Source organism: Tinamus guttatus, unplaced genomic scaffold (assembly GCF_059628265.1).
Source record: "Tinamus guttatus ecotype Peru unplaced genomic scaffold, ASM5962826v1 Tinamus_guttatus_pri_ptg000287l, whole genome shotgun sequence".
In the NCBI taxonomy this organism is placed as follows: domain Eukaryota; kingdom Metazoa; phylum Chordata; class Aves; order Tinamiformes; family Tinamidae; genus Tinamus; species Tinamus guttatus.
Window position 1 is genome coordinate 3,560,322 of NW_028288821.1, and position 69,979 is coordinate 3,630,300.

Sequence of the window (69,979 nt, forward strand, 5' to 3'; positions counted from 1 at the left end):
CACCAGGATTTGCAGAATTTTAACAATTTTTGGCACTACACTAATGACCAGTTGTTAGTGATGACCTAGGTTCCCTATTTGACTAAGATATTTATCTGCTCTCTTAAACTTAACAGCAACATCTGTTGCAAATCTGAAGTTGTAGTAAGGAAAAGAGCTGGCGCTGGGATCACAAGAACCACAGATAACTCCGTTCCTACAAGACAGTACAATTTTAATGCACTGATTCATTGATGAGTTTGTTGTGTTGTTCTCTGGGTATGATCCAGAGAGGACAGCAATGTGACGGCTCCCCAGAGCTCCTCACCATTAGCTCAGCTTGCCCAGCTGCCTGTGGTTACCTCGTCACCAAGCAGTTATCTCCTCCCGTCCCTGCTTCCCTTGCACTGACAATGTTGTGCTGCTGCTGTTCCCTTTTGCCAGATGCAGCTGATCAGCTGGATGTGTTTTGGGAAGGGCGTAAAGTCCTGGAAAGGACAAGGGGCTGCGACTCAGCAAATGAAGAAGAGGAGGAAGTCTACTCTGAGAAGCAGGGAGGACTCAGTGCCCTGGGGAAAAGGGGTGAGCTTGAGAACCTCAGGCCAAAGCCCTCCTGGTTCACCGTTTAACTTGCGGGAGTCTTTGGCAGCTTCTGGAGCTGGAAAGGCCGAGCAGATCCCCAGGACAGGACATACCAAGGTGGTTACATCTCTGCCAGAGGAGGTAGCGAGGAAGGAGCAGGTGTTTGTTGTGCTCTCGCCCTTGCCGTGCTCAGCCAGCACAGGCAGAAGGGGCAGAAGTTTGCTCAGGTCATGACAGATGCACTGTCCGCTTGCAGTAAAAAGAAGGAACAGATTTTAATCTCAGTGAAGAAAGAGGCTCTAGCCACGTGCACTGCTCACACAGGTGCTGACAAGGACTTTTAACAAGGAGGTTGAGGAGTTTCTTGAAGGAAATAATGTGTGTCACCTGGAGCCCAAGTGAAAGCTGCTGGTTTTGACTTCTGAGGGCAAGCTAAACAGCAGGCTGCAGCTCCAGGAGATTCAGATGGACAGTGACCCCAGTGCCAAAGCAAGCTGAGCACAGAGCTGGAGCTGCTCTCTATATTCCAGCAATGAAGTAATGGAGGGCTCCATCTGTCAAACATCCCAGGTTTGCCTAATCAGAGCCCAGAGCAGCCAGGGGGATCAGGAAGGAGAAGCTCCTGACCAGACAGGCAAGGAGAGGGTGAACCTGGGGAGAAGTCCTAGGGAACAGGAGAGAAACATACTTCAAAAAGGTGATAAAAAAAGTAGGGAGGGGCTTGTCCCTTAGGATCAGTAGGGGTTGGTGCTGTGAGAGGAGGCGCAGGGATCCCCCCATGGAGCGGAGTGAAGAGAACAACGGCAGAGAGCTGCCACTTGGACTCTGTCTCTCATGTGGGAAAAAAATACATTATCAAAAATCTCCCAGTCTGTGCTGTACATCCCAGTGTTTTAAGGCAGGCTCTTGACTTTCAGCTCTAACTCATTGTTTCCTTATTTGGGGTTTGTCTTCGTGTGAACTTCCTCAGTCTCTGGCTCCTTCATGGCTGTTACTTGCTTCAGGGCAAAGGAAATTGTGCTTTTCTTCTCCTGGCTCCATCTCCTCTGCCCTGTGTGCTCTCAGTCTGTACTACCAGGAGCTCCAGAGAGTTACAGGCTTTGGCAATGTGACAGCGGTGCTTGTTGCTTGGCCTTTGTGTGCTATGAGGAGACTTCTCAAACTGTGAGTCCTGCAACCACTGGGGTACTCATTTGGGTTAAGCGGGGAAGGACTGGTAAAACTGCAAAGAAGGAAAGGTCTGAATTGTGATCTCCAGTGTTTATTCCTTCCTCTAGGAACAGAGAACAAATATTTCAGTGAAAACAAGTGAAATTCAAAGTCCTTATGTTCCAAAAAAAATTTATTTAGTGGAATTTATTTGTTTAAAATACATAGAACTGAGCGTGGTGGAAGGGGATATATAAGCAGGCCTGACATTCACAATTCAAGGCTTCAAGGCATTTAGGAAATACAGGTACTCTGGGAAATCCCACAATAAAGCACTAACTTCTGATCCGTCTGGCACTCTCTGGGCAGTTTTCCCAGTTTCCCAGCACTTTCAGGCACTCACTGGAGATAGACAACAAACAGCTGCAGAAACCTCCCACAAGAGATGCTGAGTGGTGAAGTGCTGCTCTTTCCCAGGAAGGTAAGTGCTTGATTTGAAAACGTAGGACTTTCACACAGTCCTTTGCTCTAGGAGGGCTTCAGATGTAGGGCAGAGCACCAGGGGTGGCTTTAGGTGTTTTTGCTAGAGTGAACACTCTTCCTTTGCTTAGGGAAAGTTTCTTTTGGCTTCAGGCTGTTCTGTTCTTCACCCTCTCAAATACCTGCATCACCTTGCCTGCTGGGATGCAGCCTTCTCTCACGATGGTGATGCCACCTTCCCAGAGCAAGAACAAGAAAGTCAGAACAACCCCCGTCACAGCCCAAGGGAAAGGAAGGAGGCATAAAGTAATGCTGTGGACTAGTAGAGCTATCAAATGCTCCAGGCCTCCAAATTTTAAAGCTCTGTAGCAAGTTGACCAGGAACTTTGTTAAAAATGGAAATGTCTGCTGACTCTATCCCAATACTTATTTCAACAGTTTAGTTTTCCATTAGAGAATCACACTCAAATGATAATCCAAACCCAACTAATAAGATTTCAGCTTGTGATGTTGCATTATTGCAGAAAAATTCCACCTTATTCCTACCTTTATTCTGGTGGTCTACAAGGAATATACTGCCTGTTTTTAAGAAGCATCCACCCCTACACTTGAAGCATTTTGTTCTTACAAGGTTGACTTTACATGCACCACCCAGTTTCTCCTCACTGCCTCACTCTCTGTCAACACTGAGGTACTCCAAGGACATCTTTTGTTTGTTCCTCTTCATCAACATGTTTGCAAATGTCCAGGCACTCAAGAAATGTTACTCTTGGAGCACACTGCACTGCCAGATTGATATTATTGAAAGGAATGGAAAGATTCCAGGAAAATCCTGTTGCACATAGAAAGGGCGGTTCTCACACTCACTTTCATCAATCTTTGTGCAGTTGACCACAGTTGATGCCACCACTTCATCAGATTCTCCGTCACAGAGAACACCCTCTAGCTTATGACCAAGACGCCTGTAAGGAAAAGAAGGAACAACACTATCCAGTACTTCAGATGACATTGAGCCAGATTCCCCTTACTGCAGTACAGGCCATCAGCTCATGATCTTTATGATCATGGTGTACATTTTCTGGCCACCCAAAAGACAGCTATAAATATCAGTTCTGATTACTGGAGGGGATACTTACGAGATGACCATATCATGGTGTGTGCTGTCAACCTCTCCACTAGGATTAGCAGAGGTGATTGCCAAGGGTCCTGTCATGTCGATGAGGTGTACCAGGACGGTCAGGTCAGGTACTCTGATCATAATGCTGTCTTGAGTCCCCACTCTGCTGTAGCCTGCTCCAACCCCTTGACAGACAGGCAGAGGGTGTTGACAGATTAGAGATTGGCACAGACCTCCCAATTTCCTGAAGTTTGCAAGTGGCTCTGCTGCATACCCCCAAGCAAAATTACTTGCACCATTCTCTTGGTGCAGTTTCACATAAGCAGCACCCTAGATTAGAAATGCATGAGAGCGGCTATAAAAATTCAGGACTAACCGGACAGGAAGAAGTAAAAGGGAAGCAGTTAAAACCTTAGTGACTGGAGATCAGCATGGATGATTTCAGAGAAATGTAGGACATAGGACTCTTCCAGATCAGAATCTAACTTCTGTGACTGCTTTCCATCCTTTCCACACTAGGGACTTTAAGAGGTGAACTCCCAGACTCCCTCCTCGCATGAGCCTCCCTTGCTTTGAGTCTGCCTGGATTTACAAGGCTCTTGTGTGGGCTCGCACTGCTAAGGACCTGTTCCAGCTCATTAATACCTTCTGATAGACATTTTAGCAGGGCGAGTAATAGTTTGAGAGAGATTTTTTCAGCGTAAAGTGAACATAAGCTCTTCCTATTGCCATCCAGAAGGATGTGTGGATTGCAGTGCTGTTGTGCTGAAGACCCGAAAGAGGGACAAGACAAGTAGAAGCCAGGGTACATCCCACCTAACTTCTTCAGCCACTCTCCCTTCTTGATAATGCAGCCGATGCCACCAGGATAAACATTTTCCATGAAATCCCAAAGCAGTGGACTGATGGGAGGAGCTGCAGCTCGCAGCTGGTCCAGGTTTGAAATAAAAATGCAGATGGGCTTTTCTTGAGGCCTGTCCTGCACAAATGAGGAAGAGAGGAGGAAGAAAGGTAAGGAGAGAATCTCTGACTTGAGAAGATTTTAACCCATTAGGATCCCATTTCATTTACTTCCCAGGAACCATGAGCTTCAGAAAGCAAAATGCTATCTCTGCACAAAATACTGAGAAAAGAAGAGGACTGTATGCTGTGATTTGTGTAACACTTCAGTTCTGCATATGCAAACTGAAGGAAAGGGAGAGCTTTAGTCTTCTCTTGGGATCTTAAATCCCCTGCTTTGGTGCAGCAACATGAGGGAAGATGATGCTCTACTCATTATCAGGGCTTTTAATTTCGGTATCCAGGGGCCCAATGTTCTTCTAGCTTATGCTGGTATAAATCAAGGACAACTTCACAAATTAACAATAGAATAATAGATAGAGAATCAGGCTGCCCCAAAGCAAGTGTCTGTATCTCTTTCATCTCCCTGATGCTTGGAAATACCCTTGCAATGCAATGAACAGTGATATGGAGGGAAAATAAGAAGAGCTCACAAAGCGGTGTCATTTCAGTTCTTGAGTGACATCAGTTTCATGAGACCCAGGTGACTAAGGATCTGGGCATGTATTTACATTCTGTTTATATTATCTCATCCATGGGGAAGGTTAGCACTGGCACCAAGGCAGGAAAGAAAAGACTGCCTTTGTTACCGATGTTCAGGCCATTGCCAGCTGAGATAGTCTGTTATGCTTATTTCTCTGGGCTAGCCAGGAAATTGCCTCATGGAGAACAGACAGGGCCAGGGAGAAAAAGATGTATTTAAGGTGCAAAATTTGAGACCGATTCCAACTCTGAATGTCTCCAGAAGTCTGGGGAAATTTAGAGTTGGGTTTCTAATTCAGCAGTTCATAAGGCAGAGGAAAATACATCTTGGACCCTCTTTGCACAGGTGCCAGGGCTGCTGCTTTGCCCCTCGCAGTGAGGCACAATGGGACTGTTTAATGTACAGTGTACACCAAGAGTAGTGAGTGTTATCCCCAGGCGGCTCAGATCACAAGATGGTCCATGATATTTTGCTGTGACTGCTCATAAACTTTACCCACAGCCAAATGTTTATTCTTTGGGAGACTCAGAACTGGGAGATCCCACTTCTGGTTGTGCACAACAAGATCCAGCTAACAACATCTCCCCTGTATCCACACCTTGATTCTGTAGACCTTCTCGATGGCCTGAGGGTGTTTGCAGGACGCAGCCAAAGCATACACGGTGTCTGTTGGCACCCCGCACACTGCCCCGGTGTTCAGCAGGTCTGCGATCGTTCTAAGGCCACTCGTGCAGTGGGACCTGGGGCAAACGCAGGGTGGAGGGTCGTCATGGTCCTCCTTAGAGCTCCCAGCCTGGTAATAATCAGGGGCAACACAGACATTACTTGCAATATAGCTGGAATAACCAAACATACGCATCGCAGGCCAGGATTCAGGTATCACGTTGTGCCAGGCACAAGGCGGAGGCAGCACTTTTAGGTGTACTTCACCTGAAGTAGATCCAATAAATTAGATGGCAGAAGTGCTTATTTCTGTCCCAATAACAGTCAAAGAAACTAGCTCAGATTTGGACATTTGAATTGCTGATGTCTAATATTTCAGGAGATGAATCCCAGCAGAGTGACTGCTTCCTGCAGAAAAAACTATCCTCCAAAGTGAACCAGACAAACCAGTTCTTGATGTTGAAAGAGTTAAAAGAGGGGAAAATCCATGAAAGTTTGACCTTCCCTAGGTGAGGCTGAAGGCCCTGCAGTGTCCCTCCTGAACAGCAAATCTACAACATCATGAAAAGAATCTCTTACCATGAAGAGGGGGGGTCCCATCATTATCAGATCCTTCCCAAACATGTTGTTTGCAAGTGATGCTGTTGCTCCATAGAAACAAATGATGCTGAAAATGCTTAGCATCACAACTGGGGGAAAAAAAGGCAGGAGGAGGGGTCAAAGGAAGTGTGTCTTATGACTTCCCAGAATAATAAACTCATTTCAGTCTTTCCTCTCATGCCATACTTGTAGCACTTGTAGTTCAGCACATTTATGGGACTGAAAGTTCAAAGCATTTCCAAACTTGCCTGTCTTTGCTATATGACTCTTTCATCCTGCTGAAACAGCTTCTGCAAAGCATCTTGTTAGAGCAGCTAGCAAAGAAAAATCTCAATTGCTGTGAAGTCATGACTTTAACAGAGTTACTGCTGTCCACACCAGTGGCACATCTAGTCCAGCCCACATTCTAATTTGCCCCAAATCTTGGCTCTCTGTATGACTAATAGAAAGCAGGACTGCCTGGAATCTTGGGAAGCTCTCTAGACCCAGAAGGATCAGCCATACCCACAATGTTTAGGAGGAACTCCTAACAAGATGCTGGGAATAATACGAGGGAAAGTTTTCTCATCCAGCTATGTAGATGAAATGCTCAGCATCTGCAGCTTGCACACACAGTCTTCTAGGAACAGGCAACACACTCTCCTGCTTATTCACGTATTTTGGTGCTGAACTTGTGCAGAATAGTGTTCCTTAACCAGGAACCCATCATTGCATTCTCTGAAGATTTGAAGAGCAAGTTCACCTGCAACTCACTTTCAAATGGCCAAGGGAGGTTCTCCACTGTAAAGAGCAGAAAACAAATGATCAAGAGCTCCATTGCAAGGGTCATGAAGAGAAGGACCACATTAAAAGAGGAAGCTGTGGAAGGAAATAGAAATAAAAGGCACCGGCATCAGAGAAAGTGGCATATGTGTAAAAATGTTTGTGAAGCAGAGCAATAAATGATCTGACTTCCCTGTTCGTGCAGGGGAGTGGGAGCACATAGGTATGGCTGTTTAGTTAGCCCTCCGCTTTCATGAGACAAGGTGCCAAGCCCTTGATCTGCCAGCACACTGTGCTCACATGGAAAATTCTTCTGCAGCAGCCAAGAACATCCTGATTTACAGCAGCTGAGTTAGAGGATGGCTGTGGATATATGCCAGCGGCCCAGTCTAACACTTTTACCTTAACTGAACCTTTTATTTTCTTTGAAATGTTCTTCCACTCCCTTATGACTATCCTATTATGACTTCTAAGCCCAGCTCAGCTTCTGTTGTTGGCTGTGGGCAAAACATCTCTATTCTGGCCTAACTGGAGGGACAGAGAGAAAGCTGAGACTCTCTCACTGTGAGCTTGTATATCTCCACCACAGAGGAGCTACCAATTAGATTAAGGATATGACCCCAGTTGGTCGTCAATAATCAGTTACACAAGATACTGAGACTTACCGAGAATAATTAAAAAGGTATTGAGTACCAAAAAGGCAGCAGAACCAGCAGTGAATCCTTCACTCTTTCCTGCACCGATGTTCACCAAGTGGCCTGAAATAGAACCAGTAGATCATTAAGTGCAGCATAATCAAATAACAACCTATCTGCAGCTGGAAGGACTGAAGTTCAAACTAACTCATGGTGTCCACTATAAAGAAATCCGTTGCAATGAAACACGTCTGCACTACAAAATATATGAGGTATTAGCTGAAGGACCTATGATGATTACTCAAGAAGCTGAGTGTGTCATTTTATTTTGCTTCAGCTTGTAATAGACACCAATGTGTCTTTCTGGGTTTGGTGGAAGAGATTAATAACTTTCTGACATACCTCTTAAGTAATAGCTCTAACTTTCCCAGAAGGTGGTAAATCTAGTAGGAACTGGCCAGAGCATGAGCATGCTGCTAAAAAGGAACTAAATAATGCATTTTTTACTGCCCACCCATGCCATTTTGAGACCTCCTTTCGTGTGCTCAAGTATATGAGCACAAGCCAGGATGTTGACTCATTCCCATTTGTTGCATCCTTTTTCAAAGAGAAATATTGATAAACCCAGTATCAGTGAATCTCCTGGGAGAACGAATTCTGTTGGAAAAAGCAGTGTGAACAAATTCTAACTGTTTCCAATAAGGAAAGCAGTAAGTACGCTCTTGCATTACCTGCAAATCGAAGCCAGGTCCACGCTCCCCAAAAGGCAGCATAACAGAATGGAAGAATGCAGCCAGACTTTCTTCCTCGTTGAACTTGGATCCTGCACACATACAGCTGCATTACAGCTCCTGGGATGAGCACAGAGGGTATAGAGAGCTGTTGTTTGATGGGGTCATTGAAAGTACCCTGAATGGCAGAGATTGCAGCCAGGCCATTACAGATGTAGAATAGGGCATCTGGCAGTTCAGCATTGGTGCTGCTTTGGAAATCTTTCGATCTTGTGAGACAGACTTTGGCAAACATGAGGGTGGTTTGAAGAGCTGAGCTGGACATAGCCTGGACCCCAACTGGTATCAAAGCCTTCTCCCCAATGGAGTTGATAAGGCTGGCAAAAGTGGCGTACATTGAGAGGGCAGTGCAAAGGCTGCAGGCAGCCCCAAGGAATAAGTAAGCACCTGGTGTTGGGATCTGATGGATGGTAGCAGTTGTGAGGACAATGAAAGAGGCGTTTTGCAGCATTTCTAGGGTATCTTTGTGGAAAGACATCAGAAACAACAGGCAGGCAACAGCCAGGAAGAACCAACCTCCAAACATTCCCAGTCTACTTTCCTGAGTCTTCTCTGGCCCAGTGAAGGTGGTTAGAACAAACTCTTCCCAAGATATCACCAGCCAGTACAGGCTATGAACGCCAAACTTGGTAGTGTGATAGGCATCATCTCTCAGATAGCTGTAGAAGCTGGACAGCAACTGACAACTGGAAATGATGGATATCCATGCTGCTCCAATACAGAAGGTCTTCATGTATCCAAAGAAGTAGAAAACAAATATAAAGGAAGAGACAGCATCACAGATGTTGCCTAGGGCCATGGGTTCAGCATACTTCGTATTCTTTTTCTTCTCTTCTCCAATGGCCTTGGAAGAGCCCTTCTGTGCTGATCCCAGTAACAAAACATTGAAGAGTGGATGCCCAAAGCCTGGGAGAACGTACCGTTGCGTGATGCCCTTGAGCAGAAGAGCCACTGCCCCATACAACCCACACACAACAATGACCAACTCAACGGCACCTGACACGATCAGAGCCCACTGGCCAAAGAGTGCAACTGCTTCAAACACCAAGGCAAGAGCGATGGCCCCAAATATGAAGGGCATGATATAGTTCACTGTGGCTGAGCAGAAGGAGAGGATGAAGGAGATGGAAATGTAAGCCACCAGCCCAGCCACAGCACTTTGACTGACAGAGGGGTGGGCCATGGCAGCAGGCAGGAGGTGACTGGCATTCTCTGAGGCCAGAGTTGAGTTCTGCCAAGGGGGATATGCAGCTGAAATGATGCGTGTAGCCCCATAGCTACTCCATAGAGCAGAAAAGGTCAGAAAGGCTGCACCTCCAAGGTGATCATACTTCCGGAAGGCAAGGAATCCTGCCAGGAGCTGGACAAAGCCTCCAATCAAGACGAGGTGGACACCTGAGAGACACAGGAACACAGTGTCATGAGAGGAGCAAGCTGCAGAGAGGCCTGAGTTGCAGGGAGTAGATCTGTGTCTCCAAACGCTGGAGGACATCCCACTACGGGTCCTACAGCCTTCTGGTCACTGGCTCTATGCCCTCTGGCTTTCCCTCTCTTCCTACCTTTATGCTCAGTATAGCAAATGGATCTGACAGAGCTCCAGTCTGGTTTAGATCTGTGAAAATAAGTGGAAGGGGGAAAGTACGTGAAAGGTTCGGACCAGGTTCATGGCAGAGTCGCTAAGGAAGGACGGATCCCGGGGATCACATTTAGCTTCTGTACATTGGAAAAATGGTTCTGTGGATTGGCCCACAGGGATGACTCTGTAAAAACTTTTTCCTAGCGTCTTATGCTACTACCTAGAGCCTCCAACCAACAACCAAGATGCCCTCCTTGGAAGGCAAGGCCTCACCTGCGAGGATGTCTTCTGCGTCCGTGGGCCTGATGCCGCTGTGAGCCGTGGCAAAGTTCTGCAGGCAGAGGAGGAAGGCGCTGACGACGTTTGCCAGGAGCCCCAGCACTGACGGCTCGCTATAAAACACGGCCGCAAAGCCTGCTGCGCTCGCCATGGTCGTCTCCCTTCCAGACAAAACAGCCGTGTCAGTGGTCACCCACAACCTCACTGTCTCTCCCCTCGTGTCTCCGTCTAGACGGGTGCTGCTTTGGCACAGACGCCCAGCCAGTGTTCAAAGCCTTGCCCCTGCTCCAAGGGGGAGAAATTGGTGACAGACTCAGGTATTTCCATAGTGCCTCCCTGCTCATAGCTCTAAACAAAGGCCCAATTCAAAGCAGGAATTTAGGTGCCTACTTTCCAGAGACTTATCCAGAAAAAACACACACAACCTATTTAGGCTACATGGATTTCTGGCAAAAACATGTTTAGGTGCCCCAAAGCGCTGCAGGTGGTGGTGATGGTTCCTGCCTCCTCTTCTCCGGCTGCTGTAGATGGGGAGGAATGAATAGTCTAACACAAATGAGCAAACATTCAGATGAAAGCCACAAGGTATTTTGAGCTATTCCAGGACATTTCTTATCCACTATTACAGACAAACAGGCAGGCATTGCACTCACATACACAGTCTCCCTTCCAGATGGAATTTTCCAGCTCCATCCCTTTCTTGAAATTATAGTGACTAAATAATCTATTTTCAAACCGTTCATATTTCTACCATTAACGAGTCTGTTTGCAAGCAGCCCCCACATTTCCATTCCTCCGCACTCCTGGGTACCATGAGCTGGAGTTTGCTCTCTGGAGGTTTTTGTTAGGAAACAAAGACAAAAATAAAATGGCAATGTTCTTGTTATTTTGTTATTTTTAGAATATTTTATGACCTAAAGGAGCTGGAAAAGTAGCCAAGTGATGTATTTTGTTCTCTGCCACCTCAAAAAAAGCCTTTCAGAGAGTAAGAAAAGGACATAGAGCTACAACTGATATGGGAAGGGAAGGAGAGCTAGGGGACAGTGACTGTTTCTACCAGGCAGGGAGCAGTTTTACTCATGTTGACGAGCCAATACTCAGCTTAAACCCCAGCATCTAATATTAAACACTATAATCCTGGGCATACAACAGGATTGTTAACAATTGTTAAACAAATGATGTTTAACAAACATTGATGGCCTCTGGATTCCTTTGTTTCATTCTTTTCTCGTATCTGTTTTCCCTCAAACCTGTTTCTTCTAAATTTACACAGAAATCAAAGACAGAGGGTAAAAGGGCAATGCTGGCTCCTAACAGCTCTGAACTGATTCGACAAACTAAATTTTGGAACAACAGTTTTAAACTGAACATACCTCCAGGGATCAGCTAATTCATTCAATTGCTTAACTGTGCTAAAACTGAGATGTGTCTGTTCAGAAAGAGCTTCACCAACTCATAGCTCTGCAGGAAGAGCACTCTCTTCAGTGTCAAGCACCTTATGAAGTGCTGACCTCGACAGGGCCCTATGAAATCAGGCATTGCATCCTTAGAAGTAGCAGAGCAGCTATCTGTGGAGCCCATGATGTTGACACTTTTTATGGCATCCAGATACAAATAAGCAGCTTAGCTGAAATGGTTATACTTGGATAAAGGCCACAATATTAAGTTCCTCCAGATGTTCATCTTTGAAATAGCTCCTACAGTGACTTTCTAGGCATGCTGAACAGAGCACCTGCTTTGAGTCTTCCTCTGGAGAAGGACGAGACGGATTTGCTGGTGGAGGACAGCCTGGCTAGACGACTGCTAGCAGAAGTGATTTTAAGTTTGTCAAGACTCCCTTGGTTTGCAGCTCCTGCATGACTAGCTATGCTAGCAGTTTTTGACCCTATGGCAGGCAGTTTAGTTTTGCGAGGGACATAGGGACACTAACAGGACTGCTTCCCTCTGATTGCAACGAAGGCTTGGAGAGTTTTTTGTAGGGCACCTGAGAAGCGGGGAAAAGGCACTGGAATGTTCCATATGGAGGTATAAAGGGAAAGGAAGCTAGAGGATTTAGAGCAAGGTATGAGAAAGGAGGAAGACGAAGGACCTTCCCTTGTAAGGAGAGGGCTTGGGGTTGTACAAAAGGGCCATTTCAACATTGGGGAGGTGGAGTCCCATGCCTCCCCTCTCTATTCCATGCAATATAAGAATACTTCAGAAACAAATCCCCTCCTGACATTCTCCCCGGGATAACAGCACCAGTGATGACCCAGGCTGCTCCAGGATGCAATGAAGCAAGATCCTGCATGGAGGCATCTCGAGGCACTTTCTGCTCACAGTGTGCCTAGGTCTGCAAAGCAGACTTACATGTGGAGATTAGGTAGGCAGTACGGAACAGTGCAGAGCTTGAGGAGCAAATGAGGACTTCCTTTGCACTATGCGGGGTCATCAACCAGCACAGCTGGTGTTCAGCAAACTGCAAGGCCTTCCCAAGGTGGAGAGGCCCCCAGTGCCAGGGACACTGCCAGGCCTTACAACCACAGGAGAGAGCTGGTCCTGTTAACGAGAGCGGACAGCCCAGGCTGATCCTTACTGCGCACAAACCCATCAAGAACCCTTGCACCTCCTCTGTCTACTTACCACTTGGAGCTTCTGGACACCCCAAGCCTCCTGCTACTTTGACTCTTTTCCAGTTGGCATGGCCTTTCAGCCAGACCCATGTGGTCATCTCCAGCCTGGCTGGAGCATCTCAGTGCCTTCTACTCGCCCCCTTGCTCACTGTAACTTCCCTTCCCCCCTTCCAGAGCAGCCCTCTCCCACATACATCGCCCTCTTATTTCTTGGCAACTCCAGTGAATTCAATGAAAACTGTGATACAACACTGCAGACATCACCATGTGTGGCTGCTCAACCCAAGCATCCACTGCCTGTGTTTCTTTACCCTGTTTAATAGCATCAACAAAGACAATGGGAATATGCTGGTATATGGAGACGTTGTCTCCATGGGAGGCTGGAGCAAAACTTAGAAGGCCATTGGATTTATAAATAACTACCCAAAATCTCTCTTTTGCGGACATGTATCCCCAGTGACATTTTGCTATTAGTTTTCTATCCCCTCTTAATGATAACGAATGTTTACATAGCTCTCAGAAAATAATGTGTCTCACAAGATAAATATGCAAAAGAATGAAGTGAAATCCCCTTTGGATAAGCGTGCTGCAGGATTAGCAGTACCTCACAACTCTGCATGGCAGGAATACATATCACAACTCCTGATCTCATCTGGTGAAAATCAGCACGAAGTTGTCTAAGAGGCATTGCTACATTCACCGTGATCAAAAGTCTGGCTAATATCTTCTAGAAAATCCAAGCTGTTTCTATATGGCTGTTTGCAGAATACATCAATTTAAACTGATATTTTGTACACAATAATATGCATAATATTAAATGACCCCCCAAGCATTTCCCCAAAGTCCAGGCATTCACCTAGGGATGAATGAAGGGTCCTGGTGTCTCCTGGCACCTACCACATAGATCTCACGTCCATATTAATATTTCAGTGAACCTGCAGCACATGGAAGGCAACATTGCAGCACTGCTGATTTAGAAGACGGAAACTCAGGAAAAGATTCAGCCAAATAGCAGAATACCAAAGGGTTTTAAAAGAAGCATCAAATTAAAAAACACAACACTCCTATCTGCAGCTTGGATTACCTGTTTTGGTGACACTTCAGCTCAATGGGAGGATGCTCTTGTCCCTCTCATTTCCTGGTAAGTACCATTTTTATAGCCCTCCTCTGTAGGAGGAGCCTAGGGCCAGTTGCTTCACCCATTGGCACCTGTGGCGTTTTGGAAACAAGAAGTTCCCTGAACCTCATCAGTTATTGTCCCAAAGCTTTTTCTATTTCCTGAAACCAAAGGGGTTTCCCTTCAGTTCAGCCCAGAAAAAACGCACCCCCCTCACCTCTTTCCCCCACCCTCTCCGTCTCCAGAGGCTGATGTCATCACACTTGAAATTCATTTGAAAAAAAAAAAAAGGGAAAAAAAAAGGAAAACCAAAACAAAAAGCAAATTGCCTTCCAGAAGCATATATAAAGCCTGACACCGAAGCACCTTGCAGACAGACACCTCTCCCATCACTCGAATAGAGCAGTTCAGAGCTGGAGATTTAGCAATGTTAGCAGCTACCAGAATGGTCTACTTAACTTTGCAGGTAAATACTACTTCATGTACAAAATCTCTCCATCTCTGGTCTTTCCCTTTTTGCTTTAAAGAGCTACTTTTGCTATTGGAACAGTTCCTCAAGTGGTCAAAATCGTTATGACATTAAATGGGAATGTGCCCCCATATTAACAAAACCAGGTGGTTTTCACAGGCACTTTTCATGGTTACTAACCTGCTCCTTCTCTGTGCTTACTCCTTTTATGCATCTCAGATATCTTGTACAATGCCATGGGGAGGTTTTGTTGCTCTTTGGGAAGGGCTGCATGTTTCCTACTCCTCGTATCCACTCTGAGCTGGTCCCTCCTCGCAGCTCTAAGAGGACTGCATGGTAGAGCTTGAAAGCCGATGCTGCCCCTTCTACGATGCTGCTTTCTCCTCTGGCTATTCTTGGCACCCTGGCTGGACTGGGCATTGGAAAACATTTTTTCATCTTAAGCATGTAGGCTCTCAAATTTAGTTTTATCCACTTATTTGGTCTATGAATGTCTTTACTGTGCCGTGTTAGAGGCACAAATGGTAAAACAGCTCTGAGGGAGCTCAGGCAATTTAGATGACAAGTGATCTTTCTCTCTCTTTACCCTAGAAATCCCAGAAGATCTTGGCAAGCTCCCGACAAGTACATAAAACTGCCACTCATGGTTTGTATCTTTCAGCAGAACAGCATTCTCTCTTCTTTTTTAAATTACTCCTCAAAATAATTGTGTCTCCTGGAAGAGAAGCATGCTCGAGGGTCTTCTTATGTTAATTATTGTCCTGGGTTAAAAAGAAAAAGGGAAAAAGTAAAAAGGGTAAAAATGTTGCTACTAGTCCTGTGCAAAAATAGGATATTTACCTGATTTTGAACCAGATTTTCCAAACTCTCCTATTTTGACCATAATCTTAAAATATTTCAATTGCTGCTGCTACTGGATGGCTCAGATGGGATTCTTAACTCCTCTATTTCCCTTTGCTCATTTATTACAGCTCATCTGTTATTAACATTTCTTAGGGTGATTCATCAATGAGTCTTACTGTAATATCTTGCAGCCTGTGTACGGTCTTCTGCAGTACTGCACATATGCAGTTACTCTAGGAAACAAAATTTAGCAGAGTTTTGCCATGTAGCCATTTGATCTCTCATAAATTTGTATATTAACTTATTTTGTATGCATAATTAAGAAAACTAATAAAATTCAGAGAACTTAATGAGCAACTCAGAACAACAGAAATGCTAATAATCCATGCAAGTCTACTAGCTCTTGGAGAAGCTTTTTATACACGGTCATTTTTATTTAGTTAGTTCTATTGCCCAGCTGTCCCACCGGAATGAAAACACTGGTGTGTAAAGTATCCTTAATGGAAGGGTTAAAGATGTCACTGTTTATTACAGTGACAAAGAGCATTTCATGATGGGAAGGAAGCAGTTGGAATTGCATGGGTGCAGCATGATTCAGAATGATTTTCTTTCCATCCCTCCAATCTAGTTTGACTTCACTGTTTCCCTCTTGCTGAGGGCGTTGGTGCTTTTGCTTCTGGTATTCAAAAGATACTCTCAGTGTACACACAGATTTTGTCAGCAAAAGATTTCCAAACTGCTGAGTGTCACAGATTTCTATAGCAATATGTTTCACAGGGCTGCTGCAAAGTGTGAATTTTGTTTCAGTGAGTCACAGCTATGATGAGATTCTCAGCTGTGTTTACAAGTGGTTTCTGGGCTCCTAGACTTTAGGTGAGTCCAATACAATCCCAAGCAAACTGTGAGTCAGGAGCCATGACATTTGAAAATGAAAACTTCCTAGTGAAATTAGGAATGGTTATTTTTAATTGGAACATTTTCTGATAAAAAAATAGTCTCATGTGTACCTGCTGGTGAGGTTTCCACCTCCGTCCCTGGAAAGATGATGGAGCAGCTCATCCTAGAGACCATCTCGGCATGTCAAGGAAAATAAGGTGATCAAGACTAGTCAGCATGGATTCACCAAGGGGAAGTCAGGTTTGAAGAACTGATAGCCTTCTACGATGAGGTGTCTGGCTGAATGGACGATGGGAGAGCTATGGATGTTGTCTACCTTGACATCAGCAAGGCTTTTGACACAGCCTCCCATAACATCCTCATAGGGAAGCTCAGGAAGTGTGAGTTGGATGAGTGGGCAGTGAGTTGGATTGAGAACTGGATGGATGGCAGAGCTCAGAGGATCTTGACAAATGGGGTTGCGTCTAGTTGGAGGCCTGTGGCCAGTGGTGTCCCTCAGGGATCAGTACTGGGCCTGATGCTGTTCAACTTGTTCATCAATATCTTGGATGCCGGCACAGAGTGCACCCTGTGCAACTTTGCGGACGATATGAAACTGGGTGGAGCAGCTGACACTGCAGAGGTCTGTGCTGCCATTCAGAGGGACCTAGGTGGGCTGGAGAGGTGGACAGAGAGGAACCTCATGAGGTTCAACAAGGGCAAGTGCACCTCCGCAGGAATAACCCCAGGCCCCAGTACAGATTCAGGGTTGACCTGCTGGAAAGCATCTCTGCAGAGAGGCATTTGGGCGTCCTGGTTGACAACAACTTAACCATGAGTCAGCAGTGTGCCCTCATGGTCAAGAAGGCCAATGGGATCCTGGCTGCATCAGGAAGAGTGTTGCCTGCAGATCAAGGGAGAGGATCCTCCCCCTCTACTCGGCTCTGGTGAGGCTGCATCTGGAGTATTGGGTGCAGTTCTGGGCTCCCCAGGACAAGAGGGACTTGGAGCTTCTAGAGAGGGTCCAGCATAGAGCCATGAAGATGATTAAGGGACTGGCGCATCTATCACATGAGGAAAGATTAAGTAAGCTAGGCCTGTTTATCCTAGAGAAGACTGAGAGGAGAGCTGATCAATATGTATTTAGGGATAAATATGTACCTTACGGGAGAATGGAGGGAGGATGGGGCCAAGCTCTTCTCGGTGGTGGCCAGTGATAGGATAAGGAGTAATGGGTACAGCTTGAAACACAGCAAGTTCTATCTCCATGTCAGGAAGAACTTCTTCACTGTGAGGGTGACAGAGCCCTGGAACAGGTTGCCCAGAGAGGTTGTGGAGTCTCCTTCTCTGGAGATCTTCGAAACCCACCTGGATGTGACTCTGTGCCACGTGCTCTGGGTGTCCCTGCTTGAGCAGGGGGTTGGACTAGGTGATCTCTAGAAGTCCCTTCCAGCCTTAACCATTCTGTGATTCTATGAAAAGTAAGGTTTCCCATAGGATATGGAAATAAAATATTTGTGCTTTCTTCCTTGATTCATATTAACTTCCGCCTGGGATTAGTTTCATTTGGATATACATGCTGGGTCTTATTTGTGTGTGTGTGTGTGTATGTATATGTTGAAAGATTAGCAGTCATGCACATATTAACTACTTTGAATCTTATAGTTTCCATAGTCTTATTATGTGTCTTTTCAAAGTGCTGTTTGTCATTCACCAAAACAAAGCAATTTGTCATTGAAATAAACAGTTCAGCAGTCAGTCAGATATTTTCCACAGAATTATACTACCTCCAACATTTTGGAAGTGGTAACTCCCATACACAGAAAGTATTTTCTGCTCCTTGTCCAGCTCTATATGACAAGACATGAATAGAGACATTGACTTTACCTTGGGAAGATGGATGTTGCTTCTTTTCTAACAGCAAAGGTGGGTTCTGTAGCAGGAAATCATTTTTCTTCAAACTCTGAGTACAGGAGATCTACTTTAATCTGTTTCTGAAGCACAGGCTAGATCTTCTGATATGCCGAACTGAACTTGAAATGTCCAAGGAGAGGCTCACAGCCCGGAAAGCACAAGGAAGCTCCCATATCTCCCAAATCCTTAGGGCTATTCCCAGCCTTCTGACCCAAGGGATGTGCTGGCCAAGTCCTGTTCTCTGGTACCAAAGATGAAGACTTGTGAGCTGTTAGCACATGGGCCACATAAGTCTTACCTCTCCCCCTCTTCCTTGGTGTGCAGTGGTGGCCAGCAGTGCACCAGAGGAGACCGTGACCAGCAGTTTTGCCTCCTTCATCCATGGAGTTCAACCTAAACACTTGTCCAAGGCTGTCTGTCACAGAAGCAAGAGGATGATCCTTGACAGCATTGGGGTTGGCCTTGTGGGCAGCAGGACGCATGTGTTCAATATTGCTCTGCAGTATTGCCGGGTAGGTGCAGCCCTCATATTGCCACAGATTTATGTGGTTCCCATTCTGACACTGTCACCACAAGTAACGGCCACAAACTGAAACACCAAAAGTTCCACAGGAACTTAAGGAAAATTTTCTTGACAGTGAGGGTGCCAGAGCACTGGAACAGGCTGCCCAGAGAGGTTGTGGAGTCTCCTTCTCTGGAGATCTTCCAAACCCGCTTGGACGCAGTCCTGTGCCACGTGCTCTAGGTGACCCTGCGTGTGCAGGGGGGTTGGACTAGATGATCTCTAGAGGTCCCTTCCAACCTTAAGCATTCTATGATTCTATGGTAAGTAGAGCCTTGCTTGGTGGCTGAAGGAGAACTTGTGCCCTGAAGAAGGGGGCTTTTTGGCTTTGCACAATGCTCCTCTCAAGGTCCTTCCCTGGATTTCCCTCTCTTCCATAGGAACTGTATTCCTCAGCAGCCGTGAGCTCTGTCTATGGAAAACCAGGCATAAAGCTCTCCCCAACACTTGCAGCATTTACCAATGGAGTTGCGGTAAGACAGGGTGTTTTAAAAGGAGCTCTGTGGTCCTTTCAAAACACTGCTTGATGTTGCTGGCAGTAGTGAAGGTCCTGGGAGGATGCTGGACCCCAAAGTCCATGCACTACCCTGCAGTGCCATGCATAGTGGTTTTAGAGCAGTAACATGGGTGCCACTGAATGATCGGTAGATTTTGTTCCTGACCTTGTACTAGCATGTCCTTTTCTGCATCTCCCTGGCAGACTCACTCCATGGATTTTGATGACACCTGGCACCCTGCTACTCACCCTTCAGGAGCTGTTCTGCCTGCCCTCCTGGCAGCTTCCCAGATGCTACCTCCAAGCACGAAACCCAATGGCCTGGATTTCTTGCTGGCTTTTAATGTGGGTCTAGAAGTTCAAGGAAGGCTCATGCACTTCTCCAGTGAGGCTCACAACATTCCTAAAAGGTAAATCTCCCTTTCTTCAGCACACGAGCTTAGTGAGCAGAGCTAGAACATGATGCAGCAATTTCCAGAAGAAAAACAAGCATAAGAATGCAATATATCCCTCTTGGTAACTCACATAGCTCTTCAGGCTCATGGCCACTGTTCCAAGCCCTTTCAACAACCAACTAGGTCTCACACTACACAGAATTAGAAACTGAAAGCTCATCATACTAGGAAGAGTGAGAAAGGGAAGGGTCAATAAATCTGTCAACAGGCCTCCTCAAGATGTTAAAATGACATTCTGAGCCAAGTTGAGTGCAGAACCTTGAAGAAAGCCCTACTGAAAGCCAAGAGTCAGTTCTACCATTAGCTGATGAGCCTGTAGTGTATTGAACTACGCAAATGAGAGCAAGGGCAAAATCAGACAGAAGCTTGTGCACAGTTTACCTGTGGGGATTTCCTGTCACAACTTCAGTCTGTGCCAACTGCATTCACCAGGCAGAGCTCTGGCACAATCTAAGAGACAACACAGACCACAAACTGTTATTCTTAGATGAGGCCCATCATTTTTTTTGCATGGGAGAGGGAAAGTTTAGCTGTATGGACACAAATTGTGCCATGCTATCTGCTCTCAGGAAGAAATAATAACTTCTTTCTGGAGATACTGTTCTCACTCTGTTGTCTCAGAAGTTTCAAGTAGGTGCTTAGTTATTCGGTGGTTAAATCCTGAGTCAGATGAATCCTATCTGCAATGGACCCATGGTGGATTTTCAATGATGTGGCAGTTCCTTTCCTGTCCAATGGGCAAGTTTGTTAGGTGAGGTGCTGTGGTAGTCCTTGTGCCATGTTCTGCCAGCCAGGTTGGGTGCTCATACTGGCCATTTCCTCTTTAGGTTCCATCCTCCTTCTGTAGTTGGTACCATGGGCAGTGCAGCTGCCACCGCAAAACTGCTCTCTCTCAGCACAGCCCAGTGCACACATGCCTTGGGCATAGCTGCTTCATTTGCAGGGGCCCCGATGGCAAATGCTGCCACCCAAGCCAAGCCACTGCATATGGGAAACGCAACTCGCCTGGGCTTCGAAGCGGCACTGCTGGCTGCCCGAGGGATGGAGGCCAGCCCTTTCATTCTGGATAGTATCCCTGGATGCTCTGGATTTAGTGCGTTCTACAGCGTCTATGAACCCAAACCACTTGCTGTACCAAGTGACCATCATGAATTCCTCCTGGAGAAGCAGGATATTGCTTTCAAGCGATTCCCAGCCCACCTGGGGATGCACTGGGTGGTTGATGCTGCCCTGTCTGTCCGGAACCTATTCATCAACTATGCAGGCTCTTTCTCTTCCTCTTTGATCCGCACCATTGTGCTGAAGGTCCCAGTATCAAAGTACATTAATAGGCCTTCTCCAAGCTCTGAACACGAGGCCAGACACTCGTTCCAGTTCAATGCCTGTATTGCCTTGCTGGACGGTGAAGTGAGCCTTAGCTCCTTCACAGAAAACAGCATCCACCGGCAGGAATTGAGGGAGCTGCTGGACAAAGTGGTGGTAGAGCATCCTGAAGATAACGTGGCCAATTTCGACAAGATGTATGGAGAGGTAGCACTGCTTTTGCACAGCGGGGATGTCCTGACAGGCAAATGTGACACTTTCTATGGTCACTGGAGAAATCCTCTGAGCAGAGAATCACTCCTGAAGAAATTTCGATCCAATGCCTCTTATGTGCTCTCAGATGAAAAAATAGAAGCCATCATCGCTACAGTAGACAACCTGGAGAATCTGTCAGATAGTTCCCAGCTGGCCTGTACCTTGTGAGAGCAGGGAAAGTGGGGTTTGGGAAAGGGACCTACCCAGGTGAAAGTCTATTTCCTTTCTTCATTGGTGCTTTACTATTCATTTCCAATGACAGAGAAGTTTCTGTCCCTTGAAATCAAAATAGATGCTTTACTACCTAAGGAGCCCATGAAACAGGAAGTGTGTCTGTGTGGGTATTTAGTTCACAGATTAAGTTTCAGCTCACAAATGGTGCTGCCTGAGAAGTTGAAAGGCCATCAAAAATATCAAAAAATCCCATGGACATCTATGAGAATTCTGGGGTGTCACGTGGAAGCCAGTCAGCCCCACACAAAGGAGAGTCTAGATATTATTTTTAATTGCATTCAAATGTACAGAATGGTCTAACTCAAAATAGAGAATGTACAGAGAGAAAGCCTAGACAAGTCCTAAAGAGAGGATGCTTAAACTCAACATCTGGAAAGAAGAAGAAGTTCAGCCACTAAGTAAGTTATGTGCTTCCCTTAATGATTTTCTGGGCTCTGTTTAGATCATGTTCAGTTCTAAGCAAATAAAAATATCTGTGAGTTACTATAAACAACCCTGTCAGCAAAACTCTCAAACATAGAGGGATTTTTTTTCTTCTTTCATGTAAAAGATTCATATTTCTCCCAGAATTTGGGAAGTGTTTGTCACCTCTCTGTGTAGAACGGTTGCTTGAAGGACCCTTGAAACCTGTATGTCTTTTCTGAATGAAAGGTTGTTGTAGATGAGGGATCCAGCATTAGTTATACACCTACATCCTACCCCACCTGCAAGATCATCCGTGCCAAGCCTAGGGCTGTAACATATCATTCTCTTGGCTTTGGGCAGGTAACCCTGGCACCTATTAAGAGCCAAATGGCCAGAGGTAGCCTTTATTGTCAGTGCAGAGTTGAGCCCTCTGAATGGCGATTTGGGCACCTACATGCTGTGACTTCCATTGGGACATTCCCCTCCCAGGAGGGAAACCTTAATAAATGTATCCATTAACTCATCTACCCAGCTGAGATGAAATAATACCATTGATTTAGCAAAAGGTTTGCTTTCATGAGTGCTTGCTGAGCAGCAGAATGGAGAACTGTGTGATGTTCCTTTTCATTTTAAACAAATAGTTGTGATAGAAGATCAAAGGCCCTGTCTCCAACACGGCTGGGGAGATCAAGATGAAACTAGACAGGCAAGAAGAAATGTGGGCTAGTTCCTTTTCTGCTTGCTGGTAGCGGTCTGTGCAAAGCACTTCCCAGACAGCAAAAATTGCTCATCTGTTAATCCACTCTGTCATAATGTCTAACATAATCACACTGAAACCTTCTCAATAAACAAATGAAATACATTCTTTTTTTTTGGCATAAAGTTCTAACGCTACACTATGCAGACCATGAAGTTGGCGTCTTTAATCCAAGTATATAGAGTGCAGCTTTTGCAGTAGATGATAGCCTGGAAGCCCAACAGAGGTAAGGACAAGGTCAGCTGGAAGTCTTGGTATATTTGGAAGCTGTGGCCAAGGATTTCTCCAGAATCACGTATTTACACTGAGCCCTGGGGGATATTTTTACTAGTGAGAACATTTATCTCTTATCCAGTAAAGCCTAGCTGTGGTTAAACATCTCTCAGCAAAGAACGACAAGTTATTCAGTGTTTTCCCACTAATCACTAGATCTCAGATAACGATTAAGTGAGGGAAGATGCAGGAAGGCTGGGAGGTGATGTGATACCCTCCAGATGTGAGGGTTTCATTCATGATATTTTCTCTAAAAATATGGGCCCCTGACACTCCCTTCGGTCTCCCAGCCCAGGAAAAGATCTTGTGTGTTATTTCTAGCTTCCAACAGTGAATATTTAACCTCCCTAGCAAAACAGGAGATCCAAACATTTGGTGAGTGAAGCGAGGCCTTCCTGAGAGTGAAGGGAAAAAAATGGCCTGTGAAAACCACAGGCCACCTTGTGTGACACTGAGATCAATTTAGTTGTCAATGTGGTGCTACCAAAGTCCTTAACTTCTCTCAGGCTGAATAAGAACAGAGACCTTGTCCTTTCCTTTGCTACCATTCCAAGATAAATGACGTGCAAAATAAAATTAAGAAAAGGAAATCTTTCTTCAGGAAAATGTTTATGGTAACAAGTTCAGTGAATGAAAGAACATTTGGTGCAGAACTAGCCAGCGTGCGTGCTAGTAATCAATCAGTAACTGCGATCTCAGCCCAGAAATGAGCAGGGCTCTCCTGGAATGCTCCCGGATAGGGAGAAGCCCTGGCCACAGGACCGCTTTGGGAGGAGACAGAGGTCGGGGAGCCTGGCCTAGCTTGGCAGGAGTGGGGTGTTGTGATCAGCCTTGTCCCATGGGCAGCAACCTCCCATCCCCACGCACACGGTGCCTTCAGCACCCTTGAGAACAGCCATGGGGCTGGGACTCGGGCCCATGGACTCCTCTCCGCGCAGGTTTCTCTCCCCATGGGCTCCCCTCCCCAAAGTGCCCTCTCCAAGTCCCCTGGCTCTGTGGGACTACAAACTCCATGTGCAATCTCAGCTTGCCTCTGGCCCGTCTTGGTGTGTCACTCTGCTCAGCTCTCTGATTTCTTCAGCTGCTTCTTCCCAGGTTGTTACTGAAGTTCATTCACCCGCTGGATGGAGCAGTGGTGTCAGGGGACTGAATGGCTGATTGTCTCCGTGCTACTCACATAGTCTTGGAGCACCCACATGTTGATAACCCTGATGGGTAAAATTCATGCCTATTTAACTCAAAACAATTTCCCCCCCAAAATTATTCCCTTATTTTTTTTAATTAAAAAATTCCCTTTAACTAACTAAGGAATACATTTAGGAAAATTAATTCATGACTTGAGTGGACTTTGTGACTTCCGTGGTTCTATCTGATGCTCATGCTGCTGTCTGGAAATATGCGAAATGTGTTACTTTGCAGGTAAGGTGGTAATACACTGAGATCCTCTGTTTGTCTCCTGGAGAGTGTACAGGGAACCTGCTTCCCCAAGGGAAGGTCTCCATGGCTCAGCTCTAGGAGCAAGTATGAGGCGGGAAAAGGTATATGGTATGTGTGACACTAGAGGAAGTGGAAATCAGAGCTGATCAGAACGTATGGAAGAACCACCACAAATGTTATCTATCTCTATTAACCAGAAAAGGGTCCAAATAAGAAACCTAGTAGTCACCATTGCCTGGATATGACTTGCCTGTCCATGGTCCCCTCTGGTGTCACTGGCGTCCTGTGAGACTTTCTTTTCATTTTCATTTTTCATGAAATGGTCCGTTAGTTTCTTTTAGTGTTGGGACTCATACTTGCAGGACCAGCTTTCAACTTTCACCCTTAGGCACACAAAGTAAGAAGGCCAAACACTAGAGTTAACCTTGTTCAAGACTCCATCCTTCTTATGACTTTGGAAAAGTCAAGCTAGGGCCTACACACAAGATCTCTCCACATGCATATCCAGGTCTGATATGCAGGGCTAGGCAAAGAGATCCAAGACATTTCTAACCTTGCTGGAATACCTGACAAAGAAGGTCTGATGTTCACAGTATCAATGCATGGTGCTCTGATCTTCTTCTGAATGTGAGAGAAATGTCAAGGTTGATCTGAGCACTGAATGAGAGCAAATTGCTTTGTGTGAAAGCTTTAGAAGGAGGGAGAAGGGCTCTGTGAACTGCATGTACTGAAGGCACTGGAGTAGGAATCCATCAAGATCCCAAAACACACCCCTGCACAGCTTCTCCAGACAGCCAGTTTAGGAGGCAGGAGAGAGCAAGTGAATTCCACTTGTTCACAGCTGAGATAGGAGAGAGACCATGACACTTGTCTTCCCCTGCACGGGAAAAAGCTTTGCTACAACATTGCTAAACGCTGCAACATCACTCCCTGCAGTGTACACCAGTCCTCATGGTGCAATGCACAGGTGTGTGAGGTCCTTCAAGATTTTAATGAGCTCACACCACATTTGCAAGGTGGAGATCCTGAGCTGCCTCTGGCTTGTCTCCCATGGGCTTTGTTCATTAGTGCTCATGAATGGTTCAACTGAAATTGAAAACTGCTTCCACCCCTACTACCACCACTGACACAAGCTTTTCATAAGCTAAAGCACTGAATTTATTAGGGATTTTTTTTTTTTGCTTTTTGTTTGTATTTATTTACTTATTTATCACTGTGAATAATTTTGGATTTCCCAGGAAATATTATCAAGGAAGAAAAAAAGAAAAGAAAAGAAAAGTACCGTTTGCTAATTCTTTAATTTTTAAAGATTATTTTAGCTGTAGAGGTCAGAAGAGTTCTATCTACCTTCTAGCACTATTTCTTTGATGTTAACATTGCTACCCCAGTGTGGCCAGCTGAGGAATTGCTCGTCTTGGGAAAAAAAAAAAAAAAAAGTCCCCCTTCTATAATTTTTAAATAATTGAGGTAACAAAGAAAGAAGGAAGCTCCGGAGGTGATGATCCCCAGAGTACTTGTATGTGATCAATCGGAGGTACAGTGCACTCTTCTACTGCAATATACTGCCCTGTGTCAAATGCTGAGGTCCAGCTTCCCCCTTCCCCAGAAGGAGGTGAGTTTCAGTAGTCACAGGTGGACGATTTAAACCAGTGACCTAATGTTAGAGTCACCAGTGCCAGTTAATCTGGATCATACTAAGCAGGCTGAGAGGAAGGTAGATACAGAAATCTTTAGGCATGTAAAAAAAAAAAAAAGTGGCTATTAAAAGGAAAGGAATGTCAAGTTCCTTGTGCACATGGTGAAGAGGGCAGAAATCACATTTCACATGCAGCAAGAGAGGCTTGAGACATTAGAAGCAATGTTGTCTCAGCAAGAGTAGTGCAGCAGCAGGGCAGATCTTCCAGGCAGAAGTCCCCATCACTGGAGATCTGGAAATTGGATTGGGGGATAGATCTCAAAGTTCGTGTAGACCTACTTTTCATTGCTCTGCGGGTCTGCAAGCTGAGTCATGTTTTAGGTTGCAAAACAGATTGTAAAACAGATTGTAAACAGCCATTAAAATCCTGGCCTCTGTTTCCTGTCTCTTTCTGGGACTCAGGTAGGGTAGTGGTTATTGTTCCCCTCTGCTAACTACAGTCGTGCCTGTTGCATCCGAGTTGTACCTAGAAACCTCGATCAGGTTCTCATCAGGGTCTCGGAAGTAGATGGATGTAATCGGACCCATAGCACCAGTTCTGGCCACAGGACCTTCCTCAACCTTCACCCCACAGGCCTGTGAGGAGAAAAAAAGCCAGCTTTAATGCTTGAATCTTATGGGAGTGTTGTGCACATTTCCTTCAGCAATGAAAACAAGAGCTTTTGGATGAAAAAATTCTGAAATCCCCAAGGCACAGGCCATGAAAATGTCACTTGAGGGGCTCTTGTTTCACCCTCAAGGTCTTCAATGGCAAGGCCAACCAAGCAGTGTTGCTGTCACTCCTCTAACTCAAGGTCATACACACACTGAAGAACTGTCCAGCTCAGAAATACATTGTCAGGCTAGTATGGACTGCAAGATCTTTTGAGAGAAAGATGAGGCTGAAATATGTAATATGGTGGGCTAGCACCGGTGGCCTGTCCTGACACAGTTAGACATCAACATATGTGTTAAACACAGATTTCCACAGGTACTGAGCATTGCTATACCTCTAATAAAAGATCTGTGGGGCTTGGTAGAGTTCTCCTAGACTGTTGCATCTTGTCCTCCCTGAAATGTCTCAGCTGATACCTCACAGCACCTCACAGGGCTGTATACTCAGCCTTGGGGCTTAGTGGAGGCACAAGGCACCTCTGCCGTCCCGCTAATCCTTGTAGGGAGGCCTTGCTCTTTTACATCTGCCTTCAGCCCAGCACATATTGGTTCATAAATATGCCAGAACTAGTGCATATTTTTACAGATTTTGCAAAATAAAAGCTAAGAGATTCCTTTCTATGTACTTTTTGAATCTAGCTCAGTGTCCTCTCTCTTATACAGTTCAATTGCAGGCATTTCAGTGAAGCTTGATTTGAACCCCTATAAGTGCAATTACAACTGAAGGTGAAGCTGAAGGCACGTTCATTAGCTCTGTTTCCACAGTGGCCCCTCAGCTCTCTTCCTACAGCCCCAGATCACACCATTATCGGTATGCTATACACCTTGCTCACCTTCAGGTGTTCGAGCAGCTGCTCAATGGGGTTCTGCGTGATAAGGCAAACATCTGCAGAACCAGGGACTGGGTATCGAGCCCTGGGTTCAAATTCCTTTCCAGCCTCATGGAGGTTAAACTTCTGGCAGCCAAAATGCAAGGCTTTGCGGTTTCCCTGTCCGCAAAGAAAAGAATTAATGTCCTATAAGAATTCCTCCCCTTGAAGTTGTCAGGATCCTTTCACCTATGTAGTCCTAATACCTGAAGACTTGACTGTATCTTTGCTGTATTCTCTGTACTCTTGCTTTGGCAACCCATGGTAAGAATTGACCCCTACAACACTTACATTACATCTCTGGAGATGTGAAGAGACTCAGGAAAGGTAGCATGAGACGTATACTGCTCACAGCTACTCTTCCAGCCTACAGCATTGCCAGTGTTCAGTTCTGGACACCCTCCAGATTGTGAGCAGCCACAGGAATAGTACAACGATTGTCACTCGAGAGAGAGCAGAGCTGAGGCAGTGGGAAGACAGAGTAGAAAAAGGTTTAGGCACCTCTTTTCTTTGCAGGCCCTCAGAGGTCCTTCAGTTCCTGACAACTCTACTTCTGTCTCACTTTGATTCCTTCCACAGTACAGTTTGAAACTTTCCTTGACTCAGCTTGATTCACCTGAAATTCGGATCTTGCCAGCCTACAGTCTGTGATATCATGCCATCCCCACCTCAAGGAGATGCCCCAAGAGAGCCAGCCACTGTGGATGGCCACCAGCCCAGGACTGTGCTTTCAGGTCTCCTAAACCTAACCCTCAAATGTACCTATGTTACCTTGAAAGTGACCACCTCCATGCCAAGGACTTTGGAATAAAAGTCCACAGTGTCCTCAATGCTCTTCACAGTCAACACAAGGTGGTCCAGTCGCTGGATGAAACAAGGAGGTGGACTCATGCGCTCCTTCTTCCAGGACATTATCTGTGAAACTACAGAAGGTGACGTTTAGGAGCAACCAAGCCCTCACGGAGCCAGTCCAGAGAACTGTGAACTGAACTGTGAAGAGAGATCAAAATGATTTTCTTCTGACCTGCAGGTGGCACAAGCACAGAATCAATATATTCTCCTTCCTGGAAGGACCTCAGAGCCCAACTCAGCTCTGATGGGACCTGAACAGGCCAGGGCCCAAGGGCTGGGGCTGGGACTGATCCTGGAGCACCACCTGTGTAGCTGAACTGAGGACTGATGTCACTGAGACACTGAGCGTGCAGTGAATGAAAATCTGTGTGCACTAAGAACTGACAATGTGTCTGACCCATCCCTCCAACCCTCTTTGGTCCCCTCTCATCCTCCTTCACCTTCAAATGAAGGAGCCAGAAGAAAGTATTAGGACTGAAGTAAGAGTTTGGCATCTCCTTGGAAAAAGGCTGCACCTGGATCTTACAGGCAGGGAGCAGAATTCTGGCTTTGCCACAGGATTGGTGCCAGTACATGGAAAACACATTAAAAAAAAAAAAAAAAAACAGCCCACAAAAGCAACCCCATTTTGTCCTTGCCATTTGCCTTTCAGTTCCAATCAGGAAGAGAAGCTGTTAACAGAGGCAAAGACCTGGCAGTGAAAAAGAACCCTTCTTCCTCCTCACACAAGATGCTCTGTGTTCAACAACTTCAGCTCCATTCATCCCTGGCCTCTGTCCCTCTACAGATCCCTGCAGCTCTTCTGTAGGTTCTTGCTTTATCCAAAATACAAGGAAACACTTATCTAAGGAGCCTTAATGAGGGCTTCCTACTTGCAAAATCCTCATTTCCCTACAGTGCCCACTTCCTCTCTAAGAAAGCTCCCACTCCAACATCATAGCCCCAGGGATGCATCCACTCTGTAACCCTTAGCAAACAGCCACAGGGCAATCAGATTGCAAAAGTTAATCTGAGTACCTGCAAGTAGGAGATACAGAGCAGCTCGGGAACCTGCTGTCAGAAAGAGCCCTACACTCGTCCGCTTCCTGCTGCCAGGCTGAGCTGGGAGCAGGGTCACAGGCATACAGGAAAAAAAAAAAAAAGAAAAGAAAATAATCAAGATGATAGATTCAAAACAGGAACTCTGAACGTTGCAGGTGCACTTTGAACTGCGGAATCACCTGAAAGTCCAACCAGAGTGCGCTGCTTGAAATGTCCAGGATAAAGACCAGGGGCAGCGGGGAAAGCTGTATTAATGGTAATTATTTTAGTATTATAACATTATAATATCATAACTCATAATATTATATCATTATAATATTAACTAAAGCTATATAAAAGCACACTGTTGAGGTTGCTGCTTATTCTGGTAAGACAGCAACGATATCTCTAGAGAAATGGACCTACAGCAGCAGCTGCCACAGGTTGTCTCTCCTCCAGCAGCTGGCAAGTGGTCCCGTTCTCCTCCTTGCCTCCAGGACCATTTTCTACCATGCAACGTGTCTGGGTCTTACTGTCTCAAAGACACTTTATGTCTCCAGGAGCACTGGAAGCCCATGTTCCTATTCTGCTAAAAATGAACGACTCGCAGGCACCACCCTAACAAGCCAAGCATGTAGCAGGGAAGCACAGCAAAAGAGGCTCAGAGTGGTGTTCACATCTCTGGAAATCAGAGAGCAGAGGGACAAACTGGCATGTCCGAAGAGGTACTCTGTGACCTGGGGTAAAGTCTGAGATTTTCTTCTTCTGTAGAAAGTAAATTTGAGAAACAAACAAACAAAAAAAAACAAACAAACAAAACCCAACAAGAACAGAGTTTTGAAAGCTCTGGAGTTTAAGCACTTGACTCCAGGGTCCTGAGTATTTCAGGCAGAAGAGAAGCTGCTGGGAGAAGTGGCTTAACGCTCAGGAGTTGCTATGTTAAAAACATTTTGCACAAACTTTCTCCACTCAAACTGGCCACACTTCACCTGTTTTAACTGTTCTTCACAGAAAGCAAACATTTCCAATATGTGGAGACATCTGAGAATCAAGGGCCTATTTGCAGTACCCCAAAAGGGCATCTTGGTAACTGTCAAAAAAAAAAAAATCTGTTTTGCATATTTTTGGTGCATTACACATTGATTTTGCCCCCACTATGGAAAAGCATGTTCTTGTCCAAGGTCACTGGCAGTCTCTGGCTTCTCCTACATTTAAAGACAAGCTGGCACTGTGTCCTTCACCTTTATTTATAAAGATCAAACTCAATGCACTGCATCTTCTCCTGGCAGCTCCGTAGAGAGCTTTTTATATGCCTGTTTTTTTCAGCATCTAGTATCTAAGAAAGTTGGTTTATAAACTCAGGGGCAAAGAACGTGCCAGCTTGCTGTGTCACTATAAAAGAATGGAAATGTGTTTGCTTAGACTTTCAACTCTGCCTGCAAGAGATAATTATACTAATACTAGGAACTGCTCAGACCTTGTTCTCCCTTTGGTCTGTGTGTTCGCTGAGCACAGGGACAAAGCAGCTTGCAAAGCAGCTCATTTCAAGGAAAACGGAATGGTGAGGGAGTTCGATAGCCCTTCCTTCCCTAGCAACATTTGCTTTTTTTTTTTTTTTCCCATTTCTGACCCATACGCAGAGCATCAACTTGGGCCAATATCCAGGATGAACTTTTTCCCACTCACCAGAAAAGTGTCTTCCTTCAGCCCATTTATGCACCTGTAACCATAGCAAATTGATCCTCAGGAGAAAATTGATTATTCAGGTAGCTTTCACTGATAGAAGTCTGAAGAGTGCTCATCTGAGCTGGAAATCAGAATTTCTTCAAAACACCAGCCAAAACTTTGGGTAGAAGGACAAGGTCACTAAGGCCTGTCAGAGCCCTGAGGCTCTGCTTTTCCACTTGGAAAAGGAGACTGACCTAAAGTCCTGAGATTGGCTCCCAGCCTGCTTTGATATTTGAGGGAGTTATCAAATCTGACAAAAGTTTGGGGAGTGCTTTCATTTGCATTAATTTTTACTTGTAAACTAGAAGTGTAGGGTCTTCATTTTTGAAAGGCATAGCTACACTGGGTAGTAGATCTGACCCAAGATGCCATCACAGGACACAAAAATTATACAAAGGCTATATTTTCAACAACAAAAAGACATTGACAGCCCTGTGACATTGTTATGGGATGCTTCATGAGGAAAATGGTGTAAGAACAAGAAACTCCCTGATAAACCATTTTGTAACCCTAGAATAGGAGAGCTTGTTCTGCTCCAGTTTTTGTTCAGATAAAAACTGTAAAATCTGGAAACAATTAAAAAGGGAGAGAATTATTGGAGAGAAGACAGCTTTTGCTGTTTAGCTGGACAGGAGACTGGGAAGTGGTCTCCTGAAGGGGCACAGTATTGGCACTCACTTTGGCAGAAATTCAAGATTTGGGGGTATATTACGAACTGCACCAAAGTTCCTTGGAATGAGAAAGCTCTGGCTTGGGTCTGGAAACTCCATTTCTCCAGGGAACCACTGATAAGGCAAAGGTTATTTGGCATTAAGATCAGGGTGAGACCCTAGATATCCTGGAAAGGGGTTGGCATTTGAGTTTGCCTCCTTAAAGTTGTGGCTGCAAGGGTTTCATACATCTAGACAGGGTCACTTTTACATGTTGGACAGAGTGATGGAGTTGAAGTAGCTCAGTAAGTCTTCCATGGTGAAGTCCATGGTGATCCCTGACCCTGCATAACAACGCTGGATGAGATCCTCAAATTCCTGGTACTGCCGTATTAACTCTTGTTCCATGGCGTGCCACACCACCTAGGGAAAAACACGCAGACCATTAGCTGCCTCCACAGCTGTGTGCTACACAGGGTACTCTTAGACCATGCCTTGGTGCTCATCTCAGTTTCTGCTGCCTGAAGGGAGAGTGGAGCAAGTCTCTGCGAGGGCAGCAGAGAAGTCACTGAGGAACAGGATGAAGAATATTAACAGGGAGAAGATAAGGCATTTGGAAAGGTGAATGGAAACAGTGGTTAGGAGACCTCTTCCATACTTATTGCTTTGCAGCCCTGGCCCTCCAAACATCACAACATTGCACCCAGCTGTAAGGCCCACATTGCAATTACCGGCAAAAGATTTTCCTCTGGGGAGAGATGCTTGTGAATTTTCCTGTAGAGGGTCTCAAGGGCTCTTTTTACTTCCTTGCCAGGGTATTTTTCAACGACTTTTCTCAGCTCCTGCTTGTTGTAGGCCAGATGAAAACTGACTTCCTCTTCCTTCACCCCTTGAGCCACACGAGCTTTCACACCTTCGAAGAAGTGCTAGAAAGGCAAAGAGATGCTCAGCTAATGAGCTGCCTTGGAGCGGACTCCTGTGTAGAGGTTGAAACCTGAGCTCTTTGCTCTGGTCCCTTCCTACGTCTGATTTGGCAGAAATCAGGGTTAGAAGCTGTAAAGAATTTCCTCTGTTGTTTCATTTTCTGGCTGTTTTGCTACATCATCCTGCCATGCACCTCAGTAGTGGGCCTGGTCCTCCTGGTCATCTCCTCCTAGATATGGAAGGGCTGCAGCTAGGTCCTCCATAACTGCTGCTTCTCCAGGCTGAACAAGCCCAGCTCCCTGAGCATCTCCTCACAGGACAAGTGTCCCAGCCCCAACTATTTTGGTGGATCTCTAGTAAAATTGCTCCAGTTTATCAAGATCTTTCTTGTCACAGTTGGGCACACTACTGAAGATGTGTTCTAATGCAGAGTGAATAGAGAGGGACCTACTGGCTATAGTTCTGTTCATAAAGCCAAGCAAACTGAAATATTCTAAGTCCCAAAGATTTTCAGGGGAAAAGGGGTCCCTAAAGAGTATGAGCTCTTTTTAAAATTAGACGTGGGCTCTTACAATACGTAGGCATTTTTGCAATTTTTCCTTACATTAGTGAATTGACCTCAAACTTGAAGAGCTACCTGGCATGCAAGACAAAGCCTTGTCAGGACTCTGGAAATCCTTGAGCGGAGTACAAAGTGTCCTTGTATGTTAGTCACTTTGTTTTGTTGTCAACAATAAGATTAAGCTTTCCCTCTTATATGAAGGTTTTGAAGTTATTTAATATAAAAGAACATGGATGAACTGGATGTATCAGAATGCAACTGAAGGAGGCTGAATCGCATCTGAATCCCGATCAGAATGGAACCAGAAATCATTCCACATACATTTGCTTTGGCAACTGCAGAAAGTATCCCTGTGAGAGTAGCAAGATGAGAGCCAGGCAGGGGGTTTGCTCCATGAGAGCATTCAGCCTTCAGGAACGGAAAGGAAACCAGCTAAAACTTGTCTAGCATCACTGCCTACACTTCTCTTCCATGCATCTAGTCTGCATCTAGTACAGTGGGGTCATTTGCAGTTTCTCCCGTCTTCATCCTGGTGTGTTACTTTCATTGCTAAAGGCCAAGAGCTCTCTTGTTCTCAGACTGAAGTACAATGATTCTGCACAGGAAAAGACTTTCATTCAATCTTAGCTTTTTCTCTCTCCTTAGGTCACATAGTCTAATATTTTTCTACAGAACCTTTAGATTATAATTTCTCTGACAAGAACTTTGTTCAGTGAGTTCATAATTCCTTGAAGTGGGTGCCTCTGAGACCCAAGAAAAGGTGCTGGACAAGGTCAGTTTAAACCATACTCACATTGAGTTTCTCCAGAGGCTGGCCCAGGTATTTGATGACATATTTCTCCAGGTGCTGACTATATCTTTGTTTGGCTTCTTTTTTTTTGCCCTCCAAGCAGCCTATCTTCTTTTGGCACAGGAAGCAGTGAATGTGGTGGAAATTTTCCATCATGATCATATCTGTATTGGCCTTGAGGTTTGCAGAGGACAGACTATTGACTTAAAAATAAGAGGAAAAAATCAAACAGGGAGAGAAAAAGCTCCAGGCTAGGTTGGGAGAGACATGAGATGAAGAGACTGACAGACAATGGCAAATCTTTACCAGGAGTTCAGGTGACCCTCATCACACACTCCTTAACTCTCCAACCATCTTGCCTTGCAGAGGCATTTGGATGCCTCCAATCCTCCCAGATTTGGATGCAGGACACCTCATGCTTGTTTCCACAAAAGGGTGCAGATACACCCAAGCTCACTCCAAACCTGTCTCTGAACTGAAAGCCAGGGAGACACGTCAGTGTGGTGCTGACACAGACTTACGAGCACAGACACAGCTCACCACATTGCCAGCTGGTCTAGAGAGAGCCAGAGCCTGCGTGGCTCATTGCACATGCGGAGCAGAGACAGCCGTTCTCCCCCAGCATGGTAAACATGCCATTAGACTGTCTTATTTGAATGGTCTGAGTTCTTCTAATACCAGAGGGAGTAACTATCCATTACGCAAATACTAATCCCCACTCATTAGCTTGATTACCTATCTTACCTGCGTTGCTGTAAACATTCCTGGAGCCTGCAGGGGCCTCTACATATTAATTCTTGAACTGCTGCTTAGGGGGTCACCCCAAGCTCATTTGCAGACAGGAGTTGGCTTTCTGCAGGGATCTGCTTTCCTAGGGATCTGCAGTTCAGAGTCTTGGAGCTGTTACTTCTACAGCACCTCAGGTCCTCTCCAGGCTGGAAAGCAGGACTCTGAAAATCAGCTATGAACCCCATGCAGCTAAGTGACAACAGAGAAGTCTAAAGAAATCTACCTGCCTGGCTTAACCAACACCTCCCTTTCTCCTGGTGGTCTGGGTGTTTTCAGGGGAATTGCCCTTCTGTTATTACTGCAGGGCAGTTATATCCTCCAGAACACCCCAGCTGGAGCCAGTTATGTGTAGCTCTGAGCTGCACCAGGTGCAGAGAAGAAGAAGAAAAAAATGTATCTAGGTGATACAACTCTATGGGAACAAGCAGAGCTCTCATCTGTAAAGTGTCTGTAGACAGGTGCTCAGATAGATATGGCCATGCATGAGTACCTGGGGAGAGATGTTATATTAGTTTTAAAATATCAGAATTTTCTTGACAAAACGAAGTTCTGTATTTCATGTGACTATCATTGCAAAAGCTCACTTCAGACCTAGAAGACAAATCCTTGCACAGCCCAGCCCATCTATGAAAGGAGAGACTGAAGTTTCAAAACAAAGCACATCCATCTCAGGCCTCTCTAGCTGGAATCATCTCACCTGCCGTCCCAGTACTCACTGCTGCTGAAGACGCTGCCAGCCACTCTGACGAGCGCTTTGTCCAGCTCGCCTCTCCGCTGAGCTGACCTGAACACCTCCTCTGAGAAATTCACAAACTCTTCAAAGCGGATCACGAAAGGCAGGATCCCACCTCTCACCTTGCTGCTCACTTTCACCTCCTTGATCTCTTTGCACAAGGTTCCCTGGAAGTAATAGAAAAAAAACAAGGCGCTCAGGCCCACTGCAGTCCCAGTCTCGTTCTGCAGCATGGCAAGACACATGCCAGACAGCAATCAGCCCTGGTGTAACCACACTGCCAAACCCTAACACTCCATCTTCAAAATGGCCAAGTTTGTGGCATCTGGGGACAAACTGGCATTGCAAGTTGAAATAATGAATCAAATACTACTTCTCTAGTTTCCAGATGATGAGTTAGGAATGATGATGGATGATGAAGTAAAGAGCATGTGACACTAAACCCCACTTCCCTCACTCTGATTCCACAAGGGTCTATTCCTCCTAAAATCAGAGCCAGACCTTGGCCTGATGCATACCAGAACCTCCTTCAGCAGAGCTTTTGCTAGAATAGGAGTTGACAAGAACCTAGAGGAAGACAAACATTACTCTAGACTACTTGGGATTATTTCTACTGATAATGGGACACTCACAATGCATTTGTTGAAGCTGCTTTTGGCCAGCAGCAGCATGTTGCCCAGGACGGTGTTGAGGAAGGATGAGGGAAGAGATGAAGAAGAGCCCCACATCTCAAAGATGGAGTCATTCAAGGTAACCAAGATCTGCAAGCAGCTGAATGGGTGGACTTTATTGCAAACATCTAGAAAGCTTCTCAGCTCTGGTTCCAGGGAACTGAGGATCTCACTTAGCAGTCGGGTTGCAGGCTCATCTAGCCTAAAGGAAGCAAGCAGTTAAATGAGAAGTATTGGCATTGTCACCAGCTGGAGTGAACATAGAGAAATGTAGAGAAGAGTAAATCAAAGCCTTCTCCAACACAGTAGAGTCTGCATAGACTTGGGTTATCTTTATGCTCCTTATTGTCTCTGCTTGGGTGATTTTGGACTCAACCTCTAGCAGGAGGGCAGGTTAGCTATGGAGTCAGGCTGCTCTGCTCCCACCAAGCTAAGCTTGCTTGAGCTGCTTTCTCAGGTTACTGTGCTGACAAAAGCAGCTTCACCAGTACTGAAGCAGAGCCATAGTACTGAGAAGAGGCAGGACCAGAAGGTTCTGCATGCCCAGCTAGGAGTTTCCTGGCTATTGCTGTCCAGGGTGAAAAATTGGGACCATATAACTGAAATCTGGATGGTGGAGAGTAGAGGGAGAAAGGGAGGAAAAGTCCCAGCTTCAGTTCCCCAGCCAGCTCCTATAGACACCACAAGTTATGCACTTGCTAGAGCAGCAAGATCTCTCTGATTCCCCACATACAGGCTCCGAGGCTTGGTGCAAGGAGGGTCCTCAGGAGATGCCATGCTTTCTTCCCCCTTAGTGGCAGATGCCTGAAAGAATGAATGGGATGAAAAACACAATTAATTTGCCAACATCTCATTAGTGCTCTCCCCCAGAAAGAAGAACTTTAAATCTGGATTTCATTTCAGCAGAAATAGAATCATAGAATGATAGAATCATAGAATGCTTAAGGTTGGAAGGGACATCAGAGGTCGTCTAGTTCAACCCCCCTGCACACGCAGGGTCACCTAGAGCACGTGGCACAGGACTGCGTCCAAGCGGGTTTTGAAGATCTCCAGAGAAGGAGGCTCCACAACCTCTGTGGGCAAATAATGCTGTCTTAAACTGCAGCCCATGTTCAGTGCTCGGGTACAAGCTAATCAAGATCCTATGATTTTGCTGGTGCTATTGATTAGGTCTAAGGCAACTCTCCTTTGCAATCAGGAAGCTGTGTTTTCTTGTCCTTCTCCCTTACTGACTCCTGACACTTAATATTGACTCTTGCTAGAAGACAGGAGTCCAGAACATCTCAGATATCTGATACTGGTAAGCAGCCCCATGTTTTGATTGCTGAGTTTTGTATCAGTCAGGTGGGAGTGGAAAGGACCCTGTCCTCATACTTGCCTTCAGCACCTCCAAGTCTGCAGCATCCTGGTTTAGTAGGAAGAATTCCTCAACGAACTCCTGTTCTGCAGTGCAAAGGGGTTGCAGCTCTTTCAGCACCTTCTCCAAAATCTGCTCAGAAAACATTGGGCACATTTAGAAACCCCTTCAGGCACATTAAGGACATTGGACTAGGTATTTGTGTCCACCTGAAATGAAGCCTAAGCCACTGTGAGGAAAGATGCCAGCAGTACAGGCCTTACATGCTCTGAAGCATGTATGAAGCACTGAAGAAAGGACTGTAGGGTGGCTTGCAACACTGTGGCACAGCCTTTGTGGGACAGGTGAAGCATTTAGCAAACCTCGGCTCCTTACTTTGGTGACATTGCCTCTGTTCAGTATGTCCTCCGGGCCCTCTCTGCTCTCAGGGAGGCTTAATCGAAATTGCTGTCTGCTCCCGGTCACCATTGGCTTGTCCAAGACCTCCTGTAGACCTGGAACAGGGACAGTATTTGGTAGGCATGTGGACATCTCTGTTCCTCTCCTCACCTCAGTGTTGCAAAAAAAAATCCCAAGAAAATTAATGATTTGCTTCATCATCTTTGCACACCTTGCAATGGAATGTGATGAATAAGAGGTATTTTTCTTGTTGGGAAGCGGGAAAAAAAATCAGGAAAAATTATCTCCCTTCAGCAAGCAGGAATTAATTTCTCAAGGCTGTAAATTTCCCTTTGAAAAGGGAATGGGAGAATGAGGAGAAGAAATATATTGACTTGCAATTAATTGTAAACGCTTTGGGGTCTGCATTCAAGACTGTCTCATAATAAATAAACAAGCAACCTCTCAAATCTACAGCTGGTGTATTTAGAACTGATCAGCACCGATGTTACTTTATGAGGCACAAAAGCAACCCTAAAAACATCACTGCCACAGTAACGAGTCAGACCTGTCTCAGACCTCATACCAGGGAGCAAAAGGATACTGCTTGCACACACTGCTGATGTTGGTCCTACCTTATGGTCTCCTACAGGCCCACGGCCTCATCAGCTCTATGAAACTCATCCATGGTGTGGGAGCAACACTAGCCTCAGTCTTCGACCTCGCAGTATGAGACATGAATCCCCAGAGCCTGCCCCAAGCCTCCCCGTATGGGTTCTACCACGGGTGGCAGGTCTCAGCTTTCCTACCTGCCACGTAAGCTCCAGTGGGAAGAGACTTCCCACTTTGGGGTATTCTATAGGTGTGCAGTAACCGGTTCATAGCCATCAAAATGGCCTGCCATCCCTGCACTTGCCTTCAAAGAGATGGAATTTCTTCCCAGGATTTAATTACTTCCTTTTCTTATGGGACTCACATAAATATGAAAGAAAAATAGACATAGCACTAAAAGGAAATCACCGCTTTAACATTTCCCAAGAGAGGATCAGGCATACTTGCTGCAACACGTCTTTCACTATCTCTTTTTATTTTTAATTGTTCTGTTTTATAAAGGGACTCTTTAATAGCCAAGCCATTTTGGCACCTGCAACGCTCCTCCATTTTAATGGCTTTCTGAGCAAACCCAGCTGTGCTCTGGCAAAGAGCCAAATTTTGTGGATTTGGGTTTTTTTCTTTTCCTATTACCCATCAGAATTAAAGTCTTTTGCTCAGTGTCTAGCTAGGGATGAGGGCCTCTTTATCCCATACACAGTCTTTGCTGTTTCTTTTTATTTAAGTACAAAAGCGCATACCCTTGCTCAGGAAATGCAACCTGGTCACATTACTTTACAAGCCACAATCTGTCTGCTCCTGTGCATCTCTCATGAGGTCATCTGAGCCCTGCCAAGGGCTCTACACATTGCTTTATATGGTGACTGCTGTATGGGTACACATATCTCCTCTTCCCAATAGGATGGATCCGTAAGAGAAAGGATGCTCAGCTGTTTGGGAAGGTAGAGTTGGTCCTATACAAACTGGAAAGGGAGCACTTAGGCAGCGTTCAGCCCTCCTCTGGGCCCATCCTGGCCAATAAAGCTTTGTGAGGGGTGATCACCCAACGCCAGCCCATCGCTGCCTGGTCGGGTGGTCTGTCAGCAGCACCGTGGGAGAGATCTTTCCTGACAGCTCTTACAAAACACTTTTCCGCATCACGGTTCATTATCCCAGCATTACCCTAGAATTATTATTACAGCCTGATTTTATTTTTTCAGTTATTATCTTCTTCCTATAGTCTTTCCTTCCAGTTTCAGAAACAACTTTTTGCAACAGCTAAATTGATACTATACAAAATAGCATTATGCAGAAAGGATTTCCTAACAGCAGCTTTCAGAGCTTTTCAGACACTATTGCCTTCTATTGCCTTTTATTATCACCTTTATTATGGCCTTTTAGAACCTTGTTTTTAAATTACATGAAGGAATAATAAAGTTACATTCACTTTTCTATATAACTCATTTCGACACTTTTTATCGTAACCCCCTTTCCTGCTAGAAATAGCAGAGTCGTCGATCCCTGTTTTTCACAGTTTCCTGGTAATTGTCCCATGCTTGTCTCCTTAGTTTGACAGATCATTCTGTCCTGGAAAAATTGATTTCTGATGACTATAAAGAGGTTTTCTAGGATTGTTCATTTTCTCTATTTCTAGCAAAAATAAAAAAAATAATTAAGATTTAATATCTGAGCATGTGGTAAAATTCTTCTGTTGCTCTTCTTTCTCTCTCTTTTTCCCCTACAGGGGTCAAATAATAGAAAATGAAAAGAACAAGGGAGAGAAAACTCAACTTATCTTTCTTTCCCCCTTCTCCTCTTTCCAGCGGAAAAAAATAAAAGGTTTCTTTGTAATTTCTTTTTCTTCTTTTTTAATAACAGAATGAAACAAAAAGGCTTCAGGACACGTGTGCTCAGTTGCAGGTATGTGTATGCTGCTGGGACTGGCTCTTGTAATGCAGCTCTGAGCCCAAACACAAGACAGGGGCTGTGGGCTCCATGGCAGGGCTGAGCTGATTTTCTTTGCAAAACTGCCTTTCCCAGTCAGCAAGACCATGAGCTCCAACTGGAACTATGTCAGCACGAATTTTATATATTATTTATAGTTTAGTGAATTGTTAAGGGGATTATATTTCAAGCCAAGCATACTGTAGTGATGTAATCCCTCCTCTTCACATCTGGGCATCTGGGCAGCTATGGAGAGAATAACTTTTTAGGCAGCAATTACTTTGGTATAAGTCCACCCCTGGACCCCCAGGGAAGTGCTAGGAATGTAGCAAGAGGCTGAGCAGATACAGTGCTTGTTCAGCTCTTGCTTTACAGTGCTTTGCTGTCTACCTCCAGCCAGGACATACAGTGTCTCCTGAATATAGACACAGTGGCAGGATAGATGAAGAGCTGGAAGATGTGATTATAGTGCTCTGTTAGACTAAACACAGAGCAAAGCAATTTTCTGACATTCAACTCGGGCCAAGTTGGCAGGGAATTTTTGCATTACAATACTCAGTTTTCCTTAAGGAAAATGAGATTTTTGAAAAATCAAAGCGGGACCAGAATAGTTTCTCTTTTTATCTTCAGAAAAATCCAGGTGGAATATTTTGAGTCAGATGCAAAAATTAGTGTTGAAATGATTGTCTTGGGACAACATTGCCCCACAGTCAACTTCCTATAAAATCATTCTACTCTCACAAATACCTCTACAAATACACTTGTGTCCTTAGGGACAAGCTTGGTACTTACAGGTTAAAAGACTGTCTAAGGTGGCTGTGACCAGCTCTGCTTGCATGAAATAAGGACTAGGTATTAAACTGGTAGTCACATGTCCCCTGTCTTATGGCTCCTCAATATATGACCTCAGTATCCACTCATATTTTGTGAGTCCTAAAAGGAGATGTCACACAGAAGCTAGAGATCTGAGAAGCACATAAACTATGCTGAATAATACATGGTGCCAGGACTCACACACATGCACTCCCTGGTGTAAATCAGAGTCACTTTGTCACTAGCTACAGCTGGAGACTCGATTCATAGAGGAGAAAGTAAATGCACAGCACAAAATCAAGGAAAAAAGTGTGATGGGGGACTATTGCTGCATTGCCTACTTACAAACATATCCCTTCTCTGCAGAACAAAGGTCACACTTGCAGAATTACTTACTGGCCTTTCTTCTTCCTAGCAAGAGGCTTTTGGCTTGTTCAAAAAAGGTTTTGATTTCCCTGTCATAGAGTCTGCTGAGGTTCTGGGCATAAACCTAGAAAGACAAAGAAGACTTCATCATCTGTCTATGAACAGCTCTTCTCTCAACTGCTTCCACAGCTTTTTCTTCACCCTCCCACTTACAACAAAAATTAGCAGAAGGCAAATGAAACAGACCCACTGGTCTTTGTGTGAGACCTTTGGAAAGCCAAAAACTAGCATGAAAAATAGAAACCAAACCTCATTGAAATACAAAGAGCAAACCCAATCACCTAACAAGCCCTTATTAACAAAGGACAAGAACATAGAGCTTCCACAGAACCAGTTAAATAAAGCAGCATTACATAAAACACAAGATTTATTGCATTCATTTCACACTTATGTCTCTCTCATTTTAATTTCATTTGGGCATTTCTGTACTGAGACCAAACTTTAGAATTTCAAGATATTTTATTCAAAACAATGATGGCCCTGAGTACCATTTCTGGGTGATTTATACCAAGTAGAGAGCTCCACGTCAGGTGGCCAAGCTGGCCTGATGCCCCCTACAAGTCCCTCATGTGGAAGTTTGCAGGCAGTTCGGGTTTCATGAAACAACCCTTTGACCAATGTGTTTCTGGCGGGTGGTTCGCTGCAGGATGACAGTCCTACCTTGGGGAGATCACTGAAGAGGATCGGGTTGGCATTCCTCAGCCAGGCCATGAGTGGTGTGTAGTGCACCAGTTCCTCATGATGGAGTCTGTGGTTTGGTGCAACTAGCTTGGCAACGTGCTGCACGAGACCTGGAACTTGAGTGTTTCCCTTAAAGAAACAGCAGAAGTTGTTATGCAAACCACACTCGTCAAAAGCTCTGAAAAATAATTGCCTCAGAATCACCCTTGAATTCCCAGTTCTGCAAATGCTTGAGAAGCAATTATAGAGGGCAAAGAGGAACATGCATGTTCATTTTGATGTCCAAGTTTAATTCCATTTTATGGGAAATTGTTCATTTTTTGGAATTCCCAGCATATTGATCATTCCAACAGTTCAGCATCACCTCTAGATTCACCGATGAGTGCAGAACTCTCCTGTAGCAAGATGGAGTAACTCCAAGTGATGGCATATCAAAACTGTTTTCAGCTTTTCAGGAATGGAACCAGAGAAAACATGAGCTGTATCATTAAGGCCTTGGAGAGGAATCTCAAATGAAAAGCAAAAACAAAAACAAAACCCCCAAAACATATATATACCAAGAGAGAATTGTTTTTTTCCTGTAAGATACCTCTCTCTTTTCACAAACACAGCTGCTTGGTTGCTCCCTATCAGTCATGTCGCCTCCCAGATGTACTTGTTAATGTTTGGAAGGGAATGCTAACAGTGTCAGCATATAACACGAAGCATTTGAAGGGGTTCCTTTTCACTTCATAAGATGAAATCCAGAAGAGTAACATTTTCCCTTCCAATAATTCCCTATAGAGACATCGTCCACTATTTTTTTTTTTAATTGCAAGGGGATAACTGGAAAACTTTAATCAAATATTCCAGGGACAGATTTTTAGCCTTGTGTTTTACGTTACAAGTGGACAAACAACGACCATAGCTCCCAAAGCAAAACAAGAGAATCTAAAGAAAAAAAAAAAAGTTAGGCCTAAACATATTTCTTTACAACAAGACCAGAGGATTAATAAATGCCATTGCAGGGAAATCTTTCAGATGAGCTGACTATATGCAGAGGTATGCTGAAGTGAAGGAACCCCTTTAGAAAAGGTTTCCTTTTGCATGCCTGCAAAACCACTAGAAGGCTGAGGGGGTAGCAGAGCAAAGGGAAGTAAAACACTCTCCTTGGCTTTTGAGGGAGTGCTTTTATGTTAGCATTTCCTATACTGCTGCTATCGTCTCTGAATATTTACATCTTTCTGAATTTTGGCTTAGCATGTGAAACGTGCAACCTACCTGCAGCTCAAAGATGTTTGTAATATGACCGATGAAGCTATTTTCAAAGTTCTGCTTCAGTGTTTCAAACATGATCAGCTGCTCCGCTACTGACTGTAGCTTCCGGTAACCTTGGGAGTAGAGGAGAAGGTGTCACTGCATAAAGCAGCAGACTGTTGTGCTCAAAGACCAGCAGCAGCCACCCGCGGACAAATAGGACACTTCTACAAGGCATGAGTTCTAGAATATATACTAGGACTTAAAAACCCACAGAGGGGAAAAGACTTGCTGTACAACCACAGTTAGGGAGACAGGGAGGGAATTTACATTAAAAAGTATAGAAAACCATTATTCAGCCATTGTCAAGTCCAAATGCCTAGTTGCTGCATAAGAAAAGCTTGGAATTTGTTGCCCAAATCAAGACCCAGACAGCTCTTCAGCACCCACAGCATTATATCCACAGTTTATACTTCTATAGAGAATTATATTTTTTCCCACATCTCAGTACTGACAACTGGACTGTCCCAAGAGATCATAGTTTCCACATTCTTCTACCAGTCCTTCCATAACTGTAAGAGTAGGTGAACATTTCTATTGCACAGAATATCTCACAGATTCACAACTATGCCTTAAATCCAGATATTTATAAGAAGCGTTTCGAATTTAGCATAAACTTGCCTCATCTTTAAGATTAACTGGACCAGCCAGTGCATCAGCCCAGTGGGAGGTGCCTACAACTTGCTTATACTGTATGGAGGCACCAACTTGGTCATTTCCAGGATGAATTGGACTTTTTTTCTATGAAAGAAGCCAGTCCTTCCCAGCTATTCTTCTCCATGGATGTACAGAGGTAATCTTACACTTGCTTTCCCAATACTATCTGTACCTGCTAGTGTAGCTGCTTAAGACTTTGAAGACTTCAGCAAGAGAATCATCCCTGTAAGCTTGTTTTCCCACCTAACAGGAGTAGTTGGGCAGACAAGAGCAAAAGGGGACAGGATCAAAGGAAAGGCTGTGAGAACACAGACATATGAAGAAACTCAGACAAGAACACAAGGCCATCAGGCAGGTGGTGGGAGTTGCCTCACAGGTGAGGCTGGTGAGGACCAGAAAGTTCTACTGCTGCCCTCATGGCTGAGACAAGCTTGCCTTACTGTCTTCAGGAAAGAAAGTGAGCAGTTAACAGCATTTCATATGGGATTAGGAGAGAACAGAAGGTCAGGAGAAGCCTGGAGCAGCCAGAAGCTTCAGGTAAGATGCAGGATGCTTCCCTGAAGCCAGTTTCCCATCAGAGAACATGCAAGGGAGGGAGCAACTCGCACTTGGTATCACAGCCACTGCTCAGCTTTTCAGACATATGCCTTCTATTTTTTTTTCTACTTTGCCTCAGGCAGCCCTCAGGACTGCCTAGCAAGTGTGTGAGGCAGTCCCTGGAAACCACCTACATAAAGACCTCCTCTTTTGGTGATTCGGTGAGTATCTGCAAGGGCTGGACAATACTGCTCCACAGCTGACTGATAAGCCTTGCAGACAGAAATATGTGTCCTCTGCTCACCAGGCTGTATCTGAATGTCCATGCAGGCAGATAAAGCTTCTGTGGCAGCAATGCAGGCCTTTACTCTGATGGGATTGGAAAGATCTCCTTGGCTCAGGGCCTCACAGTGTTCCTTGCTGAGATCGAGGTGGGTCTAACAACAAAGACATAAGAGATCAGGGACAGCATATCCACCTTCCCACCCTTCCCTCCAGCTTTCCATAGGATATATAAACTCTCAAGGGCTCCTCTGCAGTGCAGCAAGGATCCCTACAATGTTTTTCTCATAAAATTATATAGTCCACTATAGTTTTCATCAGGACCCACTCAAACTACCCAGTGGTTGTTCTTGTTTATGATGCACTTTATTATGCAGCAACGTTTGCAGCACCTTTTGACCAGAAGTGTGGTATGCTCTAGCTCTCGTTTCCCACTAAGTTTTCGGTGTGTTTGAGGTTCGCTGAGAGCTTTTCTAATAAATTCAACAGCCTGAAGATTTGTGCCTTTGCAAATCAACATACTGTGAGGAAGAGGATCTCGTCTGTCAGCTTTGCCTTGTTGGAGGTGATGCGATGTAGTAAGGAGTTCTCCTGGTAGATGTGGTCCATCTGCTGCTTCACACTTCCCAGTAGCTCATCATAAACCTGCAAGGTATCCTCCACTCTGGCCACCTCTGCCAGGGCCTCATCAATGGTGTTCATCAGCTGGGTCACCTGATTCTCAGAAGAGATAATGGCCCTAAGATTGGTCTGCAAAATGGAGAAGAAGAGGGCTCCAGCACCGTACCATGGTTTGATCACCACCATCTCCCACAAGGCTTTCACAGTTATGTGTAGTATGCCAAAGATCCTGACACTCACCCTCTCAAGCCAAATCAGAGTTCCTGACGTTATAATGCTCATTAAGCTATTGCAGTTGCCTGTGTTCCGTATTGCTCCTGCAAAAGATCAATGTCTTCTCTTTGCCCTCAGCTAAAGCCTACATTGGCATAGGTCTGCAAGGTGAATGCCAGGCCAGAACAAGACCCTTTTCTGAGCGTATAATGTATTTTCAGAGACCTTTCAATTGACATGACAGAGAGGTTACTGCTGAGTCCCAAGTGAACCTCACCATGAGTAGAAAACAGTCTTTGTGGGATTGGGAAGAGATACAGACCCCTGGCCTTCTTTCTGTGCATTGGAGAGGTACCACGAGGACACTAGTGAAGTCCCTAACCCTTAATCCCCACAACTGGGGATGTCCTGAAAGGAATCCAGAGGGCGATCTAGTACTCGTGTGTCAATCACAGGACATTTGTAAGGAAATCCTTTTATCAGGAGCAGACCATGCCAAAGGCCACAGAACAGCTTGCTGCAGCACTGAACAGCCAACATATGTACTGAGACTGCTGCCAGGTCTTTGCTCAGTGGAACTACTCTGGCAGTAGAATTAATAAGCAGTTAAATCGTGCATGAAACATCCACACATATATGTCTTGAGGAAAATTGAAGGTGCTATCTGCTTATGGAGGTCTTGAGTATTTGTTTTGAGTGGCAGTAGAAATAAAACTGTTAATCATTGCTGACAAGCTCCACTAGAGATTTCTAAACATTAATCGTATCACTTTCAGTGCCTAAGTGCCATGTAGTATAGTAAAGAAAATAATCAATAGACATGGGCCTGGGAGGCTTGAAGCTTCTAATCTGCTATTGTTCCCTCTGTTAACAAAGCTTTTAAACAAGTTTGTCTTTGCTGATATTTTCATCAGCGGCTGATGACTAATTTTTTTTAATGAAAGACAACAGCAGCAGCATCTCTATCCCTACATAAATCCTATGAGCTCCTGCTTATGCGGCAAGTAACCACTAGTCACTGAGGCTGCTACCTGGTTATTTGCTATCATGACTGACATGGTGATTTACAAGAATCAGTTGCGACTGCTTGGAAAACCTGTCTTGAACCTAGGCCTGTGCTCTGACTTAAGTCTATATCTCTGTGCCTGCAAAAAGGATTTCCATGGAGTAGATGTTGGGGATCTATAGTCCCAGTGCTAATGAGTTTGTCTTTTTAAGGCACCTCCAATGTGGTTCCTGTGCTGGTAGCCCCTCACAAGATGAGATCTCTGGCTGGCCTTGGGTGATATCCCTGTGGGAGGGCTGGACCAGGAGTGCAGCCTTAACCCAACCTGGCCACTCTGGTCTTCCTGCCAAAGCGTGGTGACACTTTCTCATGGAAAGCGTGGTGCCACTTTAGGAAGGATATTGCTGAAAGCATGGTAGAAAGAAAGTATTGGGGACAGTGGTTTCAGCCATAGACTGGCAGATTCACGGGATGTCTGGAAAGATCAGAAGAAACCTGTAGAAAAGGGAAGCCTGAAATCAGGCAAACGCTTGGATCCTGAGGGAAAGATGGGTACAGGGAGTACAGATTTTCTACAGGAATGCAGGAAGGCCAGCAGCAGTCTTGCCTTCAAAGAGATCAGCAGTGGGGTCTGAAGCTGGGCTTGCTGATCTAGGCAGACACTTATTCCAACAAATATAATGACACTAAGTAAATGTCCCTTTCGCTCAGAGCTCACCCAGCTCCATGGAAGGCCATTGTAAGCTACACACCAGGTGCAAACCCCTCCGTTCCTGCGCTGCTGTCTTCCAGCCTCCTGCCAGGACTGCAGCCTGTGACCACAGGTTCAGCCAGGAGCTCTGTGCCTCATGGAGCACTGCTAAATTACAGCCATAAACCTCCCACAGGCCCGTCGCTGCAGTGCCTTCAGATGGTCTTATTAGGGCCGGGCAGAGCCGCAGGGCTTGCTGCAAGCGAAGGCGCGCTCATGAAATTGCCAGGGCAGCGCTGGGTGGAAAGTGCTTCCCACAGCCCCCATGAGGGTAATGATTCCGCTGCCGGACACCGTGCAAAGCTGCAGAAACCTGCATGCGTTTTGGCAGGTGCCAGCAAACAGGAAGGATGTAGGAATATCAATGTGAAAATCCGCATGCCATCCCTGGGGCAAAGGCCATGCTTTTCCCCATTCCAGAGCAAATCAGCCCTTACTCACTGTTTGCAAAAGGGTTTGCAAGCCCCAGAGGAGCTCATTTAGCAGAGGCTTATTAGTGTTGTAAAAGAAGAGCAAGGTGCTACTGCTGTGATGTGCTGGGAAACATTTAAATATATGCGTGTCCTCGTCTAACATGTTAGCATTAATAACACTTAATATCCAGATTAATCTTCAGAAATTGAAATGTCCCATTAATTACTTTGTGTTAGCAGTAAGTGACGTTCATTCTTTAGAGAGCATTAAAACAATGTGTTTGACAGCACCGTTCATCTCAGAGAATGTAAAAGAGATTTATTGTTTAGCCCTGTAGGCTATTTTAAAGTTTGGAAACTGAGTTGTAAAGTGCCCATATGACTTGCTGATAGCAAGCAGTAAGTCTGCTTCTGAACAGGTGTCAGGAGTTCTGTTTTTCATCTTAGCCACTATATGGCTATGTAGTATATATAGAAATACATTTTGGTGAATAGAGCAAATTCTGGCCCTGATGGAGGTAGAATTTAGCATTTACATTTCCAGTACATTTTAGGATATTTCCTCTGGCTTATTTTTGCCCTTAGTTCTTCAGTGCTCTAACTATGAAATCCATTATACAGAACATAGGTGCTCCAAACAGTTTTCTCATTATTTTGCTCCACCAGTCAAAGAAAGAAATTATCTTCCAGAAAAATACCATAAATGTGGCAACTTCAGTAAAGGTAAGAGAGCTCTCTGGTCTGAAAACAATGTCGTTTTTCCCCCATTGTCCCTTTCTGTCTCATTTCTTCTCCCAGTTCTATCTCTTTTTTGCGGTTTTCTTCAGCTTTATTTTTCTCCACTGTTATCCTTAACCTGCTGCTGAGAATCCCTCTCTCTTCTCTGCCATCTCCCATGTCAGAGGCTCTGATGTCCATGTACAAACTGGCATTCACATCCCATCCTACACCCGACTGTGTGCCACTGCTTTTAATTTCCCTTCTTCTTTTGCAAAACTGCCTGAGATGCCTCCAACTGAGTCAGTGAATCTCTGTATTCCCTCTGCAGTCATTGGAAAGAGGTCACTCAAGCTAGTGTCCAAGGACAGGTAAGCTCAGCAGGGAGTGAGGTGCCCGTGTTCAGCTGCCAGGCTGCAGGATTTGTTTGCCAAAGCGTGGCAACTTGAGGAGGCACCCGGGCTTGCTAGGATGGCTGTGCCTGGGAAGCATCTCCCCCAAATCCCATGGCTGGATATGGCAGAACCTCACCAACATTGGTCTGATACCTTATAGTTTCTCTTCTTCTCTGCAATGCAGGTGCTGGGATCTGACTGGGATTCAGCATTTTCCTGCTGGGAGCTGCATGGTGCAGCAGAGATGCCTTTGAGATCCTCAGTCGAGGAGAATGTCTCCTGCATCAGGCGTGCAGGGCTCTGAGAGCAGGTCCCTGGCAGGCGAGATGCCTTTTGAGCTGAAATTTTGCACTGCCAGGATGACTTTCTCTGAGATAAAATGCAAGCATAAGAGCTGCTGACAACCATCGACCCAAACCAGGTCCCTTTTTATGCCAGACAACTTTGTTGCTGTTGAATTATGGCCTTGATGCCCTTACCTCATCCAGCACATGGAGATCACTGCTTAGCTGCTCTGCAAAGGCCACCGAGTTGTTCACGATGGGCTCGTACTGCTCCATCAGCCTCAGCATGTCAGCTGCTTCCTTTGGGCTCATCTCCTGGTACGCACTGAGCCCCTCTGCGCTTCCAGTCTCCACAGTGTCCTTACGGTCTTCTTGGTGCTCTTTTCTCCCTGCAAGGGAGAGGGACAGAGATGGCCACGGTCTTCTAGTTATTTCCTTTCATTAGCCCTGCTATGTCAGGGGTCTCATCAAGCTCAGTTTGAGGTGACAAGTGTAGCGAGACTGGCAGTCTCAGCCTGCTGATCAGCTAGGATAAAATCATGGCATGCTGCAAGCAAGGCAGAGATATAGATGGGATAAAGAGATATCTTTGTAAGGGGTACAAAATGGATATCTGATTTGAGTTCTGGCTGTGTTTTCACTCGCCGAGCTCTCCAAAGGAGAGTGCAGGGACACATTTACATGTTTACAAAGCGGAGACAAATTTCAGAGATGAGCAATCAGATCTGACTCCAGTCAAATATACTGATAGGATGTAAAAAAAAGCCCACTCTGAGTGACACTGACAGGAAACATAACATTACCTTCTGCTGTGCAGGAGGGGACATTCACAAAAGTGACACTACTGGAGAGGAATCGGTGGCTCAGCTTCCAAAGGCATCTGATAAAGGCTTTCTTCTCATCCAAGCTGCTAGCAGTCCACTTGTAAACCTTATCAAACTGCAGATCAAAATCCAGGCTGGCCTGGATGCCAACAGTTAATTACCTCAGCAATTAGAATGCACTTGCCGTAGCTCATACACTTAACAGGGTTTGCAGCTTTTTTCAACAGCAGCCATAAAAACAACTTGTATATCCAGGAATCAATGCACTGTTAGGTTGAAGGAGATGGGAGGAGCTAAGCAACACCCCTGTACGACACTTCCGAACTTTGGGATTTTCAGTGGCGCAGGGAGAACATGTTGGAAATGGAGACTCACCCAGGCTCCAGCTGTTACAGGAGAGTCAGCAGGGCTAGTCACAAGAAAAGGATGCCACACCAGCAAAGATACTGAAGTTGAGACCCTGACAACTTGTATTTTCCTTCTCATGTCATTACCTTTCATCCTCATTCACCTTCCCACATCATACCCAGAACTGCACTGGTGCTGGTATAGTCAGGCCCAGATCTCCCGGCGGGCTAAAATGAGCCAGTGTCCTCAGCAGCCCCAGGGACACCTGCTATGATGGACACCAGCTGTCCTATGCCCAGTGTAATTGATGGCAAGTGTTTGACTGGATTTCTTGCAAATAATGAATCCCCTGACATACTTTATACTTCCAAGCTGACAGGAGATGATTTCTCTAGTTAACAGCTGCTGGTTTCTTGTGTTTCTTTCCTGTTGATAAAGAACTCTTTCCCTTGACTGCCATCTCAGGGCAACTGAATAGGATTTGAGAAGAGTGTCCATGGCACTTGGCACACAGTGATAGGCATGATAAAAGCACAGAAAATAAAAGGATGCCAAGAAATCTGGACACCAGATGTGGACAGCAGAACACCCATAGTGGGTCAGACCAAGCATTCAGCTAGTCCAAATACCTTGTTCCACTAGGCTGGATTATTTCCAGATTATATAAATTTCTCACCTTTTACTGCAGGTTTTCATAAACGAACACTGATGAATTCCGACAGTGACAGATACTTGGGAGAAAAGCATTCAAAGGGCAAATCCACACTTATATTGCCCTCAGAATTCCCCGCCAGCTCCCAGCAGCCCGCGAGCTGGCAGTTACTGAGCCAGAGGTTATATCTTTTGCGCTCTGATCCACAGCCTTAGAAGGATGCACTGTCCCTGGTTTCATCTAATGGTTTTTGAATCTATACAGAGTGTTGGCATCTACAGCATCTTGTGGCAATAATCTCTGCAGTTTAATGATGTGCTGAATGAGGAAGCTCAAAGTATTTAGAGTTACGCATGCAGAGCAAGCCCAACACTCACCTTGCCTGACACTGCAGAAGTTCACTTCTGCAACCTCATCCAACCGGGAATCTCAAACCTTTCTTTACCCCAAAATTGAGAACTTTCCGAGAAAACCCAGAAACAGAAGCTCTGTCCTGGTATTGTTCCATAGCACTATAGTCACCTGAGGGAACAGAAGTATGGCCTGGAGAAAGAGTGCCCTTGGCATTTCCCTACAGTGTTTTACATTTACATTTTACATATTTACATTTTTATGTGTCAATATGCATATATCCATGCCCAAAGGATGTGGCCCCATGGAGGGGGCACAAGGAGGTCTGCTATTTGCCACTAACGTGTATGTGTGCGTGGAGAGAATAAAGGAGGCTGCTGAACAAGGAACATCTCACAGAATGAAATCCCTTTTTGCACCATCTCATTAGCAAAGCAGTGTAGCCTGATCTCATTTTCTAAAGAACTTAGATGCTGCACTTATTATTATTATTGATACTAATCATAATAACAGAATAACAGACACAGATTTGATGAGGATTTGTGAAGTCCTATAATGTTTTGAGGCTTGCTTTCTAAACACCTTAAAGCAATGCATCTCACCCCCACACCGCTTTGCAGGCTTAGCAGCAGCCCCTGGAACAGTGAGGAGCTGTGATGTCTGGGGGAGGAATTTACAGTGAGGGTGGTTTATAGCATGCCTTATGAGGAGCTATTAAAGCGGGGAGGCATCCGTTAATCACTTCATAAATATTTATACTGTTTTAGTCATGGAAGCTGCAGCTTTAAACAGTTTTGGACTTGCAGTATCAGGTCACTGCTGGGCCCAGGGGACGGAGGACTCCCAGTGCACCAAAGCAAGCTTGATGGTGTAGTGCAAACCAGACCCTAGCTGTGTGTATTGAGTATTGACCCATAGGCATTTGGTTGGAGCCCTTTCTGTCTGCATTGCAAAAGTGGGACCCTTCTTTCGTTTAATGGACCTGCCAAGCTCAGGAGGGAGGGACTGTGCTAACTTGAGGAGATTGCCTTGTACTGGAGTCTCTGTGCTGCGGTCCCGAGAAACGCTAACACGTGCTGGGAATCTCGTGCAGTGGCTGCAGCTGAAGAGTAGATCCCATTTTAGGAATAACAGGGACCAAGCTGACTGTCTGTGCTTAAGAAAGACGAAATTAGCCTAGAAGAGGTAAGGAGGAGGGCTCCCGTCCTGATGAAAGAAACCAAGAAGTTAATGCACAAGGGGAGACTAAGCAGCTGGTCTGCTTAGCCTACCAGAACGAAGGTTCAGGGATGATGTAGCTAGGAAAACAAGCTGGAAGTCTTAATTCTTTAGCCATTAAGGCATCAAAGTTATCCATTTGCCTCCTAGTAGGTGGGGTTTTAAAATTATAAAATACTTTAATATAGACTATGATCACTTCATGTTGCTGGCTTTGCAAGTAAGGGGGAGAGGACTGAAAGACCTGGAGGTATCTACTGCAAACTTCTCAGGAGCCCTGTTAGTTTAGAAGGCTTGGTAGACTTGAGCTCATCTGCAGAAAGAAAGCTCAGGCAGGATTAAAGTGTCTCTGTTTTTTTAGTGCATGGAAAGACATAAGATAAGGGAACATCAGCTTAGTTCTACCTGTAGCATCAAGATGCCCTGAGAACCTGAAAGAGTGATTTTCCTTTCAAGCGTGCTGTGCAGATGTACTTTATTTGTCCTGGATGTAGATCTGGAAAGCCATTCTTTTTCTCATTTATTTCTACGCTTGTGAAACCTCAGGCATCTTGCCAAGACCCTGGAACATTCACACTAATAAAAAAAATGATTATGACAACTTTAATGACACTCTGCCAGCCCCAGCAGGAGAAAGGGGATGTCTTGTTCATGCTTTCTTCCCCGAAGAACTTAATGTCACCCTAAAAGTGCAAACTCATAGCACCCTCTCCCTCCAGCTTTCTATAATCCTTCTTTCACTAAATGCCTTCATTTAATCTTTAAATACCCTATGCAAATGTCTCTCAGAAAGCTTTGTCAACATGGATCGACAGATGGGCCTGACAATGTGTTCTGCAAATGCTGGAGACCTGACAAGAACAGTGCTGTGCAGAGCCCATCTCTCCAGCCTCTAAATGAGGGTTGCTGCAAAGAGCTTTGGAAGATCCCTGCCTGAGACAGCTGCCCCTGCAGATAAGGGGAGTCTGCCCGTTGATTTTAATGGAAGCTCTGTCAATGCAACAGTCACCCACTCACCGCTCTCCCTACTCTGGCATCCAGCCAGCATGGAATTTCTTAACTTAGAGAAAGAGAGGGATGATTTGGGAAAGAGGAAGTCATTCCAGGCACTTGAGTACACATCTCTGCCTGGAGGGGATAAGGGAAATGAGCACTTTGATAGGACTGAGGAACTGTCCAGGGATGGAGATACCTGTTCATGATACTCTAGGGAATATCTCTGAGGAAAGGCAGAGGACTTTAAAATCTTTTTCACTGGTGATAATTCCCTCAAAACTAGTGTAAATGGATTAAAGATGAGACCTCTTTGGCCCTCTTTCCTCCATTCAGACACATGGGTTGGTCTCCGTCATACTTGAGAGAACGAAGGATCTGGACCTGGCTTCATATTTCTCCCCGCCTCCTCGTGACCATTTCTGTCCTTGACATGAAAAGTAAATCCTACCTGATGGAGAGTCTTGCCATCTACCAGCTTCAGCTCTGCTAGAGGCCACCTGTTGTCTATCTTGTACTGCTCTCCTCGGTCTACCTTGACCTTCACTAGAAATGGCTTCATTGGCCTAAAAGCATCCACTGAAAATGATGACAGAAAAACAAAAAAAAACAAGAACATAGCATTGTTGTCCACCCACTACACAGCTGTTCTCTGTGACTGGATAGGTACAGACAGACACACAGACACTTTGTGACTACCAGATGGGCAATGACCACTGTATTAAGAGATGATACAAGAATTCTGCTAACTTTTCTATTTGTTGAATTTTTCCACATGCAAAGTTCTCTCTGGGGTCTAATCCAGAGTATGCTGATGTCAATGAAGGGATTCTCAATAATTTCAAAGAGTTTTGCATGAAGCCATTGATGGTATGTGCAAAGTCCATAACTCACCAAGGTTCAAATGTCACTAGAGAGTCTTAACAACAGATTTAACAGATTTATGGAACAGACTGTTCCATACCACATTCTCTACATTGTCACCACATGGTTTGACCGATACCCACACTTACAGTTCTATACCATCAGTGAAGCCTGCCCTGCTGGTAGAGTTCACTGGTAAATATCCAATGCCAGGCTGAATTAGCTTACAGCCAGATCTTGGTTCATCCAGGAAAGATTCCCTGCAGCTAATCCTCATTATTATAATTTAGATATCCCTTCTGATCTAGACATTGAGTGGAGACACACCAGCAATTCCAGAGGTGGTTGATGTATTGTAGATGCTGTATAGTGTACACAGTGTAGTTGTATCTCTAAGTTGTACCTTAGAGATACTCCTCTACTGAGTACAGAGGGAGTCAAGTCACCAAGACTTAGGTGACTATTATGGCTAAGATAAACATTACGGTTAAGATTACTTGGAATGAATTAGGTGACTATGCTATCCAGAATTTCATTGGACCTGCAGCTCCCATCACCCCTGAGTTTCTTACCTACGACACAGAGAATGGACATCTTCTTCTTCTTTCCTGTTTTCCAAACACGAACTGTTTCCAGCAGCCTCTTGTTCTGAGGGTTGAACACTTCTTTTTCCAGTGAGGTCCAAAAAGAAGTCATGGTGATGTATGTACGCAACGGCACAATCCAGTTACGTGTCTCACAATGATGCTTGCCAGTCACCACAGACTGTGTTGTGGCTCCTGAGAAACAGAAACATGCTGGAGAACTGATTTGCACAAAAGTTCGTGGCACACTGATATAATATATAGCTGCCACTCCAGGGCTGTCTTGCAGCCAACACAAGTGTTAAGTAATCCTCATAGTCTTGAGACCCAGAGTCAGCTCAGAATCCCTTGCCTACATTAACTGCTCTGAATTCCTGGTAAGGAACTGACCAAATCAATGGGTTTTGTCCAACAGAGGGGCTCAAGCAAGCCATGTGAGCCCAGAGCAGAAAGTCTCCTGCTTCCTTAAATGCAGTGTTCAGGTCCATGGGGTCTTAGAAATAGGCTTCATGGGACAGAGAGCGCAGCAGGCAGGGAAGGTGGCCAACTACAACCTCTGGAAAGCTCAGGCAAATGCAGCTCCAGACCAGGCTGGAAGAAAATGACTCAATTCAGTCTGAAGTGTCAGAACGTTCTGATTTGGGTCAGCCCAGCACAAGAAGGAAACAGTTTGTTTGGGTCATGTTAGCAGAAGCAACGTTTCAGTAAAAATATATTAATTGTTTATAAACTGCATTTTTTATCCAAAACACTCCCACACAACTTCCTAAGCAAGTATAAGGCTCTTGTACCTGTGTTTTCACTGTAAATCAATGCTAGCAGGGAGGAGATGTCAGTTAATGCCTACATAAACACTCAGCAACAAGCAGCAGTTATAACACAGTCTTTGGTCTAAGTGGCAAGTGAATAAGAAAAGTGGCTACAGCTGAACAGTTGCATTTAATGCAAATATTCTGATAGGAATTAGGGATAAATAAAATATACATGCTATAGGAAAACAATAAGATTTAGAACACCAACTTTGAAAGTTTTCTATGAGAAATTCACCGCTACCCAACGTGGTTGCTTTGCAAATAACTGAAACAAATGTAACCTTCGATTGCAAATTCAAAATTTTCAATTCAAAAACACTTCCTTAGACAGTGATGAAGCTTTCCACACAGCCACATGATTGAGAAAGTAAAAATCACATCCACAGTCATTTAAACTATTTTCCTTCCATGGCTGTGACAAGAGAAAGCAATTTTACTGCTCAAACGATTCTGCTATGGCAGCATTTCTTTGAGTGCAATCCCTCCCGAGGTTATCTCCATTTCTCCATTGCTGACAGCGGCACACAGGACAGCAGTGTTGAAATCAGGCCGTCTACTCCTGCTATTCCTCTTGCACTTGCTAATATGTTCATAATAGCAGTTGAGCAATGACTGAAGGAAAATGATTGAAAGCCAAAATAATAGAGAGCTCACTGCTCCCTGATAAGTTAATGAAGAAAGCACAATAGTTTTCATGAATGTGATTGAAAAGCTGTATCCATCAGAGCCAGTCAACTCTTTGTTTTCTAGAGAGCTGTAAGATAAAGAAATGTGATATACAGTGATACATTCTTGAATATTTTGCAGAAGTTCACCTCATCCATCCAGAAAGCTGAACGAAAGGAAGACAGTGTTAGTGAAAAGAAGATCATTCAAAGACGTTACCAGCTACATCTTGTTGAAAATAAGTTGCAGGATTTCTGTCACAAGAAGTCTTAGAGCAGGAAACTGTTGGTAAAATGAAAGCTTTAAGAAGAAACAGGAACTCTGAAGAACCTGAGCGAGCACAGAGCAACAGCCTTGAGGTCAGCACAGGAAATCACCCACACTAGCATCAAGAGCTGCAGAAAACAGGTGCAGCTCCGCACAAGCAAAACATCAGGGTGGCTGGAGGTAAAATTGTTTTTGCTAAAAACAAGTTAAATAGTTCAGAGTTTGAGAGTTTGAGAGAAGAGAGTTTGACTCTCTTTCTCTGAAGAAGTCAAAGTTCTGAATGGAGAAAAGCTGGTTTAACTCGTTGCTCCTTATTCCTTCCCATCTAGAAGTGTTTTGTAGCCACAACGTATGGAGGAAACACTCTAGTCCCAGCTCATGTGGGCTTCATCCTTGTCTTCAAGAACTGCATTATTCCTTTACCAATGTGGAATTCTTCTTTTTGACCATCTGTGGAATTTGAACCATCGCTACCCCTGAGGAGTGACCTAAAGTCTTTCTGGTGCTCCAAACCTCTTCACCGGGTTGTGTGCTTTTACATAACCCACGTCATCCTTCTTTGCCTCCAGGAGAGCTCAATGTGAAACTAAACTGGTAGAGAAGAGCTAAAAAAAAGCGAGGGTCACAGGAAAGTGGCAATGGTTTAGTTGAACTATTCTTTTACCAGGTATTGACAAGTTTAGGGCATGATCTGAGTCCCAGCCCACTGCTTTTGTTTCTCCTTCTGAAGCATGGTAAGGGAGACTATGACTGAACTCTTGTTAGCATTTAAGGTTGTGTGAACTTGAAGGTATCAGTGCAGTAGTAATTGCCTGATCTCCTATCTGGGGACCAGGCATGCCTGAGTAAAACTGTATCTGTACTACTGTTGTGTTGGATGCCTTGGAAAAACAAGCTAATTTACCAGCTTCAAGAACATTATGAGCACTGTGGAGGGTAAATTAGATTGAGGAAGTGGTATGGAACAGAGAAAAATACGATCACACTGCACAGCAGGGCTACATTAACCTAGTATTGTTTGCTGCAAGGCTGCGAAGGTGCTATGCCTGGGTTTCCAGCCATGATTTTATATTGTTTCAATAAACTGCATCTTCATAACCTTTTCTGACTCGCTGTCTTCCAGCCTGCTGCACACCATCGCATCGCATTCAAGAGTGTCATGTATGGAGAACGCCTGCCTTGCACGCACACACCGGAGCATCCGCATGCTGGCCGGGCACACAAGCCCAAGTCCATCAGGGAGCAGTGAGATTTTTTTAACAGCCTCTTCCTTGGCAGGTGCTAAAAGAAAAAATGTGCAAAAAATATGGGAAAGAAGGAGATAGCAGAGACTTTCTGGCTTTACTCCGTCAGCCCCAAGAGCTAGCAGGAAGCTGCTCTTTGGCACTGCAGTCTCAGGCGCCTGCTCCCAGACAGATCGGTTCCCCTGGATTATTTCCCTTGAGTCTCATGGCTGATATAGACATTGAGGAATCAAGAGTTCTTATTCGGAGCTGAGGATATGTCTGGCCTTGGAAGGCTGTGGAAGATAAAACAAACAACCCTTGAAAACACCAATCATCATCACTGGCACACATTTCCCTGCTGGATGTGCAAACAGCATGCAACAGCTGTAAGAGAGATGCAAACTGCCAATTAATCTCAATTGCTGCACACTCTTAATCCTAGTGAATTACTCTTTAAAAATCATTTTTTTATATATAATTAGATGCAAAGATAAATTGGGAAATTTCATGTATAAATAAGCCAATAAAGGGAAATGCAAGTGTGGAAATACATTTTTCCACCATTTCTGGAAGCAGTAATAACTTGATTATTTGAATATTTAGACTCAAAAATTTAGAAGCATTCATAATTTGAAGTGTCTGATTAAGGTTCTCTGGCTGAGATTAGCAATCTGCAGTAATTTCTTTTTCTCTTCTTCCCAAAACAGGCAACAGAAAGATGGCTTTTGCTGCAGGGCAGAGCAGAGAATTTAATCTATTTAATTCGTTTGCTGTGGGGATCTGTTGTTGCTATTTGATGTCAAATCTTATTTTTAGCACTTAGCCCACATTCCCAGAGTACCCAAGAAATTCAGTGTTTAATGGATGGCTCCTGCTCCCGCACCTGGAAAAGAGGAAGCGCTATCTTCCTTTGACAGGTAGCAACCAGGACTTCTGTGAAAGGACTTGTGGCCCCTTAGACTGTCACCAGAAAAAAAACGTGGACCAGCAAGTAGACCAGCCTTGGAGTCTGAATGAGTCACAGAATCATGGCACAGAGCACACATCTGTCTACACCTCTTCCTCTCCAGCAACTAAAAAGGGTCATAGTCATCCCAGGTGAGCAGAACAGGCTATCTTGGAAGAACTTGCAGGTTGGACAGCTTTGTCCAGCACCTGGCTTTTCCCTCATTCTCTTCTTGCTGTAGTATGTCTGCCAGTCATGGAAATCTGGCCACTCACAGCTTGATTTGCTTATGACACATCCTTGATTTTTTTCTAGTATTCTGGGCTTTCAGCTTCACCTGAAGAGCCTCCAACAATGGAAGAGAGGGTTGCATGAGTAGTGAAGAGTCATACAAGGCACCAGGTGCATCCCTGCACCACCACCTAAGCCCATATCATCATCATCATCATCATCATCGAATTATTAAGGTTGGAAGGGACATATCTCACCAAAGAAAATAATTCTGCAGTAAGATACAAACTGCAGGACCTGGAAGCATCAAGGCCAAGGTCAGCTTTCTTCTTCTGCTTGAGATGTACCGATCTTCATGTGTGCATGGACAGCATGTTTCTCACACTCTGCTCTGTGACTGTTCTTCACCTCCTTGTTACATGCAAAGAGCTGGCAGCCAGAAGCTGTCTTTGCCCCACATCAGCAGCAGTGTTGGATGGACCCTCTCGACACAGTGTGAATACAGAATGTGGCTGCTTGTTCCTGTGCCACAGTGCCTGTCCTGTGACACCAGAGGGGTGGCTGGAGCTCTGTCACGCTGCCGAAGAACAGGGAGCAGCATGGCATGGGCAAAGTGGGGATTTCCTCAGCAAACCAAGAGTGAAATAGTGACAGATAAGGACAGAGATTTGCAGTGAAGTGATTCTCCTTGTTTAATGTCTAGAGACGCCTCTCCCCTTTTATGGCCTCCCAGCATTTTTGCAATGATGAAGTGCTGCAAATCAGATGAAGCCCAGTGGTCACACAATAATTTCTCAAAAGCTTTGCAAAAGTAGGTGTCTAGACTTTTTTTTTCCATGAATTCCCTTTTTAATTGCTTTCCTGGCATTTTCAAACATAAAAGTAGATTAGGATGGGCTGGAGGATGGGCATGGTTTACTTCTGGTACTTCTGGTTCCACTTTTCAAGCATGGTTCTTCATACTGTGCCTGGAAAGTCTCTAATCTCAGGGATCAAAGTTAGCCCAGTTGCAGCAGAACTTCTGCCTCATGCTGTCATCTTCTTATCAAGTCGAAAAGCAGTGGGCTGAGCAACCCTCTGAAGTAAATGTGATCCTAGCCATAACAGGTGATACTCTGGTGTGGCTTCCTTCAAGAGCAGCAACCACATCCTGAAGTTAAACAAGATAAACCATGGGCATGAGGGCAAAGTAATTCTCCTTTCCTACATGTGCCTCACATCTTCTAATCTGCTTTTGAAGGTCCTTCTTAAATTCGCTCAGAGGGGAGGAGGTATGGTACAGTCATCTGAATATGAATATGTCCTCCAAAGAAGGTGCAAAATACCTTGAGTCCCACCAGCCACAGATTCAAATCCCAGCAGTTTTGGCTCATCTTCCTCTTTCTCGGGGGAATCAAGTGGAAGCACAGTGTGCTATGTAACATGGTCTCTGAGGTCAGAAAGACGAGAGCAGAGCAAACAATTTACTTGATGACTTCCCCCTGTTTCTCTTTTTCTTTCTCTGGAAACAAATCATAACATTTCAAGAGATTCACATCCGTATCTCCTTTGACAAGAGTTTCGCAGTCACAGACATCAGTAGAAGGGGGAGCGTATGTGTTGCGTATGTATGTGTGCATGTGCATGTGGATGCAGTTTTCAGGTGTACGGAGAAGACTTAGCACACTGCCATCCCAACAGCCTGCAACGAGCTTCACCACCCCCACGGCGCTGTTTGTCACCCGGCCACAGTCTCCCCTCCTGACCCGCTCCTGGGAGCATCTTCAGCGACCACGCTGCGCAGAATGGCATGTGTGCGTCTATCCATCTTCTGGGTAGGAAGATGCTCTTTAAATGCAAAACAGTACAATTAATAAAACATAATGCCCTCTTTTTCCTGGGTGTTTTCACCTCCTGTGCTCTCTTCTCACATTTTTGCTGGGCTGATGGTTTTCTTACATGCCCTAGATAACTCATTGAGTTTCATCTTCACTGCTCTTTCCACCCGCCTGCTCTTCTTTCATTTTTTATAAAGACTCATCTTTGCTCTGCTAACATGTTCTTAATCTCACTGGTAAATCAAGGTGACTGTGTGTCTTTAGGTCTCTGTTTGCTTTCTTGATCATAAAGGTAAATTTATGCACTGTACTGGAGCTAGATCAACTAGAAAGCTGGCTGACTTCCTCTTCTCCCGTTTCCCCACCACTTCACAGTTGTGCACGACTGAGAGTAAGATACATTAGGGATCTAAGAATGATCCATTTCCTTTTTCTGGAACAAAATTGGTTAAAAAAAAAAAAGGTAAAAAAAGATTGAGTGATTACCTATCTTGGACTCTGTTGGGTGAAATCAACATACAGAAAACTCTTAAATTTAATGTTAATTGAAGACCCCAAACTGAGGTCAGTAGAAAAGCTCTGATTAACTTCATTGGATGTTGCTGCATTTGTGATCTTTGTATCTTCTCCACATCATTCTGGTGATTTTGCCAGACAGTGGATTAGGACCACAACTGTAGGGATCTTCACAGACTCCTTGCACACTACAACACACTGCAGAACAACAGCCTGCAGCCTGCTAGAAATGGGAAAGCAGGTCAAGAACTAGCTCTCCTCTCAGTCCCGCATCAGAAGAGGTGAGGAGGGTGTTCATGTCTCCTCCCTTTCCTGGCTGTGGTGCCCGAGATGACAGGATTGGCTGCTAGCAGCTGAGTTTGAGCAAGAAATGTCTGGACCCTGGAAAGATCTGCTATGTTTTTCTCCCATAATGGGGCTAAAGTAAAAAAAAAAAAAAAAAAGTGCAGATTTCTTAGGTGGGGTTTAGAGCGGTTTTGTAAGGCTGGAAAGATGAAAAAGATATAGAAACATAATCAAGATTTATGAAACAAAGAAAGTATTTTAGAAGAGGTCACTCATTCTGTTATATACGCCGTAAAACCTCCAGAAATCATTTGGTGTTTGTTGTGTTGGTTATACTGAGATTAGCAGGTTGGGGCCACAGGGGCACCCTGGGACTGAAGAGGGAAAGCGTCAAAAAAAATGAAGTAGGAGATGTTGCAAGTTTGGGCCATGACCATTTGGAAGGCAATGAGCAAATACCGCTTTCTTGCCCCAGGGATTATCACTGACTCCAGTCTAGCACCCACGGAGGCTCCTCCCTGCAGAGGAGACCTTGCTCCTCTGTGATTGCTGGCGCTGGCCATGTCCCCATTGAAGTGACAGAACCAGGTTGGGGTACACAGCCAGGGCTGTGCAGGGAACTCATTTCTGCTCTGTGCTTCAAGGCAGCTCCGTGATCATAGAGCATCTCCATGCTTCCTCCTCACACACCTGGACAAGGTCTGTTGCTGAAGAGTCTGCATCCTCCTTATGGGCAGGCACTGGTGACCTCGGGGGACCGGCAGCAGGAGCAGGGACAGGCAGCAGGAGCTGCACAGACCCCGTCCCTTGGCAAAGGTGCTAAGGGGATGCTTGCGGTGAGCTGGACACGGCCCAGAACCCACTAGAAGGTGCTGCCCAGCGCTGGGAAATGCCAAAGGCATCAGCCTGCTCCTCTGCTTCCAAATGCCTCTATTAACCTGATGCCTTATTTCTTTGCACGACTTTATTGTCATCCCCTGCCTCCTGATTTATCTCCAGCCCAGTGAGCACTGTATCTATGCTCCCAATTGCCGGTGGCAGCAGGAGAAATATGCCTGTCTTTTTATTTTATGGCCCAGCTTTTCCTTCCCCTCCTCAAGTCAACATAAAGAACAAACCAGTGAGCTCAAGCCGGGAATACAGAACACAAGACATCTATACACCCAACTCAGTTTGCATATGTGCACCCAGGTCTCAGTCAGAGATTTTTTTTTCCTCATCACAGTGACTCTGATCTGTAATACTATCAAATGCAACAAGAACAAATTATGGAGAGATTAACTTATCTCTGGACTTTAAAAAACGGACTTGTAGGTCCTAGACATTATTCCTGCAATGAGCAGGATCTGCATGGATATGCTCAGGGGGCACCAGGCACTGTCTTTCAGTGAAAGAGCTTTCCCAGAGCTGTGGAAAGGCTGGAACACATAGACAACCCCCCAGGTTCAAATACAGAGTAAGGTTATTTACAGCCTCATCAGTAATACAGGATCAGGTTTTAAAAGGGAAGAAATGTTACCTCTAGTTTCTCAGTGCCCCCTCGCCCCCCGCTGGTCCTTGCTTGCCTGCAGGGATCACTTCCTCATGATCTCTTCTCAAAAATAACTGCCGATTAGACCAGAGGAAATGGCCTCCAGATGCACCAGGGGAGGTGCATCTTAGATATTGGGAAAAAAAATCTACATGGAAAGAGTGGTCAAACACTGGAATGGGCTGCCCAAGGAAGTGGTGGAGTCACTGTCCCTGGCAGTGTTCAAGAAACGTATAGACAAGGCACTTTGTGACATGGTTTAACAGGCCTGGTGTTGAAGTGTTTATGGTAGGACTCAATGATCTTGAAGGTCATTTCCAACTATAATGATTCTATGATTCCATGTGCTTCTTCCTCCCAACCCATAGCACTTCCCTTTCATTCCTGACGGCACCTGGCATCAAGACCCCGGATGCTCAGCAGGCTGAAGTCCGAGACTGCAGACACAGGAGGAGGCCGATCTCTTTTTGGAAGATAACTGCATGCCAGTGTCTGTGCATCAGCATTAAACTCACCTCTACAAGCTTGCAGCAACAGAGAGTAAAACATATATATATATATATATATACGTCTTTTCAGGATGCCTTTACAAACAAGCTGGATTTAAAGCTGAGCTTTCGATTCCTCCAGGCAGCTTCTGCTTCAGGGCTGCTGTTGTCCAGGGTATGCAAGAACACTTCATCCCATCCCAGGAGCAATCAGCCAGTTCTTACTCACCATGAATGTAACATGAACGGATTGGATGCACTTTTGAGAGCCAGTACAAGTAATGCACAGATGTTACCGGTTCCCAACAAATCCTCTCACCACATCTCCTAGAAATTAGTATCTCTTGCAGCAAAGGCACATATGGCAGCTACTGCCAGAACAGCTGTGGCTACATTGGGCAATGTAGTGGTTGCATCTACGTGTGTGTGACTATTGCTGTAAACTAGAACCAGAATGGCTCTGGGGGTGGCTTTATCTCAGCCACCCAGGAGCTAAGTCTGCCTACTTAGCAGTAGGAGCTGAGAGCTGCCTACTGGAGCCTAAGCCATGTTAATGACAATAACGGCACTGTGGCGAGTCATAATCCTTGGAGATATTCTAAACATGCAGGACATGCTTCTAAAACATTTGCTTCACCTTTCATTGTTTTTTTTTTTTTTTTGCACAAACTCCTTCATTTTTCCCACATTTTAGAGAAATCCATCTCTCTTCTTTGCACTGCAGCAGTCCCAATGCTAGAGAATGACATGCAAGGGCCAATGCGAATGTGCCATCCATGCCTCCCAGAGCATGGAGTTAAGCAATGTCTGCTTCGCTCCCTCAGAACAGTGGCTGCACAGAAAGATAACACTTCCCTTAAAACTGCTTAACAGGAAAATGAGTTTTATCGCTTGCCATTTGCATTAAATATTCAACACTTCCACCGTAAAGTTTTTCTTCTGCTCATTAAGCCTATGTCAAACTTCAAACAAAGCTCCCTTGCCAGGTGCTGACAGTTGGCCCGTGAGATGCCAGAGGCTGACAAACTGTCAATTTGTGGCAAGACAGATGCTCTGCCCCTGATTTCTAAATCCAGTTGCCATCACTTGCATTGCTGTGGGTAAGAAGTGATGGCCAGGCTGTAGTGGCAGCAGGAGATAAGTCACATGAAGAAATAGGTAATGGACAATACATGACGAGAGGGAGAGAGAGGTTTGTGGCTCAGATATTGCCCCAGGTCCATTCTGTGATTAGGCCACTGACACAGATGGCTGGAAAATTCCCAAGAAAATGGAAATATTGATTTATTGAAAACAAAACTTTTTTTTTGTCAGAACATCAGTTTTGAGAGACATCTCAATGGTGAGGCTCCTTTGGGCTCAGAAGGGGATAACTCTTCAAAATCAGCACCTCCCATCCTGTAACAGCTAATTTCTTGACAGTTTGAATGTGTCAAAGACTTACACACTGTAGAAGAATCCTTATCTGGATCACAATAAAGACTGAAACATTCAGGTGTAGCCGTCTTATCTCCTGTGCATGAAAAAATATCAAGAAAGTCTTGGCTCCTGCTCAATGCTGAGCAGTGACATTCCCTTTTTTTCTGTAAGACATTCCCTGTCTAGTCATTGACGTGTTTGACCTTGAGGAAATCACTCACCTCTTTACAGCTTGGATCACTGTTTGTAGAACAAGGATAGTGATCCTGATAGTCAACCTAGACTAAAATGAGTATGAGATAGCGGAACAGCATTAGGATGATGGAGATTAAATACAGATGTTCCAGCCAGATGTGCAGTAGGTAATTACGGTTAGCTTCTTTAATTCCCTGCCTCCAGTTTTGTGTCAATTCAGCATTTTTCATGCTCCCATAGTCATAATTGTGTAGCTTTAACAGCTGCCACATTTTTGGCTCTGGGCCTGATGCGTTCCTGGGGAGGGGGAAGCAACTCATCATGTTCCTCCTCAAACTCCCTTATGCATGGAGAGTATGAACTTGTTCCTGTCTGGAGAAAGGAAAAAAAAAAAAAGCTTTTGATGCTCATAGGGAAGGAATAAATAAGAAAAAGGCAAAATATAATTTCTGGTCATAACTACAGAGTCAGCTATTTCCCATGCAGGAGAGAAGGCAGCAGCTTGGGTGTCCAACTCCTGAGTCCTGTCTCAGCTGTTCTGCTAACTTCAGAAATTGCTTGGCCTTAAAGCAATGATCCTGATTTCTTCTTAGCAAGGGAGAGGAGGTTGCTGACCTGTATTGGAAAATGCTTTCTACCTTTTTGTTCATGGAAAATGTTAAGCACTCTCATTATTTGTAGCAGATTTTCCCAACAGTGCGAGTGTGCAGGTTGCCTAGCATTACCATGGCATCGTTCCTGGTAATAATTTAAGCTAAGCACATGGCAGGCCTGATAGCTGAACATTTCAGGCAGGTAATGTGAGGGCAAAGTCTGAGTCACCTCTTCTAGTGGTAGTTTGACCACTGCCGTTGCTATGCTTTCTATAGAAATGCAATGGCAAATGGTCATGAAACACCAGGGAATACATGCTTTTATATTATCAATGGATTAGTTTGTTTTTTAGTCCTTAAGGATGCTGATGTTTCAGCCCCATCCTGACACTCTCCAGAATTTTCTCAATGGGGAACAGCACATGTGGTGCATTCCCGGGTGGCAGCATGTGCTGGCATGCACAGGCTGATGGATGAGACATCTGCATCTGAGAGTGAGTCCCCTGCCTCTTGGGCACCTGTCCCAATTAAAAAGACATCTGTTAATCTAAAAAGCTGCCACTGGTTAAAAGAGATAATAATCCCCAACTCCTTCCTTTGGACGTTTCAGTAGATAGTCACTTCAGAACCAACCAAGATTCCCAAAGAGGACAGTGAATGAAAGGTCCCCACCATAGCTTCCCCATCTATTCCCAGATCCTAAACGCATTAGCTGCTAAAGCAAAAATGCTTCATGAGCAGAAGTCATTCCTAGGCAACAGTTGCCTTTAGGTTGGGGCCAGAAGCTCGAAGAGCAGGGCTGTGGAGACCACATCAGGGTTTATTTACTGATGATCTGCCAGTCTTCATGTATGTCCTCCTAAACACTTCACTAGTATAACTGTACTATCATGGATTGTGTTGTCAAAGTTGGATTAAGCTTATCCTTTTCAATGACCTTAAGGGCATTATATAAATAGGCTTCCATTGTGAAAGGCCTCTCCTATACTGTGCTGCAAGATCATACCTTTAATGCTTCAGTTGAAGAAAGCAGCCTATAGGAGGAAGCACTATCCAGTGGTTGGAGCATGGGAGTGGAATAAAAAATAAGGAAGAAGATACAGGAAAAAAGAAAAAACAAACAAAAACCGAACCAGATTCCCATCTAGTCTACCTTGGCCTGCAATTCAGTGATAGATTTCCAGGATTCAGCGAGTGACCAGCTTGAGAGAAGCTTGTGAAGGTCTTCCTGAAATGCACATATCACACAAAACTTGCTCAAAACAAGGCGCTCCTCTGTGAAATCAAGGGTTGGATTTTTTCAGAGTCTTCATTAGCTGCAAATAACACCAGAGAGCTCAGCTGACACTAGGATGCATACATCCAGAAATAGTCAGATTGGACAAACTGGAAGATGACTAATCTGTATTTCATGGTCAAGAGAGCTTCTTCCTGTAAATCCAGCATCTGATGGAGTAGAAGCTTCTGGAAATAGAGCAGTCTGTAGAGAACACCTGATTTTTGTGCCGCTCTGATGACCTTCTTTAAATATCAAGTTACTTTTGAGAACACAAGATACTGAGTAATGGGAAGCATGGTGTCATGTGAACATAGGCTGTCTTGACAGTGTGGAAAACAGAAATCTTTTATAGGCTTACTGTATTTTTATAGAAGAGAGAAATTACCCTGGGAAAAAAAGTATGAGGATTTTCTCTCTTTATTCTCTGGGGATGAGGTGGTTTCATTTCCACTCAAGGTGTGTCAGCCACGGCATGTCAGTCATCTCTTATTTATCTGTCCAAGATCACGTCTGCCATAGAGTGAAAGCCATAGGGATGTAATGTCTGTGGTGACCAGGTAGTGTCCACTGTGACCTATGTGTGTGTGTGCTGCAGTCCAAGACTCTCTTGGGGTAGAAGAAGATGGGACACGGAGAAATTTGATGACCTCTCACCAAGAAAGTCATTCATTTGTTCCATTTTCAAAGCATCCTGACAGGAGAGGGGGAAGTTAAGCAGGGTAGAATCAGACATCTGAGGGCCAGACTGAACTTTGAAGAATCTGTATAGGAATCAGCCAGAGACAGATTCTCTACTTGAAAGCAACTCCTTGAGAAAGTCTAATCATTTCCTTTCACTTGCAGTCGATTGGAATTAGATAAACATGCTTTGAAATGTTGAGAGCATGTAAAATGCTATTTCATCAATCAGGGCAGTGTTTGAATCCACTTTCAGGCAGTCCCATGCATATCTTCAAGTAGTCCGGTCCTTGCTTTCCTTGAGGCAGGGTTGTTTGAATCATTGGGGGTTGGAAAGGAAGCTTTTGGAAAGGTTCCTTTGGAAAGGTTTTAACCTTGAGTTGGAAAGGAAGCTCTCTCACATTTTGAAAATCTCCAGCGCTTGGCTGGTTCATCCTTTCTGTGCAACTAGAACAGGTGAAAAAGAGGAAAGATCAAATAAGAGTCTTGCTTAATAGATGCAGATCATTTTGCCCTCAACTGGAAAATTTTGGCAGTTACTATCTTGCGCCCTTGCACATTCTGTAAGTTTGACACTGTTTCATGCCTGTAGGCTCTCACATTCCCATTGGACATAAGTCACAGACCAAAGTTGGCTGTTACCAACTTTGTTCTTCTTCATCAAGTGTCTGTAGATCTGTTCACTCCATATGAAGAAGACACTGTAAGCACATGGGGGACAAAAAAAAAAGTCAAAATTCACATCAAAAGAGGAAGAGCAGGTGAAGGCCAGCTTCACACTGCTCACGAACCAGGCCAATGTGTGGACAAAAGCTTAAGCCTGTCTGTTTTAAATTGTCTTGCGCTTTGCAGGATGTCCACATACCATGTTTAATAGAAAGGACTCTTTCTCACAGGCTCTCCCATTTGCAGGAGGATACATGGGATAGGGAGGGCAGAGATGAGACTGCTTTGAGACATCCTGGATTTCTCCGTGTGACTGTCTGCTCAGAGCATCAGGGTCAGGAGGCTTCTCTGAACATCCACGGAGATGCACAACAGCTCACTCTCTTCAAGGCAACACCTGGGGTATTGAGAGGCCGGTGCCTCGTGTTTACTCCCCCATCCTGACCCAGTCCCAGCCGCAAGCTGGGAGGCAAAGGGAATTCTGATGGGGTTTGCAGAAAAATTTGCTTTCAAAGGGGCATGTGCTGAAGCAGATCCTCTCCTCAGCATGCACTAGCACTGTCCTCAGCCCAGCAGGCTGGATGACAAGCCAGATGGCATCTTCACGCTGGGGCACAGCATTGGCAGAGCCCACAGAACAGACTGCCTGAAGCAAAGCTTGCACAGGTTCCTCCTACAACCTGGTTGCCGCCTACCTGTGTTTAGGCTTCTTTTTTTCTTTTTTTTTTTTTCTTACTACATCTTTCTGTTGCACGATGCAAGCTTGTGTCTTATTGGATAGCACGTAAATATATCCTGTGTATAAAAGCCAAGCATATAGGGATTGTTTTATAGCCTGGATTGTTTCCAGCTCGCTGTCTAAATTACCTGCATCCTGGAAACACACTGCATATGATGTTTGCTTCTACAGAGTACCCAACATGAGAACAACATCCTGATTAGGCAAATGGTAGGTGGTTCAGCAGAAGCTTGAATTGGTTGGGTTGCCAGTTCATGCCAGAGGCAGAACTTGGTCTTCAAAATTTACTCAGTGAAGTAAATCCCAT

General features: G+C 44.9%; 4 protein-coding genes across 4 annotated transcripts; 1 reads left to right on the forward strand and 3 right to left on the reverse strand.

Annotated features, from left to right (window-relative positions):
- Window positions 1-2,339: 2,339 nt before the first annotated feature.
- On the reverse strand, window positions 2,340-10,380 carry LOC148594180 (uncharacterized). The gene is made up of 10 exons (XM_088527635.1): window positions 10,151-10,380; window positions 8,242-9,696; window positions 7,541-7,633; window positions 6,867-6,971; window positions 6,093-6,202; window positions 5,449-5,643; window positions 4,124-4,286; window positions 3,327-3,492; window positions 3,058-3,152; window positions 2,340-2,425 (listed from the first exon to the last, which is right to left on the reverse strand). The coding sequence occupies exons 1-10, from the start codon at window positions 10,305-10,307 to the stop codon at window positions 2,340-2,342; spliced, it is 2,625 nt and encodes an 874-aa protein (XP_088383761.1). The 5' UTR covers window positions 10,308-10,380.
- A 3,950-nt stretch (window positions 10,381-14,330) lies between these two features.
- Window positions 14,331-21,246, forward strand: LOC104577580 (cis-aconitate decarboxylase). The gene is made up of 6 exons (XM_010225070.2): window positions 14,331-14,351; window positions 14,946-15,000; window positions 18,312-18,499; window positions 18,930-19,022; window positions 19,250-19,455; window positions 20,328-21,246. Exons 1-6 carry the CDS (start codon window positions 14,331-14,333, stop codon window positions 21,244-21,246), a joined length of 1,482 nt encoding a protein of 493 aa, XP_010223372.2.
- A 4,999-nt stretch (window positions 21,247-26,245) lies between these two features.
- Window positions 26,246-28,319, reverse strand: GLOD5 (glyoxalase domain containing 5). The gene is made up of 3 exons (XM_010225069.2): window positions 28,175-28,319; window positions 27,368-27,523; window positions 26,246-26,456 (listed from the first exon to the last, which is right to left on the reverse strand). Exons 1-3 carry the CDS (start codon window positions 28,313-28,315, stop codon window positions 26,295-26,297), a joined length of 459 nt encoding a protein of 152 aa, XP_010223371.2. The 5' UTR covers window positions 28,316-28,319; the 3' UTR covers window positions 26,246-26,294.
- Window positions 28,320-31,275: 2,956 nt separating this feature from the next.
- On the reverse strand, window positions 31,276-55,485 carry LOC104573112 (exocyst complex component 1-like). Its single transcript, XM_088527541.1, has 17 exons — window positions 55,307-55,485; window positions 54,322-54,449; window positions 50,288-50,447; window positions 49,680-49,873; window positions 45,607-45,834; window positions 45,107-45,239; window positions 43,573-43,682; window positions 42,292-42,441; window positions 41,602-41,695; window positions 37,855-37,973; window positions 37,501-37,611; window positions 36,856-36,926; window positions 36,084-36,324; window positions 35,435-35,618; window positions 33,933-34,132; window positions 32,385-32,579; window positions 31,276-32,076 (listed from the first exon to the last, which is right to left on the reverse strand). Exons 1-17 carry the CDS (start codon window positions 55,428-55,430, stop codon window positions 31,921-31,923), a joined length of 2,598 nt encoding a protein of 865 aa, XP_088383667.1. The 5' UTR covers window positions 55,431-55,485; the 3' UTR covers window positions 31,276-31,920.
- Between the last annotated feature and the right edge of the window lie 14,494 nt (window positions 55,486-69,979).

Excerpts from the sequence above, each read along its gene's own strand:
- LOC104577580 (XM_010225070.2), top strand. The coding sequence starts at position 14,331 with ATGGTCTACTTAACTTTGCAG. Across the intron at positions 15,001-18,311 it reads ACATAAAACTGCCACTCATG|TGGTGGCCAGCAGTGCACCA; the intron begins GTTTGTATCTTT and ends CTTGGTGTGCAG. Across the intron at positions 19,023-19,249 it reads CATTTACCAATGGAGTTGCG|ACTCACTCCATGGATTTTGA; the intron begins GTAAGACAGGGT and ends TCTCCCTGGCAG.
- GLOD5 (XM_010225069.2), bottom strand. The coding sequence starts at position 28,315 with ATGTCCTGGAAGAAGGAGCGCATGAGTCCACCTCCTTGTTTCATCCAG. Across the intron at positions 27,524-28,174 it reads TGGAGGTGGTCACTTTCAAG|GGAAACCGCAAAGCCTTGCA; the intron begins GTAACATAGGTA and ends CTTTGCGGACAG. Across the intron at positions 26,457-27,367 it reads AGCTGCTCGAACACCTGAAG|GCCTGTGGGGTGAAGGTTGA; the intron begins GTGAGCAAGGTG and ends TTCTCCTCACAG.
- LOC104573112 (XM_088527541.1), bottom strand. The coding sequence starts at position 55,430 with ATGACTTCTTTTTGGACCTCACTGGAAAAAGAAGTGTTCAACCCTCAG. Across the intron at positions 50,448-54,321 it reads ATGGCAAGACTCTCCATCAG|GCCAGCCTGGATTTTGATCT; the intron begins GTAGGATTTACT and ends GTTGGCATCCAG. Across the intron at positions 34,133-35,434 it reads TGGCAGCGTCTTCAGCAGCA|TCAATAGTCTGTCCTCTGCA; the intron begins GTGAGTACTGGG and ends CTTATTTTTAAG.
- LOC148594180 (XM_088527635.1), bottom strand. The coding sequence starts at position 10,307 with ATGGCGAGCGCAGCAGGCTTTGCGGCCGTGTTTTATAGCGAGCCGTCA. Across the intron at positions 6,203-6,866 it reads CCTCCCTTGGCCATTTGAAA|TTGTGATGCTAAGCATTTTC; the intron begins GTGAGTTGCAGG and ends TTTTTCCCCCAG. Across the intron at positions 3,153-3,326 it reads CACCATGATATGGTCATCTC|GCGTCTTGGTCATAAGCTAG; the intron begins GTAAGTATCCCC and ends TTTTCCTTACAG.